General features: G+C 41.5%; 2 protein-coding genes across 4 annotated transcripts; both read left to right on the top strand.

Annotated features, from left to right (window-relative positions):
• Positions 1 to 1315: 1315 nt before the first annotated feature.
• On the top strand, positions 1316 to 38245 carry quob (quattro b). 3 transcript variants are annotated; one of them, XR_013966101.1, is made up of 25 exons: positions 1316 to 1636; positions 14583 to 14780; positions 15712 to 17281; positions 18905 to 18961; positions 19192 to 19315; positions 20631 to 20724; positions 21352 to 21438; positions 21537 to 21653; positions 22961 to 23059; positions 23165 to 23313; positions 25042 to 25180; positions 25482 to 25607; positions 26795 to 26989; positions 27525 to 28525; positions 28809 to 29058; positions 29931 to 30020; positions 30710 to 30934; positions 31690 to 31860; positions 33085 to 33262; positions 33772 to 33888; positions 34336 to 34593; positions 35764 to 36044; positions 36185 to 36243; positions 36695 to 36975; positions 37010 to 38245. XR_013966101.1 is itself a non-coding variant. In XM_080793063.1 (24 exons), the coding sequence occupies exons 1-23, from the start codon at positions 1634 to 1636 to the stop codon at positions 36221 to 36223; spliced, it is 5568 nt and encodes a 1855-aa protein (XP_080649189.1). In that variant the 5' UTR covers positions 1316 to 1633; the 3' UTR covers positions 36224 to 36243; positions 36695 to 38245. The 3 variants fall into 3 exon arrangements, 2 of the variants coding, with proteins under 2 accessions (XP_080649189.1, XP_080649190.1); XM_080793063.1 differs by having other exon boundaries at positions 36695 to 38245; XM_080793064.1 differs by having other exon boundaries at positions 36185 to 36238; positions 36695 to 38245.
• A 3619-nt stretch (positions 38246 to 41864) lies between these two features.
• On the top strand, positions 41865 to 60159 carry tgm2b (transglutaminase 2b). Its single transcript, XM_080782156.1, has 13 exons — positions 41865 to 41962; positions 45919 to 46098; positions 47761 to 47979; positions 49316 to 49434; positions 49997 to 50125; positions 50223 to 50400; positions 50542 to 50677; positions 51861 to 51967; positions 52074 to 52313; positions 54990 to 55265; positions 56333 to 56493; positions 57043 to 57179; positions 59618 to 60159. Exons 1-13 carry the CDS (start codon positions 41953 to 41955, stop codon positions 59766 to 59768), a joined length of 2043 nt encoding a protein of 680 aa, XP_080638282.1. The 5' UTR covers positions 41865 to 41952; the 3' UTR covers positions 59769 to 60159.
• Positions 60160 to 63585: the final 3426 nt, after the last annotated feature.

Here is a 63585-nt window from a genome sequence, read left to right on the forward strand (position 1 = left end):
GGAATGTTTGAGTGACTGCTGAAACCACAGAGAGACAAGTCATAAGCCCTCGATCCTCACTGCATCTGCAACCTGTTGAATATTCTTCAGCCTCCGATTTTCATATAAACAAGTTTGATTATATCTCTCGCTCTGAAATGCAAACGTCAACATCACGCGAGGTCTGGATTTTGGAATCATCATATGCGAATAGATATGGAGACCAACCGAGAACTACTGCGTCAAAACGAGTTCAACCGGCACATTGATTTGACTTATTTTGACACGGGGCAAAGAAAAACAAACATGGGGGTCTGTCAATCTCCCTCCTTGAAGGAATGTTTGGAGGGGTCCTGCTATAGGTTCTTTTCTGGAAGGGTCTTGGGTTTCACACTGTTCTGACCCTACAGCCCCAGACCAGAGGGTGTAGCTCCGTACATTCCTGCAGTGCTGTGGAAGCAGGCCTGCCAGCTCTCTCTTCACTGCCTGGCTGGAGCTTCTGCAGGGAAGCCCCCTTCCTTCTGCTGTCTCTCCCTTTGATGTGAGTCAAACCCTGGGCAGTCCATCAGAGTCAGAGGAGAGCAGGCTGAAGACCGGAAATGAGAAAGCCCAGGGCAGACAGGGGAAGACTATCAGGGACACAGATATAGAGGAGAAAGACTGACTTAACTCCCCTCCTGAAAGCCCTCTGTGATTAAAATAGAGAGAAAAGGGGCCACAAAGGAGGGGTTAGATTTCTGCAGCCCTCTGATGCAGGGCTAAAGGAGGGTGCATGTGTGTGTGTGACGTGTGTGTGTGTGTGTGTGTGTGTGTGTGTGTGTGTGTGTGTGTGTGTGTGTGTGTGTGTGTGTGTGTGTGTGTGTGTGTGTGTGTGTGTGTGTGTGTGTGTGTGTGTGTGTGTGTGTGTGTGTGTGTGTGTGTGTGTGTGCGCGTGTGCGTGTGTGTGTGTTGGGTGTGGATGCGTGCGCGGCTGCACGCACACCCTGCTGTAGATATGGGTCACTGTCAATGTGGGTGGGATGACTATATTCAAATGAGTGTTCATACTCATTCAGATGTTTTAGACAGGTTCTGCCAAATTCAACTAACATTTGTGCGTGTGTGTGTGTGTGCGTGCGTTACGTGTGTGTGTGTGCGTGCGTGCGTGCGTGCGTGCGTGCGTGTGTGTGAAAGTGAGAGAGAGAGTGCCAGTGTGAGAAGAAAAGTATGAAAAGCCTAGAGGGGGATTTCCTCTGAAAGGGAAAGCTTTTCTTCTCCTCCCCCTCTCATTCTCTCTCTCTCTCTCTCTGTCCCTCCTTCCCTCTGTCTTAACCTCATTCCAAACACTCAGAGCACACACAGAGCAACAGAGCCGGCAGTGAATCAACAGGCAGCGTGACTCTCGGCTGCTTGTTTCTCAGTCAGTCATACTTGTTGAACATCTTGGAAGAATGGGAGCTAACTTACTGTTGTTTCACTCTAAGTCAACTGTGTGACATTGACATGTGGAGATACGGTATAGCATGAACTAAAGGCTGTTGTTGATACTCTAAACATGACAGGACTCTAGCTTCCATAATAGTGACCAGGGAGGTTGACTGGAGAGAGAGGATACTCAGGATCCAAACATGCACCAACTTTCAACTGGCTAGAGGACACACACACTTCTGCTAAGATGGTAGAGTAATCAGCTTTATTTGACCTTGTTGTTTGTTGCCTTATGTTTAATGAGCCCTGCGGTGAATGTGGTGTTGAGGACAAGTGGCTTTGTTGTGAGGCTGTGGCTCCTCGTGCATGACTGATGTTGTGTTGGTAATTAATGTTTGGTAAGACTACACTGCACAGTCCTGACCGTTAAGTGTGTACAAAGTAGACCTTTTATAGGTCCCAAGATTGTACACTTGTACAGTGTAGCCTACTGAAAGAAAACACAGATAGAGCCTTGGAAATAGCATTCATTGTTAGTGTACTGTATATTCCTTTGCTTTTGGGGAAGTACAGGAGTAAGAGTGTAACAGCACTATACTGAACAACTTTACTACGGAGAGTTTGTGAAACCCTACATTTTCAGTACAGCACAGCTGATGTCAATGCAATCTCAAAAGGTTCGTCGTTGTTCTAAGCACAGTAGGTGGGACTGCTTCAAATGAGTTCACCATATGAGGCTTCTCACATTATGAGAGACAGATACAGGGACAGCACATTCTTTTGTTTTGCAGCACTTGCAGGATATAATTGGGGTGGATGACACACATTCTTGAGAGGAGTTGTATTTTGCAGTATATATTAACAGGGGGTTTTGCGTCCGCACATAATGTGATTCTTCAACTCAATGGGTTGTTTTAAAAAGGTTCAACCACCAAATCCGCAGGGTATTTTATGACTAGGGGACTAATCCTGGTCACAATAGAGTTTAATTAATGACCACAGTTAAACCACAAGAAAAGAATGTTAGTTTTGAAGATGGTATTTTGGAAGCATATGTGGTGTACGTGTTTGAACTTTTTGGGTTGAGTTTATTGTTGCGTAAAATGACAAATAAAAGTAGATTGTGGACTCCAGCTGAGAATGATGTGGCAACATTGTCAATCCGTCAAAAGCAACTGGACTGTAACATTCACATTTTCCGTGGTTGAATTTACAGTAAACACAACCACAACCCAATGCACAGCAGAGGTGGAGGATTAATATATGTGGGGGCGGCTCATCATTCTTTTTCACAATTGAAATGTCTAATTAATACTATTTTCCAACATTGCACTGATAGCATGGAGCTGTATGGCTTGTTATCCTACAAATGTTGAGGCCACATGCATGACTAGTCTACAATACAAGCCCACTCACTGATACAAAAGGTTTTGGCTTCCAAGAAAATGTTTCCAAGCTGAAGAATGAAAGAGCCGTGAATGCCACAGTCATTCTGTACATTCCTTAAACACCCTCTCAGCTCTCTATTCCACACATATCACCACTAATTAGGACTTTATGGATATTTGCTGATAGCCATTATCCTCGCCATCTTCAGCAAATCTTTTCAGTCATTAAAAGTAGAGGACTTGAGCTGATGATGTGGCCATCGCTGACCATCAGTCTCCAGCGATTGGACATTATTATTATCTCTCTCTCTCTCTCTCTCTCTCTCTCTCTCTCTCTCTCTCTTTAACTGAAATTGTATTTTATTGATACTTCTTCTTTTTCCCCCAGAAAAACTATCTAGGCTTTACCCCATAAATTCTATTGAAATGTGCCAGAGAAGTGATGGCTTCAGAGAAAGCAGGAAGGAAGGATGTTTATAGAGGTCTAGACTTGGCAGCTTATCATGGCCACTACTGTACATAGGCTACTTTGTCCTTCCGTTAACATCTACTGCCGTTGTTTGAGCAGGTGTTACAACTCAAACCATGCTCTCTAGGAGTTCGTTCTTTGTATGGCTGCATTGTTTTTCCTTAGTGCATGATGTTATCTTCCTTGACCACCCCCCTCAACTCAAAGTCATTAACCAAGTATGAACTGTACATGTATCTACAGTAAACAGTCACTACTGATACACACGCATGAAAAGTCCTGAACCCTCCCTGGCTGATCTTTTGAGTTAATGTATGACAGGAATATAGAAAAGTCAGTCAGAGTCAAGGTCAAATACATTCTTCTCAGGACAGCGCCAGTTTTTTCTGTCAATGCAAACTTGGTGGTCTAGTAGTGCAGATGTTATTTGCAATGTGAATGCCGGCATCCGTTGCAGGGAATGCAGGGAGTTTATTCAAAGTTAATGCAAATGGCTGAACCCTGGAGCGAGTGCTGCTCTTGGCATTCAGAAGCGCTCCGAGCCTTGCCAAAACATGTTTATACTGAGCTGAGTCTGTCTTCCATGCACCTAAGAAATGGTGTAGAAGAAAGCTATGATTTGCAATGAATTAAAGAATGCAAATAATTGACTTCACCAGGCAGGGAGCACTGAGTTCACCATTCCCAACGTTTTGGAAGCCAAAATTACAGAGCATACATGTATACTCTAGTCTACATGTACAGATCGAGGCATGCATTTGTGTCTGTAGGTACTGACTACCACCACAGAACAGATTACAATAGTGCACACCTACTCTCCTGTCAGATTTGTAAATCAGTGCTATACAGTACAGTATACACTCACTGTAGTAGACATATTGGCCTGGCCTCTGGCCGGGGTCAGCACTGAGTGTGTCTCTCTCTAAGCAGCCACGCGTGAGTCATCATGACATCCATGTCCAGCTAGTAACAAGTCAGCATGCATGTCTCTGTAATACTACGGTCTCCTAGCAGCCAGCCAGCCAGTGCAACCCTCTGCTGCTCTGAGAGTAGAATGTGAGCCACAGTCCTATACCACAGTCCTACACACAGAATAAAAGTAAACGCTGTTGCAAAATATGATGTGATGTGCAGGATGAAAATGTTTTATGTTTGCAGACATCTGTGTCGGAGTACTGATTTCTATTTTTGTTCAGGCAGTGAGTGCATGAGCCAATGTACTTCAGAGTTGTCATGGGAGCTTCAAACCATATTTCCAATGTTTATAATCTACATCACAAAAGTGGGTCAAACGCACTGTGCGAGGTCGGGCCTGTGCAGTGTTTGGAAAGCAGAGCTATTTGCCAAGTGTTCAGGGGAAGTGGCTGAGTGGCTATAGGCTCTCTGTCTGTGAGTTAGTGAATTCTTTCTAGAGATTTACTATTAACAATTGTCACTTACTTCCCCTACAATAAGTTTTAAAAAAGTGCAATGTTGTGGCTTCTTTTAGAGGGGGACTGTGGTCATCACACATTTAGTTTTCACAACAATACTGTTTAAATTTGGCCTTGGTTGAATTTACTGTAAACCCAACCAAAAAACTCAACCTAATGTAAACAACAGAGGAGGAGGATTCACACAACTGGAGACGGCTGGTTGTTCTTTTCATCGTTCTTTTGATAGCACAGTGTCCGTCTGTTATCCTACAGATGTTGAGGCCACATGGAGACTAGTCCACAAACCCACACTGTGATTGTGTTAGAAATGCTTTTGGCTTCCAAGAAAATCTGTCCCGACTCAAGAATGAAGAGCCGTGAATGCCAGAGCCATTCTGTACATTCCTTAAACACCCCCAGCTCTCTTACCATCCAACCACCACATATTATCACCACTATTATGACTGTATGGGCTATTTGCCTATTAACTGTGAAGGTTCAAATTCATAATGTGGGTATTGTACGTATTGTAACTTGGTATTTGTATTTGTATTTTTCCGTACATTCTGACTTTAGTAAATGCTTTAGTAAAAAGGGAGATGAGAACATAGAGAATGTGTTTTGTCATGTTAAGTGGTTGCGTAGCTAATGCTGGAGGTTTTCCAAGGGCTGTTTATTTCCTTCTTCAAATTGTTGCATGTTTGCTTGGCTGTTTCACTAGATGTGAACCCTACAGGTTGTTGTTGCTGTTTGTTTTTTGTTGATAGATTTTTGAGGTTTTGAATTTGCATGCATGCAACCCAGCAGAGACCTTGCTTTGAATTCTGGCAACAGCGTGACTTTAGGTTGGCAGCAGGTGCTGCTCCACCATGCAATGGACATGATGTTGTGTTTTTCCACAGTGAGAATGTGGTCCATCTCCCTTTTTTAACCATAGCCTTGGAACTGCATGGCACACAGTAAAGACCTCAGTGTTAATTTAACTCTGTAGCCAAATGGACCTTTTGGTTACATTTATTTGTACTCAGAGTAGCAATGGATGCATTTTCACTGACAATTTTAGTGCATGGTGGGAGAGCTTCCAGGGTCATTCTGAAAAACGTTCACCAGTTGAAACATTCACTGCGTACTAACCTTGGCCAAAATAGGAGTGACGAGAACTTGAATCAATCCAGAGCTTTTCAATTACCTTGAACTGCTGGTGAAGTAATAGTCAATATAGTTGATGTCCACCGACATGACAGCAGGAGGATCCAATTATCCAGCTTATTGTCATCTCCAGCCGCCATAATTTCTGTATGGCAAATGTCTGTAGTACGGCCTCCAGTGTTTAACCCATTCTGACCGGGCACCCATTTTGGTGTTGGCATCATGTTATGCTTTAGCTATTGAAAAATAGCAGATCTACAAGCTCATATCGCGCCACCGAGTGGCGCGATACGAGCTTGTAGGTCTGCTATTTTTGAAAAATTCGAAGAACGACTGACATTTTTAGAATCTGATCTCAGGTCAGAATGGGTTTATCAGACCAGTGTGTGTCCAGTGGAAACCTCGTATGAATCTGATCTCAGGTCAGAATGGGTTAACTAATTCCTTCATACTCAGATTCTGGTTACCCTGTAAATACAAGCCTATTGGCATTACGATCCTGGAATCCTGTTTGATTCGATTTTTAATTTAGCACAATATAAAAACAATAGAAAAAGGAAATATGTAGAATACAAAAAAAGTGCTATGAGGAGGCAAGAAGCTAAAGGGCTTATACGAGGCCTCAACCTGAGTACAACAAAACATTTAAAGACGTTATGATTTGAAAACAATATAGGCCTAACATGTTATTTACTTGTTGGCACAAACATTCCATTTGTGACATGTCTAATTAAATGTGGAATTCTGCAGTGCTTCAAATATCTTTACATCCTGATTTTTAAATCTATCTCAGCTTACCCACAGATACATGCTTTTATTACTGCAACCTTATGAGGTGTGAGGGCAAAGGCAATACAACACCAAAACCTTATGAGGTGTGAGGACAAAGGCAATACAACACCAAAACTTGAGACACTAGACTAGAGTATTGGCCTCTTCACCTCAGTAGTGTAGTAGACTGCTTTCTTTGGAACTATAAAACCCACTGGAATAGTACAGTCTCAGCCAATTCAACTAGAATTCGCACACTACGGTTGTTAGGGGGGGGGGGTACTTAGATGGGTGTTGGGTTCGTTCCGTCCTCTGGGTTTTATTTATTTATTGGGCAGTCAATGTTGAAAGTATTTAAGATGGCTTAGACTAAAAGCCATCTTAAATACTTTCAACCAAAGAAAGCTCTGGTCAGAGTTGTACAAGAGTGACTCACACAAGGTCCAAGGATCATCACCATACTGTACCAATCAACACCCGTTCTCTAAAGTCAAGAAAGGGGGGTTGGGGGTTGTAAGTTATTTTTAACACAGAAAACCTGGTTTCATGTTACGTACGTAAATGCATTTGTATAATTATCACCATACAAGATCTAAAATGCATAGCTTTTGGACTTTTGGTTAAGCCTCTGCTAAAAAAGAAACCTTGAAAGAATTGCAAGTAAGATTATCTATAGCTCTAATACCTTCTTATCCATCCAACCAATCTGTGTCCAACTCCCCTCCTGAAACTGTATTTAACTGTTCTCTGATTGGATAATTTGTGTGTATTAGTCAGTGCTTGTTTTGGGAGGAGAACGTGTATGATTGTCTAATGTCCCACCATGACCTCATGCCCAACCCAGAGACTAAACAATTTGCTGTTGTTATGATTGGGTCGGTGGTGTCTAAAAGTTTGTAGCCTACTGATGAGTCAACAACAGGCCTATACTGGCCTACGTAGGTCACTCCTGACCTGGTTAAATACCTCCTGTAAGATCATTCTTATACAGGAAGTCTGAGTTCAGTGACGTCTCAGCACCTTGTTTATACTGCAGCTGAAATCCAGATCAGGACTTTCTTTGACCAAAGCCTGAGGCAATGTCTTTAATATGTGTAATTATATATTTCTCGCTATGGCACATCACCTGAGGGTCTCTGTGGTGACTATAGGACCTTTATAAGTATAACAGATGCCTCTGTCTAATCCACTCCAGCAAGTCAAGCCATGTCAGACAATGAGCTTTGTCAAAGAATGAGGTTCTTCAAGAGTCCAGTGCTTGTTGAACAGAGTTAAAGCACATGGTGAACTGGACAATAGCAGGCAGAGGCAAAGCCATATATTCTCTATCTATCGGGTAGGTGGACATCAATGGAATATATGGCAGCTATTTATAATTGTCTTCATTATAGCTTTAATCTGTAGATCGTTTTTTTTCTTTCAATTAGTCTAGGTCTAGGCTCTGTGTATTAATGAGGTTGAACAAATGTATCTGAGCAAGGAGTCCCCTTTAGGAAATGTTAGGAACACATTCATGCTCCCATGATATAAATGCAACAAACAGAGTTGATGTCTTGTAACATAGTTTTCAAAACATACCTATTTACAGCACACGCACATTGGCGGTGGGTGCTAACTGCTAAGCCAATGAAACTAGGGATATTTCACTTTCAAAAACAATTTTGGTCAATTTATCGTCTATAGACTATACACAAACATACTGTACAAACAAAACAACCATAACACAAAAAATTATAATTGTATATAAGGCTGGAGCTATACAGTACACAAAGGACAAGAGGTACCCTGAGAGAAGAATCCAGAGCATGGGAGATGGGGTATCCAGGGTTGGAAACTAACTATGACCAGTTAGTGTGAAGATGGAGCCATGATTTAAGGTCTTTCCTAAATATATTGCAAGAGAATTTAACCCGTTCGGTGCCAAATTTTGCACACACACTCCCTGCAAGGATGCCAATTGCCAACGATGAACCTCTGCGCCAAATCTTCCACAACGGCCTGTTATAGCGCCGACTTTTGAAAAACACAAATCGTTACACACTATCTCTATAGTCATGTGTTCAAGACGGATCTGTCCATATTCCATCCTAATTGGCTAACATTGGCTTTCAAAGTTTGCAGGATTGGCCCGTTTTGAACAAAAAGCCTCAAATCATGAACGCAGCATGCAATTTACGTGAAATCTTTCACAGACCTTCCTACTAGGCTGAGGAATATATCCCACCCGTTTCACATTGGCCTGTTATAGCGCCACCAACAGGTGGATTTTTGCAAAACACATTTTTGGAACAAAATGCCTCTTATCCAATTGCCATCCAAGGCAGTAAGAAGAAATGCCACCCTTTTCACATTGGCCTATTATAGCGCCACCAGGAGGCCACAACCTGACCTGCCCTGGTGGAGACCTGTGCCCCGAGGGGCACTTTATATAGTTTACGACTGATTTGCTATGGCTGATTGATTGCAAAGCCGGCTGGGTTAGTTTCCTAACTTCATGTGGGTTTGCACAGAAAAATTGTTAATAAAATGAGATGTTATGTCTGTGTATAGCACATCATGAATTAAAATATCACTTGCATGCTGGGAAAAGGCTGTGAGGCCACTGTTAGCTTTGAGGCATACAGTAGAAGTTGAATAAAAATTCTTAACAGCTGTCATGCATTACTATATGCAAGGACCAGCCTCAAAGGTATTTTGTTCTCCAGGCCATAATCTATTGTGACAGATGTGCACAATCAGAAAAAGGATGCATTCTTTTCTGCTGAGGCCATGTACTGTTTCCAAGAGATACAAAGACTAAGACTCATTATTCAAATATTATCACTGGCATGGCATGCAAATATTTATATCCCACACAACACTGATAATGATTCTAGAGACTAGTCTCACAGAAAATAAGATTTAAACTATATCTATCTATCTATCTATCTATCTATCTATCTATCTATCTATCTATCTATCTATCTATCTATCTATCTATCTATCTATCTATCTATCTATCTATCTATCTATCTATCTATCTATATAATTAGCAAAATAGAGGTCAGCATAGAATAATAATAGTCCCAATGCTGGCCAGTGTGAGGTCTTTGAAATGACGATGGTGAGTATGTTTACACTGGGCCAGTCTGTGGTCTTGGTGAGAACTTATTCTCACTTATACTTATACTTCACACCCGTGTGAAGTACTGTATAAGTGGTGCAACTCTGTGTGGTGTTCCCTGGGGGTCCCCGGAACTTCCAGACCCACAGGAACGCACCCAGGGTGCCGGCCCGGTTTCGGTGAGTCGCCCCGTGTCCGAAACGGTTGAGAAATGACAGAGTTACCGTGTGGGGGTCCCCAGGGGGTCCCTCTACTGTACTGTACTGTACTGTACTGTACTGTCACTGTATTTATACTGTCACACCTGAAATCATCATATACAGTTAATATGTGTGTGTTAGGCTGCGCAACAGTGACACTTGGTTGTGAAAACAAACCAAACTCTATTTTCGTGCTCGGACAGACCCAGCCAGGGACCCAGGGTCCCAGCCAGGGACCCAGCCAGGGACAGACACACATAGCTCCTTAATGAAGTGGTTGCACCACTTAAAACAGTGCTCTTTGAGGAGTGGGAGAGCAACACTGCAGGGAGGGAAGAGTGAAATGATGGAGGATAACATGCCTATTTGCTACTGCTAGCTGCGTGGCTCCAGACCTGTACTTTTTCAAAATAGGTGTGTTGGTTCTTATGCTTTTCTCATGTGAATAAGCCTCAGGGTGAGTCTTCTGAATAAATATTCGATTGGAATATACATGTACCGCACGCACGCACACACACACACACACACACACACACACACACACACACACACAGTCACACACACACACACACACACACACACACACACACACACACACACACACACACACAGTGTCACACACATACACACACACACACACACTGTTCAAGACTCACCCCTAAGAACCATAGTGTGCGAACTCTAGTACAGTAATAGGTATTATACAATGAGACAATTAAACGTCCTATGCACGCAGCTAATTACCAGTAAGACGCCTGAGGGCGAGAAGCGACCTCGCCCTAAAGGGCATGGTCGTGTGCACACATCCGCCTCGTTGACAGTAGACTGCTGGGCGAGTGCTGGAGCTTTGGCATGGGGGTATAAGATCTTAATTTTCGGGTCTCCATCCCTGATGATGTCATGTGTCACGTGATGTCACATGCTCCATCCCTGATGATACAATTTAGGCATTTAGCAGACGCTCTTAATCCAGAGTGATTTACAATAAGCAAAAACAAAAAGCATGGCAATACATCACATACATAAAAAGTAGTTATCATGAAACATGCGTAAACTAAGAGCAGTGGAATATCGATATAATGAAACTATACATATAAACTAATAGTATAGTATGTAGTTTAAAACTATACATGCTATACTATACAAATATATACTATAAAGTGCTATGACTACATAAAATGCAAGTCTGTATAAGTCTGTATAGAATGCTATCTAATTCTACATAAAGTTCTATCTAAGGGGCTAGGGTAAGTGCTACGGGCCATGATGGAGTCTGAAGAGGTGGGTTTTCAGACTACGGCGGAAGATTGGGAGTGAGGCTGCAGTTCTGATTGTAATGGGAAGTACATTCCATAGTTTTGGAGCCAGAAGGGAGAAGAGTTTGGGACGTGTTGTGTGGAGTGTTGTCCCGGCGTTTTTAGTGAAGGTACTTCCAGCTTCCCCGCGTTGGCTGATCTGAGGGAGGGTTTATATAGGGTTCGATCATACTTGAATGCCAGCATCTGAGTTTTGTATTCTGTGCGAGCAGACATTTGACCTAATTTCTCCTTTCATTGTCGATGGCAGATATGAGACGGGTGGGGACAAGATGACGTACATTTTCCCTTCATTGTTAATGGCATTTAATGTTTGTGTTGCGGACATTTTGTGAGGACAAAAGCTGTAAATAGCGCCCCTCAAAAAAACAAAAAAATACAGTACAAGCCATTCTCTCTCATAAAAAGATGATATGTGACATGGCTTGATCACTGTAATGTGTAAGAACTTGAAGTGTGATTAAACTTGAACCTGGGTTTCATCCTTACCACTTCACAAACCACATTTCTTTATGTCTTCTGCAGTTGTGCTCGCTCACCTTTGAAAACGACCCAAAGGATATGGCTTCAATCTTTCCCTCTCAATTGCTTCCGTGTGTTTTGTTTGGACACAACCGTTCGGCACAGCTGGCTCTGGTAGCCTATGGCCAGGGCTTGGTTCAACAGCCTAATTCGTATGAGCATGGTTATGTGATGCAGGCATGTCCATGCAGTAAACATTAGCACCGAGCATGACTCTTAACAGAGAAACAGTGTCCTTTTACACAGCTTCACTTTGAGACTCATGAGCTGGACCAGACGTTTCTTTGTTGGATCTTGTCTGTTTGAGTAAGATCAGAACCTGACCCTTGCCCACTCGAAGTATACCAGCTTAAATGAGGTGGAACTTGGCCCAACATGAAACAAGTGTTCACATACGCAGGCAAGACAGATTAAATCATACCAACATACTGCTAAAGGGCTTGTGATGAGGCCCAATCAAATGCCACCTTGATCTTCTGAAAATGGCAAAAAAGAAATCCCCTTTTCTTCTCCATGTGTGCTGCTCTGCCTCCTCATGTTGAGAAGATGAAACAAAGCCAACACTCGTTGGGTGGATTGCTGATATATTGCTTGTATCTAGGCTAAGACTGTATGTTCTAGTGTTCACATTTCTACAGGTGGAAATGGCTGAGTACAGTTCGATTTGCTTGGGGGGGATATTATATATTTGTTATTGTTAGTTTATTTTCGTCCGCTTAGTACTGAACTGTGGAATAAAACGCAGCTCATCCTAAAATCCCATGAGCATATTTATGCTCGTACTGAAAACGATTTCACTTTCTTTTGTTTGCAGAAAGTAAACCTGGCATTGCTTAAAGGCATTCCTTAGTACTACAGCTACATAAGAGGCCAAGAAAATATATCTGTCGTGTGGTTTTACCATTTTACATTGTTGGATGTTCCTTGGTCATGTGGACGTTCTTTGGTCAAAGCTGTGCTGTCAGCACTAATCAAAGGTCTAAATAGACACCAGCCTTTGAAAGTGAGCAGACATATAGTACATACAGTCCATTTCACATAGTATATCATGCATGCATTCTAGGCAGACTACTGTACTATGGGTAAAAATGAGAAAAAGGCCGCACACACGCAGACTTGCCAGACTACTGTACTATGAAATGTCTTAGGATACGAATTAACTGCACTGATACAGAAAGTTAATTTGTTGTTAATTAGAAATTGGAGATTATTGATTTATGTATTTAGGATTGCAAAACTTTTTGTTTTTACACAAGATTCTTGACATCACAACCAAGTCACGATAGGACTGTATGCTGTTAACCCCACACAAAGTATAATAATACATTAAGAAGAGATGGAAGTGTGATATCAGCTAGGACTGACTTGACTACTTCAAAACGTTTGATGGAAAATGGTTCAGATAGACAGGAAATAACAATGTGTAGAGTAGACGATTTGACAATAATGTATCATGGAATCTATAAACAGATTTTGAAATTACCAGTAATGCAGTTGTCATTCATTCATTTCCAGTTCGGGCGTGCATAAGCATGAAATTCCTTGAACTCAAAGACGGTGCGGTGCGCACAGTGTGTGCGTGCTCCGTCTAGCATACATCTGTAGTTCACATCAGGTACCTTTTCAAATAAAGTGTTAGTTTATGGCTATCACATCTGCTCTGACAACCATCTGCTTCATGTTAAGAGATGTTAATTGTATATACTTGAATGTGGAGGACAAGCCATGACATTAAAATATCATGCCAACATTTTTTGATTGTTCAAAATGTCAAATGTCAATTACAGATGACTGTATGGAAAGCATATTGGGGATGTTTAACCACTTGTAAGATTATATATCAAATTTTTCTGTGTTACACTGGCGTACAGTGTGTAAAAATTAAGCATACTATTTTGCCTATAGGCTTTCCCCCTTTTCTTTGTTGTTGAATTTTCACCTATAATGACATGCCCAAAATAGGGATGCCAGGGTTAACCCATTCTGACCTGAGATCAGATTCACACGAGGTTTCCACTGGACACACACTTGTCTGATTAACCCCATTCTGACCTGAGATCAGATTCTAAAAAATGTCAGTCGTTCTTCGATTTTTCAAAAATAGCAGACCTACAAGCTCGTATCGCGCCACTCGGTGGCGCGATATGAGCTTGTAGATCTGCTATTTTTCAATAGCTAAAGCATAACATGATGCCAACACCAAAATGGGTGCCCGGTCAGAATGGGTTAATGTGGCCAAGGGGCCAGATTACTGGGCACAAAAGACTTGGGTCAATATTCGGTTACACTTGAACTCATGTTTCCAGGTAACTCCTTTGTCAGAAATCTGCATCTGGGTCATGTCTGTGTTCATTTGTTTTTGTTTCTGCTTGTATTAGTTTACAGGGAGGAGCGTTTCCTGTGGGTTGGGAATGAAAATTGCACACTTGCAACTAAGACAGAGCTGCTGGCACTTGGTTGCCAGTAAACGCATCTCCTCCTACTTCCTTTTGTTTTCAGTCAGACACTCGCCCATCAAGGTCACATGAACTCTAGCCTGGAACTCACCTATGCTTTTTATGGCATAGGCAGCTCCCGGCAGGATCCGCCGGGAGAATATATGCGCAGCTGCGCGACATGAGACTAATTACTTAGAGCGACAGAGAGAGAGGAGCTTGTGTGTGTGTACATGTGTGTGTGTGTATGTCAATTTTACAAAGGTGCAGACAATCAGAAATCAGCAGAGAGTGAGCAATGTTTGCGCTACTCTATGCCGAATTGAAGTGGACTCAGACCCAGACTTTTTTTTTCTCCCTGGAAATAAAAACGTCTGGGTTTCCGAGGCTACATGAACTCTGATCTCCGATACCTTTCTGTTCTCCAGAACCCAGAATCTCTGGACTCGTCCATCCAGAGCGCCCTGTCGGCTCTGTTCCCGCCCTTCGAGGCCACGGCGTCCGTCGTCCTCTGCCAGCTGTTCCGTACCATCGAGGACCGTTACCACGGCGACGCGTTGCACTGCCTGCTGGACTTCCTCATTCCCTCCAAACATCTCCTGGAGAGTGTGCAACAGGCGGCATGTGTGAGTATAGTGTACTCAGTACTGTATGTACAAATTGACACAAATTCACACTTCATATGAACACTCTGGCATATTAACTTCTATTAAATCAGTTCATAGATATGTATGTTACAATAGGTTATATATGAAGAGGGCTTTGGAGACTATCAGATGTAATTAACTAACAGTGCAGTTTAGTGTTTACTTTTATTACTTGAACTGTTCCACTTTAAGATGTTTGTATTGCATGGATTCCAATTATTTATAGTGGCTCTATGCCCAGATATGCACTTGAGATAACACAGTTTAAGCTTGCTATTCACTACACAGCTCAAGCGATTTATTTCAACAGTGTTTTTAAGGACACTATTCTCTGGCTAAATCCAGGCTTGAACTACGTAACGTTATTCATTAATATATAACGGGGTTAAATGTGAGCCTATGTCTCCTCCGTTTATCATCAAATTCAGTCAAGAGAGATCTTAAGTGCCCATTTAAAACTAAATAAACAAGGACAGCATTCCAAGTTGACTTTTTAATTGCCACATGGATGTTTTGGGCAAGATGCGTGCCGTTCAGTGTGTGCTTGTCCCACAAGCAGTAGACACAGGTGCATGGGGTTAATGCTAACAACTGATACAACAGCAGTAGACACGGGTGCATAGGGTTAATGCTAACAACTGATACAACAGGTCAATGGGATACAAAATTGGGCCTCCTCTAATATAAATGGTTTCATGTTTTAGTAGCCAATTAAATTGACTACTAAAACATGAAAACATTTTACATTTTATACAGTCTTCAATGCAGTCAACTTTTTTTTCCATGTTATTTTCTGGTGTAGAGTGGCCATCTCAGCTGATTCTATATCATTGACAATAAGGAATGGGGTTCAGGAGCAACTCAATTTAAAACACCCCGTGAAACCATGCTCTTTTGTATCTCTACTCAGGCGACATACTCTGATGTGCTTTTCCGCTGTGAGGGATGGCCGCTGTGTCTTCATGACAAAACTGTCATCCAGCTAGCTCCGCTCAACCCTCTGCTACTGCGTCCAGGGGACTTCTACCTACAGGTGGAACCGTTTGGGGACCAAGCAGCACGCATTGTCCTTAAAAGTCTTCTGGAAGAGGGGTGTCGTGAAGTGGAGGAGACGCCGATCCCCGAGACATCCTACCCTTGCATCTTCACTGAAGACTGGCTGCAGGAAATCAACGAAGGACGCCATGGGACCCGGCTCTCACGTTGCTTGCTCTCCACAGACCAAGGAATAATAAAGTTGCCCTGGGTTAAGTTAGCCATTCCAGAGTTTTTAGATAAGCCCAAGGCCATGCCCACTCCTTCTGTCACCCATGAAGCTCCTCTCGAGTCGAAACACCTGTCGGTACCTTCCCATTTCAACTCTTCCACCCTCCCTTTGGAGAGCATGATTCTTCCTACAAGGGACAGAATCTCAGTGTCTTTGAGACTTGGGGATAGTTCCTCAAAGCTTATCAAAATGGAGCGCGACAAACGTGCCCCCAAAATACTCTCCACATCCCAAACCAAGCCCGTGGGATGGGTTTCACCCAATACCTGGGACAGTCGGAACTATCGTGAGATAGAGGGTGATTATGTGGACCTTGTTGATTTTGCCAAGGAGAAGGAGGCTTTGGCAAAAATGGACAGCACTCCAAATCCTACTGCACCTCTTTTGTTCAAACCAGTCAGGCCACCTCCACCTATACCTATAGGCAACAGTGCCCCCTGTGCACGTACCCTAAGATGTTCAGAGGAGCCCTGCACGCCCTGCAGTCAGAGAAAGCTAGGGCATGAACCTACTGACCTAGAGTTGAAATGTAGATATAGAGATTCTTACATGGCAGCTTTACGGAACCCAGTTCCTTTTGAGAAGGGAAGTGTTGATGTTTTGACTGGCCTGGATGAGGTTGGGCTCTGCGAAGAGCTGGAGTCTGGATCCCAGAACACAAATGCAGTTCACACGGATGAGCAAGACATGTCTTATAACCACTGTATTGAAGCAACCATAAACCATGAGCCACATGAAAATGGACTATGCTGTGAAACAACAATGCCACATTTTGTGCCACCCCTCAAACAACCACCCAGTAGTTTAGAATCAGGAAATGCAACGGAATTGCCCGTTGCTCATATATTACCCCCTGGGGGTGACTATAGCCAGGAAGCAAAGAGAAATCCAATTTCCCACCAAGTAGTACATAACTCTAAGGGGCATCTACTGCCAGGTGCTCCTCAGCCCGTCTTGGAGGCCTGTGATAGAAGCATTAAAGCACACCAGATGGTGGAGGCGATTAAACCTTCGGGGAAACACAAAGCCAAACTCAGGTCTCTGTCCACAGTGTCGGAGATAGTCAAAGGAAATCCGCTTCTCCATAAGGCCAACAACAGGAGCTACAGTGACATCTGTCCTGAAATGATACCCAACATACTGCAGTGTCAGAAAGACACAGACTTGGGTCTGGTATCTCCAAAGATGGACAGGCGACATTACAGTAAAAAAGGTAAATAAGAAGGTGTGTTTTGTAGCCGCTGACAAAGCAATGGATAAAATGTAGATGTTTTAATAATAATAATAATAATAATAATAATAATAATGGCAGAGCGTATGTTGAACATGTATCATGTCAGTGATGTCACATAAATTAATCAAAAAGTTAGGCCGAAAGTTTAAACATTTTTAGGTTTTATTGCCAGGGGGCAATGAAACACTCTCACACACACACAGTTTGTGCATTATTATGATTATTATGATCATATATTATTGTTTATTTTGAATACCAGCTGAGTTTTATGTTGCACGGCTTGCTCTTATAAGGCCCACTGAACCCATTCTGTCCAAACAGACTGATTGAATCTCAACTGTGACCTGCAGTGCTTTGGGGAGCGTGCTCCGTAGGGTCACAGTTCATGAGGGCACTTCATGATGAGAGGGTTCAAAGGGCGTAGGTCGGACTTGAGTATGATGTTTCACAGGGGGATTCCTCCTTGGCTCTGTGGCTTCCTGAGCAGAATGGGAGCATTCACGTCATTCCTTTTTTACCAGGGGACAGAAATAGCCTGCCAGTACCCTTCATTCCATGGGAAGGCTTGTGTGCCAACTGTGGACAGCATAACAGGCAGGAGGAAGCTGCCTATCGTCCTGTCGGGTGGAAACCGTTCCTTTTTTATTATTATCATTTTATTGAATAGTGACAATGCATGCAATGCATTCATTTACTAAATCAATAATTAGAAATGTGCAGATAAAAGGTTTCTGCCCGACAGCGACGATAATATGCGTAAATCACAGTAAAATACAGTTCAATCAAAAAGTGTAAAAATGTACAGTGTACTGTGTACACACCCTCACACCCATAGAACGAACAACTTGACATCTCAAGTGAAGATACGTATGCTTGTCTCAGCCTATTAAAGCAGCCATGAGAGTGAACACAGACAAGACTTTGTGCTTTAAAGAGGGGCCAATTAGGATGTCTGAAATCAAAGCCAAGCTTAGTAGCCTGGCCAGCAGTGTTTTGTTACAGAAACCATGTCCAGCGCTTTAAAAGCTGTCTGTGCACAGTTGTGCAGCTGCGTCGGGTAGGTCCATGTTGAAAGAGGACTGTTGAGAGTTATGGCTTCTAAAATCCCTCTCATGAAGAATTATACTCCCAGTATTAACAGGGCAAGGTTGCTGGACACTGGACAGGATATACAAGTCAGCAATTATAGCGACCAGTATAAACAGCATTGTTCTATTGCTGTTGTTTTTTTCATGTGTAGAAGAAACATGTCCTCTGATGAATTTAAAAATACACTCAAATTACATTGCATAGGGCGGCTACTGAAAATGAACTCATCCATAGTTATAATGTATCTGTCATTTATTAGGATTTTTCAGTTTTATGCTTTTACCTTGTATTGTCTTTAACCGTTCGTCTTTTTACTTTCAATGTTAGTCAGTTAACATGCTTGTGACATACTGACCTTTAGACTCCCACTTAGGCAAGGGTGAATTCCCCCCCCACCCACAAACGGGCCTCATTCTAAACTCCACAACTCCAAGACAGACAAACCATTGTTTCTGCAGAAAGTAGAAAAGGTTTCATCCATTTCTGATGTTTCTCTGTCCTCCCCAACCCAAGAATCCAGCTTCAGAGACGTCAGTGGTCTGCTTCAACTGGGCATCATCTCTTTACCAGGTACACACACACACACACACACACACACACACACACACACATGAGATGTTTGTTCATCTCTCAATTCATCACCTAATCCCTAATTAGTTCAAGTCTCAAATATGTTCTGTTTTTGTCCAAGCACAATGCACAGATTTATATCATTTGCCAATTCACCACTGTGAGACCTGTCTTTTTGATCCCACAGAATATCATGACATTTGTGTGATATGCTCTGCCTATCCCTATAGGTGGCAGGGACAAGACAGGCAGAGCAGTGGTAGAGGTTCATGCAGGCAGGAAGGAGTGGACATCCCCTCTAGTGTCAGCCCCAGGTGTCTGCAGGTTGCTGCTCTACCTTCATGCCATACCTAGGTAGGCTACCTGTGCACCACAAACACTGAATGAAATGACTTTGTTATAAAGTGATTGATACACCTGGGACAGACTTCTTAGTGTTACTCAATGTCTGAGAATACAGATCAACATGGATTCAACATTTATATGCAAATGTATTATTTCTCCTTTGGCCACTAGAGGGAGACTAGACTACAATTTCCTCCTGTGGTCTTACAGGCCTGTTGTTTAGTCAGTGCTTCAATGTTTCGGCTATTACTAATTCTATGTTTTTACATTTTCCTAAATCAGGAAATGTGATCACAGCGGAGACAAACCATACAGTATAGTTTGTCTGTGTCTGAGACAGATTAAGCAAATACATAAAGGTGCATTGATTGTACAATAATAAGCACAAGCAATGATGCAACGTGCGTGGGGCTGGGGTTGAGATCACGGTTAGAGTTGTTACAGTTGAGTAGGTTCATGGTATGAGGAATAGGTAAGAGCTTCTGTCTGTTTGATTTAATGTGTCATTGCCTGAACCTGTGACTTCAAGGGAGCGCCGCAAATTCTCCCCGCAAGGGCTGTCTAGATTACCGTGCTTCAATGATCTAGTCTATGAATACGACTTGTTTTACATAGATATCACCATAATAAACCAGGCATTATATTATAGATGAGGTGAAAAGTATGGGTTCACCGGTGATGTATCTCTTTAGAAAACACATCACAATTTAGTTATCACACTCGGGTCTCTTTGCAATGGATACCTTTTGAATTATTTCACTTTTTCATGCGCTGTGTCACCACTTCAACTGTTTTTACCCATGACCCTGTCCAACATTCTCCCAGGCTGTCCCCTTGTTAAAACACAAGTGTCCTTAGTTCTACTACCACAACATACATTTACAGCTGTCTGTGTTTACACTGGACTTAATGGATGAGACTTTGAGGTTCAAGGTACCACTCTGCTAGTAAAACAGCTCGGCCTGTTGCCTGTAAAGAAGCATGCTGCCCGCAAGAACAACAGCATAGCCTGCAGGCAGACTGACTGTCTGGTATGCAGCACCTAGCTAGAACCGAAAGACACATCTCATTTAGTCTCACACACTACACTGGTAACATAAGAAGAGGCCATTAGGGTAGTTTGTGAAGGCGTCAAAAGTGTGGGATAGGATGTGTGAAGGGGTAGAGAGAGAGAGCGAGATGGCGAGAAAGAGAGAGAAACAGAGATAAGGAGTTGATAAGTGAGGCGTAAAAGCTCTCTTGAATGCCACTTCAATCAGATAAAGATTTTTACGATGAAGTGAACACGTCTTATGCGCTCCAACACGACTTTGTGTTTTCCCAGGCAAGATGTCAGAGATTTGGGAATGACTCTGGTAATTGATGCCAGGAAGAAGACTCCTTCACCCCTCCTCTATAAAGCCCTGCTGATGGCCCAGGTTGGAACGGCATCAGAACACACGCACGCACGCATGCACGCACACACACACACACACACACACACACACACACACACACACACACACACACACACACACACACACACAGAGAGAGACAGAGAGAGAGAGAGAGAGAGAGAGAGAGACAGAGAGAGAGACAGAGAGAGAGAGACAGAGAGAGATTGAGCATAAAGCACAGTGCCATCAAGCCGTCAATTTAGATTTACAGATAGGAATTTCGGTGCACAGATGATTAGTCAGCAAGGGTCTGGTTTCGGGTGAAACAAATCAGGCGTTTACTGTAAATGCAACATGATTCATCAGGGCAAGTTTGTTCAGGCTTTTACATTTCTAGTGAAATAAAAAAAATATTTAAACAAAAAACACTAGGGGGAGATATTTCCATCTTTATAAAAGTAGAAATGTAGCCTATTTTGACCATGATCTGATTTACTAAGCATGCTCTAGGTGTGAAAGAGATGATTGTTTCCCCATGCGGCCGTCTATTACATTATGTCAATGAATCCTCAGTTGAACTTGAATGTTTTATTATAATGAACTGTCCTGTTTATGAGGATATTAAATCATGTCATGGTTTGTCATTGATTGATTGAATGTCTGTTATAGGAGCAGGCCCTCCATGCTGTCCACAGCATCCTGATGCTGGTTGAAAAGGACACGTGTCCACGACCTGAAAGACAGCCCGGCTTACAGGTCACAAACACAGCCTGCAACACTGCCTCTCCTGTGCATTGTCAATTTAGTGAGACTATAATAACTGTCCTGACATCGTCTATTTCTGTGTCCATTAGATGGATGTGGTGACCTCTATGAAAGCCCTCAACAAAATGGTGGAGGTCCCACATTTAACCTCTGACCTGGGTGGGACCTTCACTTATAGCCATGCTGACTGGCTGCAGTTCCACCAGGTACGGGATATGTTGGATGTCAAAGGCAAACAGTGAAAACTGGTTAAAAAAAAGAAACAATCTAAAATGTCATGTGCAAGCCCACAACGATCTACGATCATTGTTTTAGTTTGTCTCTTTGCTATTCTTTGAGACACATGCGGCTATTTCTGGGCCTGGCTGAATCCGCCATTCCTTCATGGGGTGAAAACAACACAGCTTACTATTGGAATTACATTAGGGAATTTACACATTGTATGTTTTTTGTTTTTTTTCATCATAGTGCAACATGGTGAAGTATTGTAGTATTGTTGTAGTAAGTATTGTAATGAAAACGGGACAGCCAAATTATATTCTACACACATCTGAGTTTTTGCGGAGTCAAACAAAAAATGAAAGAATTACGTGATGTTGATCCCCTTCTCCTATTCGCTCATACTAGGACATGACATTGATGAAGTATAGCGATTAACTTCTTAATATTGTTAGGGCTCCTGTGGCTGCATGTGGTAGATTGACTAAATATCTAATTTTCAGTTTTCTTGGTATAGGATGTTCTTTACAGCAAAATATCTATTGTTCCCACACTCAGACTCATTAACCTTGCAGTCAGGGAGTTGGTGGACACAGCTGTTCAAACACAGGTCACCCACTGAGGAGGAGGACTCTGTACCCCCACGCGCTTTTAAGATTAATTACCACTGTTGTCTTTAATCCCAGGATGAGCTTTAGCATGCACTCTTGGTTGTGGGCGGGGTTGGGTGAAAAAAAATGGAAAATTCATAATTCTACATGATGGATTAGCTTATTTGTTATGCTAAAAAGCACTGACCTACAATTTAATTAGTGGGAGTAGATTAATTTAAGTTTATTATTTTTTTGCATAGTAAATTAGTTATACTGTATGTTGTTGATTCACACAAAACTTCATTAATCCCGTTCTCTCACTCTGACCATTCTTGCGGTGGATTAAGACGTCTTTTGCCATGGGTCAACAGCAGCCTACACTGTAACTGGAGAGGGTAGATTGTAAAAGCATTCATATACGTGAAATCAATATTAAGCAATACCATTTATTTAATACAGTTTATTAAAAACTGGAGATGAAATGGGTGCCTGGAACCTACTTATTTTTATTATTATTATTTTTTATCCCACGATTTTGTAACCCAGTTTTTCTTATCACTGCCTGTAGTTCTTCCAATAGGCACCAGAGAGCGCCAATGAGTGTTTTAGCTCATTTCCACCACCATGCCCATGATTCTCTTAAAATATACAGCCATTTGTTGAGTTCACCTCCTTTGTGTCATGCATTCCATTTATTTCAGAGACTGCTTTCTTTCATGGCTGACCTGCAAGGGGCAGACAGTCTGCTCCAGAGGGCTATTAAGAAAGTGGATGGCAGCAAACAAATGGACTCTACCCAGGTAATTCACAAGCCACCACTTGGCTGAATTTAATTAGGCTGCTACAGATCGGCTTTTGTCTTTGTTTAGGGTCAGGATTTTTCATACATTGTGTGATTTCTACAGGATGTGCAGCTATGCATCTTGGATCAGAGGACATTAATGAAGGAGGTTCTGGAGGACACCCGATTGGTCACCCTGCAGAGAGAGGGTGGGGCTATACTGGCCCGAATGAAGAAAGAGGAGTTTCGTTTTCCACAGTCAGAGGACTACAGGTGTTGTTACCATGAAAATAATATTTAAACATTATTTTGACGCTGTGATACTGTTATCACAGAGTATACTGTAGTTACTAGATACTGTTATCCGACGCACCTACACCTGTAGGTGTGCATAAAGACTTTCTTCTTCTGACTCTGTGATACTGACATAATTATGCCTACAAAACACAAGTGAATTATGATTCAAGGTGTTGACAAGTCCCGTCACTGAGTGGAATTAATTTAATCTTCCCAATCTGACATGACACCATTATTTTTTATTATCTTCACAGTATAACAAGTATATGATGCCACTCTGGGGCTCCGTAATGTTGCCTTTGGCTGTGTTTTATAGGCCTACTTATTATTTCATGAGATTGCATCAAACATCATAAGCATACATAAATGCACCCTGGTGCTCAAACTCTGCAAGCACCAACATATCTCGTTCTACAGACTAGTGCATCTCTCTATTGCTATGTTATGTTATGAGCAATTTTCCTTTTGATCCTGACCTGGATTGTGACCTTCATGTTTTTGCCCCAAAATAAAGAAAAATATCTCTTTTGGTGCAAACCCAGCCACCACCGACATATTCTGTCACTAGATTGTGACCTTAACATTTGAACCATCATTTTATGAACTCTTTGGGGCAGCCTAGTAACATACTAGGAACATACATGATCAATCAGTAGGCATATGAAAACATGCCTGTGCAAATTGACAAATGGGTCAATTTGCACAGTCATGAGTTATGAGTTATGAGTGTTTGTGGCCTAATGAAAAACCAATTAAGGGCCCTTGAAATTAAAAACATTTCAGAACCACTGCCACAGAATTCCATGAAAATCCAACTCTTGATTTTGAATTTCATGACCTTGGCCTTTTCTAATCAAAAGTTAAGTGAATCAATTGAAAATCTTATAAATAAAGTTATATAAAAAAAAAAGAAAACAATCCCACCAGTAAAGAGCCTTTAGTTAATCTATGAATAACTTTTTAATGAGTATTGGGTTATTCACTTGGATAACGCGCTTGAAAAAGGTATATTAGAATGGGGACAGCCCTAGAATGGGTTTTCAAAAGGTGGTCTGCATCACTGATGGTCCATGAAGGTATTCCATGTGGTCCCTGACCATGCATTTAGCAATGTAAGAAATTGAAGATATTTTTTTATCGACCACTAGTTGAGAAACAGTGCACTAATGACCTGGTGATGATGTAATTAATGATGACACATCAGTGTTGTCATTTAATTTACTGAAAGTGAATGTGTACCAGACTGACTGCATGGTTGAGTCACCCTTATTAGGAAATGTGTCCATTTACTGTAAGCTAAATTAAACTGAAGTGAAAGTGTACCGAAAAAAAAATTCGTTCTCAGACTAAACATTGCTAAGACAGACCCCCTTGAAAACGAGATGGTATATCTCAAGGGGTTACTCCTAGTAAAGAATTTCAGACAAGACCATTGTAATACCCTGCTACACATTAGCAGGCAGGTATCATAATGCAAACATGATAATGATGTACAAAAACAAATTAGCAAAAACTAAAGATTATGAACATTTTAATAACAATGTCTGTGTTTCACTTTACATTATGCAATGCATACATTTCATTTTATATCTATATACACATTATACACGCTTATGTTTATAAATAGCCTCCCCATGCACTACAAGCAGAGTGTTACATACTGTTCTTAATGTTTGTTAATGTTATTTCCCTCTATTCCTTCAGAGATGCTCTGGAGTCCATGACCGTTCTGTATAACCAGGTGGAGGAGAAGCTTCATACCCTGGTGATGCGCTCCAATGAGTCTCTGCAGTGCCTTGATTTCCTCTACAAGCTCAGGGAGATGGAGGGCCAAATCAACACGGTACCATAGTTCTTCCCTTTGGTATGATTGGACTGTATTGGGCAAGGAGATCATTATCAGCATTTAAAAGTGCATGAGGCCCAAAACATTCACTGATATTATAGCAACATAGGTTTTTCACAAAACTTGACATTTTTAGAATTGTCTTAAAAATGAACACTGAATAGCCTATTGTGTACAGTACCAAGCATCTATCTAGATTCTACACTGTAGATACTTAAGGAGAAGGAACATGATGACGCAAGGATAAAACAAAGTAGTATGGTAAGCATTCATAACTCTGTGTCTGTGTACCTTGCAGGTGGGAACATGGTTCAGTGTGGAGGGAGAGCAGATACTGAAGGACTCGAATGTAAGCGATAATGATTCCCTGGCGTCCACTGAGAAGGCCTTGCTGCACTTTGACTGCTTTCTCACACAGGCTAAGGTAACAGATCAATCAATCAAAGGTTTCTTTACTGTACTACTGTATATGGCTTATTTTGTACACAGTATAAAATCCTCAGTGTTATCAATCCAATGGTGCAACCACTCCTATAGACAGCTATATGTGTGGCTGTGTCCCTGGGTCTGTCCCTGTGTCCGAGCACAAAAATAGCGTTTGCTCACCACCAAGTGTCACTGTTGCACAGCCTAACACACAGGTCAGGGAGGAGGGTTTGTAGAGTACAGTACAGTACAGTACAGTACAGTACAGTACAGTACAGTACAGTACAGTACAGTACAGTACAGTACAGTACCACTCACTTTTTTTTTGGCTTTTCTGCCTTTATTAATAGTATCAAGTGAAGAAAGATAGAGAGAGAGAAGGGGAGAGACATGCAGCAAAGATCGTCATGAACGGGACTCGAACACGCGACACACTGTCAGGCCAGAGCCTATATGTGGCATGCACCTGGACCATTTGGCCAGCGGGAGTCCTTGAGAGGCATTATTAACCCATTAAAACTGGGAAAGCATCTGTGTGTGATTTAAGATTTTAGCATTGGCTATACAAAAATAAGCAGATGTACTAGCTCGTACATCTCGTACATTTCTTTAAAATCTTGAAAGTGTTAGAACTACTGATTTAGAAGACATTTGTAGAATCTACCTCGGGTCTAAACACCAGTAGGTTAATTGTCAACCAGTAGGTGTCCTACCTGACAACAGAGTCAGGGAGACCAGAGACCACCTCCAACCACTGCAGGTTATAATAACATACCATACTTCAAATAAAGTTGTATTCTTTCAATTATTTAAATAACTTTAAATTAAATCTGAGAGTGTACAAAATGAAATCTAACCATTACATTAGTGCCGTCTCTGAGTTACAAATGGATAAATGAACACTGAGCATTTACTGTGTACACATAAGTCAACCCTGAATTTAAAGAAGTTGCGATAACGATTGAATTGACAGCAAACTTTTCTCATTACATTAAAGTGCCGAGTCTGCTGCCAACACAACCCATTTTCTTTCCCTTCTTCACACTTGAACGAATCTAAATTATGGCACCCTAATTTGCATGCAAATATATAATAAAAAACATATCCATTATAGTCAAGATCCTTGATTATCTGCTGAGGTGAAATGCAGGTGTGGCTTCACTGTTGTGTAATTCATTGTTGCAGGAGAGAAAACAGCACGCTTTGACCCTAGTGGCTGACATTGAGAACATCATGGGAGCCCATGAATCCACCCCCGAAACAGATGTTTTTCAGATCGTGGTCAGCACTTTCAAATCCAACATGGAGGAATTTCTGATGCGGGCAGAACAGAAACACAAAGAACTAGATAGAATGCATTTCTACCGTTTCTGTGAACAGGTTGGTGAATAAACCCAAGGTCGCATCAGAACACAACTCTGTGCTTTTTCAAGGCACTTCTGTTTTAAATCTCTCCTTCCTTTTTTATTCCCTGAACTTACATTCTGTCTTTCCATATTACATTTTTCACATTGTAGCTTAGCTATAACCTAAAAGCTGAATCCTATCTCTTGCCACCGAGGCATTTTTTCAGCATACGTTTTCAATTGTTAATTACAATTGGAGTGCCATGTTTTTTAAAAACAAGAGCAGCATGATGAAGCACTAAGCGTCTATTCTGCGCTGCACGTTGTGCCATTTTTTATCTGCTTGCCGGAGAATTTGGAAGCGTTTTAACTTTTAGGCAAGCATGTTTTCGGCTGGAAATAAATGATTTGGTGGACAGCCTCCTGACCTTTTCACATCCATATTATGCCACTGTTTTTGGTCAAAACAAAGTGTTCTTGTTAAAAGCCACAAATCTCTCGTTCAGAAAAGGATAGATGAAAAATAATTAAATGATTTCACTTTTCTTCCTGTTCCTCCCTTTCTCCAGGCATCTGCCCTAGCCAAGGAATGCAGTCATTATCTGGAGCAGGTAGAGATGGGGTGTTACCCTGTGAAGGCCAGTCAAAGTACACTCAAGATGTATGAGGAGAGACTGGGTGGCGAGTTCTCCGCCTCACACTTCCAGGCAGTGAAAGCTAAGGTCTGCTGTGGAGGATCGGGGGCCTCGGCGGGGATGAGGGTGTGGAATGCAGCCTGGGCCCAGTGCCAGAGAGCCAGGCAGTGTCTGGAGGAGTGGCAGCAGCAGCAGAAGAAAGCCCTAGATAAGAGCCAGATCCAGAACCAGCAGCAGGCCGCAGCTGCAGCCTCTCAGGGGAAAAGAAAAGCGTTGGAGAGGGATGAAGAATGGAGGGAAGAGGGGGAGGCTGGTCTCTCTTTGGCCCAGGATTCAGTCTGTCTGAAAAACACGCTCAATCATTCAGAGGGGGGGCTGGAGGAGAGGGGGGTTATTCCATCTTTGAACCTCCATTTGAAACCTGACTTGAAAGAGACGAGTGTAGCTAAAACGCCACGCTTACCTAAAACGCCAGCGATAGATGAGCAAGTGATTGAAAATGACAAAGATCGCATGGAAACAAAATGGAGGCTCAGGGAACACCACAGTGAGACAGATCTGAGCAGGGTGGACTCGGTCAGCAGGGGTGGTGAGGAGCTTCCATTGTGCCATGCCTTGGGACGGCGCCTTAGTGAAGGGGCATGTACCAGCACGCGCCTGATGGCCATTTTTGGCTTCTCCCCTTTGAGTACAAGACATAACCACTGTGAGATTTGGTCACACCCGCTGGTAGCGAGTCAACAAACCAGCCAGAATTATCCCATTTCCCGTCATGACAGCTACTGCTCAGGTCACTCGTCCTGTGAGTCAAATAAGGAAAGTAATGCAGAAGAATGTGGTCTCAAGGGATCTTCTGTGCCCACCCAGAGCCCTGGTGCTCAAGAGGCATCATTAAGCAGCCACAAGCAGATGGAACAAGATGCCATCAATGTTTTGTAAGTAATGATGACTCATTTCCACATTTATCAAAAGACCAAAAATGACAATGATGATGCAGTCTGTATTAGACCCAGATTTCAACACAAATCAGACATACAGTAATTTACCTAAACGACGACTTTATAATGTCAAAGGGTGAAATGCTATTGCACATAAGTGACTAAATTGGTTTTGGACTTTGCTCTTCGCTGCTTGTACCAGGCTGTATGGTACTAGTGACAAACAACCCTTCTTGATTGCTCTTGATTCTTGTTTTTATTTCCTTGGGGTTTGAAACAGGAAGTTGAAGAAGATCATGGAAGAGCTGGTGTCAACAGAGAGGGAGTATGTGAGGGCACTGGGATATGTTCGAGAGCAATACTTCCCTGAGCTGGAGAGGCCTGACGTTCCTCAGGACCTCAGGGGCCAGAGGGGGAGCATCTTCGGCAATTTAGAGAAGCTCCATGACTTCCATCGACATCATTTCCTGAAGGAGTTGGAGGGCTGTGTGAAAGATCCATTCCGAGTGGGCCGCTGCTTCCTGCGACATGTGGGTCCCTTATAATATTATTAGCCTAATAATTCTTCTCATCCCAAACACTGATATACTTTATGTTTCACTTAGTAAGAGACCACACCTTCGCTCAAGATTAACAGTTTATTGAAACAGAATGAGATGAATGCATGGAGTGGAGTGAGGAACCCAAGGTAGGGCGAGACTCAGGGTGGGGGCGTAGTCTCTGGAGCTGACGGTCATCTTTGCTCTATACTCGGAATGAGCGGCTGGTCGTCTCTGAATAATGAGGGAGGAGTGGTTGTGGTTAAGGTCAAGCGGAAGGAGGTCTCTTCTCCCGAAACTACGTTGTATAGTACAACTTCCCTTTTCATCACACAAAGTAACCAGAATTTCGCACTTGTAATATTTGCACAATGTTCTTCATAACCGATGTCATGAATCAAGCAGTGATTGATGGTTTCCAGTTCTAAATGAAAACCGCAATAAGGCGGAACAGCTGAGAAAGACCTGTTCCTGCTAGTCATTCTCTTCCCGGTAGCCTTAAACTATCATTTAGAAATATGAAACATGGAAATAAGATGCAGCTGTTAGCTGACTCTACAGTAAACTCCTTCAGTCACAAAAGCATTTTTTTATTTTACAAACTAGGAGGAAAAACTCTTGTTTTCTTTTGTAGCAATATTGGGTTTCCCAAAAAGATGTTATGTTATGTTATAATATACTTCATCTGCACAGGATTCATTCAAAAAAAGTGATGGTGTGGTAATATCTCTAAACCTATTTCTTGGGTCACTGGTGGAACCAAACTGTTCTGTGGTGTCTGTTCAAGCACAGTAGCAAAGTAACTGATACACCAATGACATTATGTAAATTGTCTAATCTTTTCTATATTTCCACTACCCTAGAGAGAGAGCTTTGCGCTGTATGCTCTGTACAGCAAAAACAAACCCCAGTCTGACCGTCTGCTCATCAATCACGGACAAGGCTTCTTCAAGGTAAGCTCCGACCTTCAACCCCTTCGCTGGTATGTTCTTCCACATGTCCTTCCACTGCACCGCCTTCCTTTATGAAACATGCATGTTGATTTGTCATGAAATAGAAGAAAGAAAAAAAGTAGCGTAACAGCAATAGAGCTGTCATGCCAAATTTATACTCTCTCCGATGGGGCCAATTGCTGACAAATTGATTTGTTAGCTTAAAAAGCAGTTCTTGTTGACAAGTGATGGATTAATAATTAAGCTCAAGAGCCTCAAATGATATTCAGTTTTTGTTCCATTTTCTGTTCCTTTTGTAACTAAAGTTTAGTTAAACCTCAATGGTATAACCTGTCCAGAGACCTGTCAATTTCAAATGTTTTCTAACATCTTTTTTGACTGGCAGCACAGTCCATGGGTTTAAATACTTAAACCCTATACACAATACTTACTTAATTGACTGGAGTCCCCCATGGCTCTATACTAGGTCCCTCATGTTTTGGCTCCTCACAGAATAGCGCCACCGACAATTGATGATCTACAATCTCACAGTTTGTCAACATGTTGTGAACATGTACATCTTTTAGCATATAATGATCGACCCAGAATAGGGATGCTACATGGTTCATGTGGTTAAACTTAATCTTTACTCATCTATGACATTTTGGGTTTTTCAACAACCGCACTAAAACCCAACTCTGCCTCCCCAGGAAAAGCAGTTACAGCTGGGGAATAAAATGGACCTGTGGTCGTACTTGCTGAAGCCAGTACAGCGGATCAGTAAGTACAGCCTGCTGCTCCAGGACATGGTGAGGGAATGTGGTCCTGGGCAGACCAAGGAGATGGCTGAGGTCCAGGCGGCTCTGGAAGTCGTCAACTTCCAGCTCCGACATGGCAACAATCTACTGGCAATGGATGATATCCACAACTGTGATGTAAGGGGCTGGACACTTCTTTCTTTTCAAAATCCTTTTTATTTTCGTTTTGTAACAGTATGGGTGTCAGGTCACAGATTCATAGAAAAAATTAAAATTAAATATCAGAATTTAGTACCAGTGACAGCGGTAAACAAACGTACTGTATGAATCACAGAGATCTTGGGCAGACATAATGAAAAATGTCATTGTGCAAAGCATGCCCCTTCAAGATAAAACAAAAACAAAAACATTTTCTTCCCTTCAAGTCCCAATTTAGTATAGCCAATTCCCAATTCCCCAGCCTCAGTCTCTACAAGTACTCCATCTCTGCTAACCCCCACAATCAGTCATTGGGAGGGTGAAGAAAGCCTCAGGTCTCCTCCGATACCCGGGCCGTCAAGCCAACATCTTCTTTCCACCCGACAGTGACAGGTCTCACTAGGGGGGCGTAACGCATGTGGAGGTACACGCTATCCCCCCCACCTCCTCCCTCCGGGGCTGGACACTTAAACATTTATCAAATATCTTTGAATGCCTATAGCAAGATTCGTAGAAGAATGTGTACGTTTTCAGTGAAGCAAAGATAATCACATAGCAGAATTGAATTATGGGCACAGGGTCAGCAATGAGAAGATAAACTGCCGCTTGGTTATGAACTGGAGGAATGTTAACTTACTCAGCTGATGATATTACATACTGTGTGCATAATAATGGCTGCCTGGTGTGTAGGTGCTGTTTATGTTTGTTATAGTATAGTGTTCTCTGTCCTATAGGTCAACCTGAAGGAGCAGGGGCAGCTGATTCGCCAGGATGAGTTCCTGGTGTCATTCAGGAAGAAAAAGTGTTTCCGGCACATATTCCTCTTCCAGGAACTCATCCTCTTCAGCAAGACCAAGAAGACAGATGTGGGGAATGAAACATACATCTACAAACAGTCATTCAAGGTACACACATATTTATTTTGCGGCTACTTATATTTTGAATGATGGAAATATAGAATAAAGTCAATTGCAATGCGAGGGTGCAAATTAGCCATGGGACTCGCCACGTGACATTAAGTGTCATTCGTAGCATTCTTGTGTAGACACCATCCAGGGCCGTTTCTGGCTGTACTGTGAGTGTCCATTGATATTCGTTGTCTACTGTAGCCACCTCTTGAGGTCATCTCCCATCTCAGATTTCCACACACTCCTCATCCCGTACAAGTCATTCCAGGCAAGTGCCCTCCTCTGCACCTTTAGATCCTGTTATGTCAAGGCAATCCAGGCAATCAATCAATCAATCAATCAATCAATCAATCAATAAATAGTTTAATATAATGGCATGGTCAATTATAAAAACAAATGTGCCAATTATGCACTTCAAACAATAAAAATGGGACTTTTGAAATACTGATCCAATTTAATGTAGGCTACGATATGCGATTTCAGTTCCTTCTTTCTTTTCAGTTCACAGTCAGCAGTACAGATCTTGATGATGATTTGTGATTTGTCCCATGTGTCTTTCCAAGATCCCTTTCTTCACCATTTTTGAGCAGTTATTGCTGATGAGACAAATATATTTTCAAAAATAATGACCTTCCTATTCTGCATGTCTTATGTATACAGTCTTTTCCTGAATTCATTCTCATTACGGTTGTTGTGTCCGTCTTGTTTTGTCTCATTGGTTGTGGTTGTAAAGTGGTAATAGCCGGCTAAACACCTGGTCTATGGATATGCTATGAGAGTCATTCCTGTGTTAATTCATGCAACTCACTTCAGGGGAAAGGCGCACTCAACTCAGAGGACAGTCTTTCTTGAGGTATAGTCTTGAATAAACTGGGTGCAGATTCTTGATAATATCCGTAAAAGGAAGAAACATCTGCACTCTCTGAAGAAGTTTAGGAGTTTCTTTAATAATGATGAAGATCCGCAGCAGCAGTCTACCAAACAGAATGGACATGTTTTCTGATGTCGGTTTAGCTCAGCATTACTAGTGTAACTGTAACATTACTGTGTAACGCTGTGGAAGGCAGACGTGCCGAAACACTAAAACACATCTGTGCTCCATAGAGTTGGCCAAGTGCGCGGTAGCAAGGATATTTCACTTCTTATTTTTATTTGACTACCGACCATGATTGAAGCTACTGTCATGCTCATGCTATAAACTCTCTATGAATTGTCTTTTAGACATCAGATGTAGGGATGACCCACAACAGTGGCGACAGCGGCCTGTGTTTTGAGATCTGGTTCCGCAGGAGGAAGAGCCAAGACACGTACGTTCTACAAGCCGACAGTCGCCAGGTGAAGGAGGCCTGGACCAAGGACCTAGAACGGATCCTCTGGGAGCAGGCTGCGCGGAACAGAGGTGTGCACTGTCACACGACTCACACCCCTATGTGCTGTCTCTGCTAAATTTGTGGAATAAAATGTATAGAAACAATGTGATCTACTAAAGTTTCCATTATGTTCCAAACTGGGTTTATTATGTTATGTTATGTGTGTTATGTTATGTTATACCAACCCCGATCGTTGACAGCAGACCACAACCATTTTGTAATTTCTCACCATAAGAACAGAGTGCATACTCTGTATTTTAGAATATCTTATAGTAGTGCAGTACCTATTTGGAACACATGCCTCTGAGCAGAATGGTTCTGGAGAGTGGAGATGGAGAACTGCTCATCCAATCGACATACAGCACAGCAAAGCCATTGTGTAATTTCTTCTGCACACATGTGCATGCGACTTATTTATTTATTTTATTTAGGAAAACGCTATATAAATTGCATGTTGTAATATTATATATATATATTTTTTTACCCTTATTATTATTATTATTATAATTATAACTCATACATAACTCATTTCATCCAGAGGTGCGCATGCAAGAGAGAGTGTTCCTGGGTATTGGAAATAAACCCTTCACGGACATCCAGCCAAGCGATGCAGCTATTAATGACAGAGCCATCAACTATGTACTCATGGGGAGAGGTAAGGTGCCAATTTAAAAGAAATATTTTATTTAGTCCCATCGAGATTTACAAGAGAGATCATGGACAATATGGTTAGCAGTAAACATATTGAAAACATTGAAAAATACAAACACACTATTTATTAAATCAATTGCAGTTATGAATTGAGTCCCTCTAGTCTAGCGTATACACAGTCATTTTAAATTAATCAAAACAACTTTGGATGTGTAAATTCCTTCTGAAGACTGAAAGACTGAAAATCTGTTCTATATTCCTCAACACCATTGTGCTGTACTTTGTTTTCAATTAATCTCCGATTCCTGGAATTGTAGCCTCTGGCGCATGATACGCCATTATTGAGATTTCTCTCTCTTGTATATCCTTTTTTTACCATTAGTCCCATGTGAAAAAATCAATTAGCTGCTCATCCAACTCCATCTAATGCATCTTGATTTGGTCTGTTCAGAGAATAAATCGCTGATGCCAGGAGGACTCCCTGTTATGCGACCAAATTCCATTGGCTCAGGGAGCACCTCATCTTCATCTGCAGGCAGCCATTCCTCTTCCTCCTCTGGAAGAGGGACCCTGTCCCCCATGCCCATGGGGTCCCCCATGCCCATGGGGTACTTTTGTGGGCCAAAGCGGAGAGTGTCAGCAGGAGCTGTACCTGGAGTACTGGAGGAGGATGACCTGGACCATGACAATGAGAGTCAGAATTTACTGAGTAAGTGGTCTTCTGGCACTACCATTCACAAACGCCCTGAGATATTAGTTGGATATTTTCCACCCCTGGAAACAGCCTATTGCACCCACAACAGGTCTTGTACTTTTTACCACACCACGTCACCACTGAGCAGATGCACGGCAGCAGTCGACGTGCCTTTCTCAAGAGTCTCTAAATGTTAAAGGATAATTCCATACTAAAAGGCTTTCTTACCTTTCTTTGTAGTTGTTACGTCCCCATCAAAGAGGTCCAGGTGTTATTTTGTGCAAAAGCTCCTTATTGGCTATTTCCCCTACCATATAAGCCCTAAATGAATTGCATTGAATTGAATGGGGTGTTGTGCTAATTTGCTTATTTCCATTGAAATAAGTAGTAAAGTGTGCCGCTTGGGTTATTATTTACATTATGAAGAGAGGATAATATACAAAGAAATTATAATTTTGAGCGATGGAAATAAGCGAATTAACACCCCATACATCCCATTCAATTCAATGCAATTCATTTAGGGCTTATGGTAGGGGAAATAGCCAATAAGGAGCTTTTGCACAAAATAACACCTGTTCCTCTTTGATGGGGACGTAACAACTACAAAGAAAGGTAAGAAAGCCTTTTAGTATGGAATTCTCCTTTAAGGCCAGTACACACTCCAGTCCACACCAATGCAGCTCCTTGCAACTGCCATTATAGGGAGAATGGTTGCAAGTAGTAGTTGGTGTGGACTGGCCTTTAACGAGGGAGAGGGTCTAATTCCCAATAGTATTCTTATGTGCTTACAAGTAGTACAGTATATTATCTTGAGTAAAGACAGAATTACTGAGCCACCAAAAATCCAGGGGATTTTTACTATGAAGCAAGAATACTATGACACTACCTACAGCACAGTCGTCTGTCTGTGGATACGCCCGAAATGAATGAGTAATAAAAGATGAGTTTAGTTTTCTACACTACAATTCAACAGGAATATAATCTATAATCAATCATTTTGTACAGTTCAGATGTTTTATAGTGGTATCCTTTGGCATCCGTTTGCCTTTTGTACTGAACACGATAACTGGACTGAATGTTGTACTGTTATTACATTCTGTAAACATTTTAATCCTTTTTAATGATCCGAAACAAAGTACTTACTTCTGTTTTTGATAATTAATTCGTTCATCTTCTTTATGCCAGTGGACAGCTCAGAGTCTTCTGGAGAGAGTGTCTGTGGTTTCAGCAGTTCAGGCCACAGTTACCACGGCGTTATCCCAGGAGACACAGAGGACACCTCCTCCGTCTGCACCTCCACCAGCACCACGACGGAAGCAGTGCTACCACTTCAAACCGAGGCCACACCAGACATCCATAAACCACCAAACACCCCCACCCAGACCCCGGGGAAAACACCACCTCCAGTCGCACCCAAGCCCAAATCGAAATCAGCATACAAAAACAAGGGCCCACCCTGTGGCAAGGTGTGGGATGATAATTATGAATCATTCAAATGATCAATATTTTCCTTATCTTACCACACTCATGATTCATTGCTTATTTTTGTTTTTGTGTGTGTGTTCTTTTTCATGTTACTACAAGTATGGTTTCATGTCTCTTTCAGGTTGAAACCCCTATCGTTGGAAAATCCACTGATGTTTGAAGTGTAAGACATAATGTAAGGTATGTTTGACGAGACTAAATATTGTATTTCATTAAACATTCTGTAAATTACTGCTTTTGTCACAAGAGGTTGTTATATACTGTATGTGTGCGTCATAGAAGTGTACTGTATAGAATTGACATTTCCATTCATAGCCACACTGTGCTTCTGTTGGTGTGGTATAAACATGGAAGAGGAAGTAATCAATTCATGGGAGCATTTGTAGCATCTTCAATATGAACACACGCTGGTAATGGTACTGTATCCATAGCAATAGATAGTCATTGTGTCCACCTGCAAAGTCGATGGTTGTGAACACAGAAGTAGGATGCTTTATAACCTACTTTATACTTTTATCTATAGTGTGCCCTCATGAAGATTGAACAGCATGGTTATATACAAATAATAGTATGTTATCCTTTAATTTGCAATACTGATATCAATTTTTAACTGTGCACTCTTTTCCTACAGGCATGGTGAAGAGTGAAGAGGAAGTATCGTGGGCTTATTCTAACCTAGTGTCATTGTTGTTATGTATACTGACTGACTGCCACTGTACGCCATTACCACTTTAATATTGCCACTAAAACAGTAGGTCGGGAGAAATGTTGAACTGTACTGTATTTTGAACATGCACAAACATCAATGTTGAAATGATGTGCTGTAGGAAAGCAATCTAAATTGACCACTTCCCTCTACCCTCTAGTGTCCCAATTTTGGGCACGCCATTATAGGTGTGCGCGCACACACTCGTGCACACACACACACACACACACACACACACAGACACACACAGAATTTAAAGTGCTTGTAGATCAATTATATTTTGGAGATTACTGTTTGTGGTTACAGTAAGTGGTTAATAGTTTATTATGCACAGCATTATACTCATAACCCAATGCTAAAGCAGGTCTTGTACTGTTACCACACCACTGAGCAGATAAGCAGTCGAGTGTTAGGTGCAAGAAGTTGCATTGGTGTGTACTGGCCTTTAATGAGGGAGAGGGTCTAATTCCTGATTATCTTACTATTAGAATAGTAGAGTTCTTACAAGTAGTACAGTATAAATCTGATTTATTCTTCCAGTAGTTGCGCACTAGTGTCTTGCACCAAAAATAGCCATGCCGTGTTGTGAGCTATATGCAACTCTTATAGATTGTGTATGTAAATGAACTCCATGATTTCATTGACACCCTACTGTGGATCCTGTCCCATATGTTGTTTACGTTTTTGGCAAAATACACTAAAGATTCACATTTCAATGAGTTTTATTTGGTTTTCATGAATACCGGCACTTGTGATGCTATACAATAACCAAAGCAACTACATATTGTATTTTCCTAGTGAAACATTTTTGACTCACACTATCATTAATGATGAAATATTATGTTTGAACTTTCTGCAGTTGTGTGGTTTAATGTTTGGAATATGGAATACTTGCATTGGCACATATTCACAGATATTTATGATGCATTATTTATCCAGATTATCATTGGAATGTCAATTATTATAGCGATAATAAATTCGCCTGCCTAAATGATGATGAAAGTTTTGTAAACTGACCAATTGATAGATTATTTTGTTCCCCATAAAAGGACAAAAAATCGGTTTCTGGACTTTTGGAAAAACAAAGTTGTGCTATTTTCCTTATATAATTCAAAAGGTCTAAAAATCATCCCTCCGTTTGAAACAGTCTAACAAAGCCTTGTAATGATGTTTAGGCATTTGTGTGGTATACATTTACAAGTATGTATAGTAAATGTGAATTTACAATAATAATGTAAATATTTCAAACATGTTCTTTTGCATGTTCCGTTTACAAACATGACCTTGTTCTACCTAGCAGTCATCATGAATTTTGTGTGAAAATGTAAACAAAATATTATTTCCATAAAAATGACTTTGTGACTATAATTTCCCTTGTTGTTTTTGTTTTATATATAAAAAGGACATGCTTATAACACTATTACAGTGTTGTGTTTTTACTCTCTTCTCATTAAAACATATTTTTTAATACGTGAATTTGGAGGGCTTTATTGTCTGGAAGTGAACCTCAGTTGAAAATCCATTCGAAAATCCATTCGAGGATAAATTCGGCTTAAAGTATCTCTGAAACAGCCTTGCTTTAGCCTCTGCTCGCGTTACGACAGACTTATGGTTTTGGTTACCATTCTTTGAACCACTAAATTCTCTGCCGGCTCTCGAGCCAAGCTTCTTGTTTGTGATTAAATGTCTGCCCGGAGTGCTTCGAACCACATGGCTGCCTTGTTCTGCTGATATATTGATATAATAGCCTCACAGTGAGGTTTTACTGTCTTTTCATAGACAAATAATTGGGTCTTGTTATATTATCACTCATCAGATGTGATTGTCTGGGCAAAAACTCTTACGAGTGTAATTTTATTGATGTGTCAGTCATTATATGAAACTAATCGTGTGTTGAACATGGGGTGATTAGCCTGAAGTAGGCTATAGGTCTACTTAAGCAATTTAGCAGAACACATATTATCTACAGCTCATATAATCCAACAGTTGTTAATTACTTTTGTCAGTAGACATTGTAGCTATGCCTTGCAAGGCTTGTATAACAATTTGCATAAAACTGAAATTGAAAAGAGTAAGCTATATTACACAGCAGAAGAAATTGCATTGAAATGTCAAAATTGTCATCCATTTCCATTTGTCTTGTCAAAAATTACTTCAACTTAAAGTTCAACATCCAAGACCTGTTCCCATGCAAAAGTGCAACAACACCAGATCTGCAGACTGCAGCATTAATCAGAAGACTACACGTGTGCACTGTGCAGGGACACGCACAGATATTTTGGGGGGGGCTCAGACAAAATAGGTCACTAACCATAGTATCTTAAGCCAAAATGTTGGCTGATGTATTGTCTCGTCTGGCTACGTACGTACGTGAGACTACTCATACCAACACGCATTACCATGCTGATGTTGTCACACAGCCACACTATTTAAACACACTCCTTTGTTACATCTGTAGACAAATGGCTGAAAAACTGATCCAGGGTCAGAGTTGCGAAAGATGTGCTGTGTTTAGTAAGTAAGCCTAAGTACATTTTATTTATAAAGCACCTTTCGAAACAATGTTACAAAGTGCTGTACAGTGCACAAAAAACAATAGAACGCTAAACATTCAAATGCAAATATGTCAAGTAAAGTAAAAATACATCATAAAATAAAGTGCTTTCGAAATAAATCCGTTTTGAACAAGTTCTTAAAATGACAGCTCAAAGGGCAGGGCGTTCCACAAAGTGTGAGCAACCACTGCAAATGCACGGTCCCCCTTCGTTTTAAGTCTAGTTGCCGGAATAGTCAGAAGGCCTTTATCAGAGGACCTGAGAGATCTCATGTTTGGCTTTGCGTACAGTAGTTCGGAGATGTAAAGTGGAGCTTCTTACGGAAGACACCTTGCCATGCCCCAAAAATAATAATAAGCCAACACATCTAAGCATAATATATTTTTAAATCGCATCGAGGTTTTGAAGATCTTTTTACATTCATTAATTTATATTAATGTTATATTATCAATCAAATCTTTCGTGTTTTGACAGTTATTTGGGGGCCCACTTGTAATATCCTCACGGCCCACTAGTGGGCCCCAGTCCACAGATTACCACTTCCATCTCAGGTCCAAATTTTGTACTTTTACTCCACTACATTTATTTGAAAACTTTAGTTACTAGTTACTTTGTAGATGATTGATTATTATTACAAAATTCCATCACTGCTTGACAGTAACTTCAATATCATCCAGTTGTCCAGGTGCCCACTACTTACAGTCAATCAGGCCTATGGCTTACTTACACCATAGGCCTGATTGAATTGTCAGTCGTCGGGCACACCTCTGGGTCATAATGGGACAGACACCTTTCACCTTTTTAGGTGAAAGGGTCATCGCCCTAAAAGGTCCACGCATACTCCACTTTTAGGTGATAACCTCCTCACCTTTTAGGTGAAAGGGTGATCAACTAAAAGCCTGGGGCAGGCAGGCAGGCAGGCAGGCACTGAGGCAGGCAGGCAGGCAGGCAGGCAGGCAGGCAGGCAGGCAGGTACACACGTACAGAGGTAGAGACAAACAACACGTACATGCACACTGTGTACACTGTCTTTTCCACAGAAGACAGTTCTAGCTCGTGGCCGATCTTCCTGTCAGATTCTAATCATGTCTTGTCTTGTCTGAAACCATACATTCATTTGTCTATACTCTCTACGTCACTTTTTGCCACCTTTTTTTCCGAAATGATCGACTACTCTTTAAGTGCTGTTATTAAAATGCTTACTTTAAAAATACTAAAATAGCTCAAATACAACAACTCATGGTCATAAGTTCATAAAGCATAATTCATAATATTCCCATGATGTACAATAAATATGTGGTTCATAATTGCTTTCATATGAGGTTAAAAATGTAAACATGATGTGATATTGAACCTTCTGAGGCAGAACAAAGTTCCCTGTCTGTCAGTAGCAACACTGGACCATGATTGATTGACTGATTATGCATGATTGCCTGGCATATTGCACACAGGTGGTACAAAACTTTGTAGGAAGCAGCACACACGGTTCAGTTCAGTGTGTTAACAAAAAACGTTAAAGTAAGAAAGACGTCTAAAGTCAAAGACAGGTCAAAAGGACATTCTAAAGACTATGAAACTCAAGATTTAAGAACCTTTTCCACGACAAGCGGCCAACGATCGAGGTATTCTATATATTTTAGATTAGTCTCTTTGTTGTGTTGTTTTGAAGGACACGTTCACCTGCGCATCGCGCATTTCTACATGTTTTGTGTTTTCATGTGTTTGGTCAAAATATGTATTGTGATGCACTTTTGATTGTTTATGCGTTTATTATTTTTGTGTGAACATACAGTTCTCACGGCATGAACGGAGGGATGAGAAGAACGCCTGAAATCAATGCCCGTTTGGGCCGTTTATAAAGAACCGACCTTTGTCGTCAATGTTGTGAGAAGAGCTACAACTCTGTTACTCAATCAACTTATGAGATTCAATTCAATGGTCTTTATTGGCATGAGAAAATACGTTTACAATAATCAAAACAAAATGTATGTAGGACAGTAGGCTACAATTGAAGGTCAGAATCTCCAATAAATCAATTTCTATGTACCATACCAAAGATCCCGATCCAGAATACACGCAATGATCATGATGGCATGTGTTCCATTTGATATCCTCACAGCTGCTGCATGTGTTTGCATTGTTGTACTTCGCCCAGCAGATATGGGAGTTTTTTTTTGTCACATAAGTCATGTTTTCAAATTATCCGTGGGTGATTGTATTCTGTGGGAAGTATGTGTCACTGATGTCTTGGTAGGCTACATACAGTGGACTGTATAGATGAAATGTACTCAGTTTCCACTTAATTTTGTCTGCAGATCTGCCTATGACGGCCTGTGTGTGTTTTGCTGAGCCATCATCAGCAGGGCTGGATGGGAATGAATCTTCTTTCTGGCATCAACATACTGTAACTGTAACCAGAGTCATGCCACACACACACACTGACTGTAGGCTACTTGTGGGAGGGGTGTTAGATCCTAGACACGCCCACAACCACTCATACAGTCGACCACTCAGGAGGAGTGAGTATATATTATGACTATGAGCCAGAGCAGAGTTACTGTCGTAACGGCACAGTGAAATCCACTGCCTTCTGCCAATTTATTTTAATCAAAGAACGCACGTCAGATCATGACTCAAGGTAAGATATATAGCCTACTTGTGACTTGAAATGCTAGCTTTTATTGCTTGTCCCGATTTTGTCAATTATAGTAAGATCCGTATGTGCTTGCAGAACTGTGTAGGCTACAAAACTGTCACGAGAAAAAATATGTAGCCTACATTTCGCCTATAGTTTAATTGATTTAGCAATTAGGCCTATGGGGCTGGATGGAATTGGAAATGGGACATTTCGCAAATATGAGTGTTTTACCTTAGTTTTCCATTTTTCCATGTGAAGTTTACAGTAGCTGAGTCACATATTTGCAGCAAAGTGTGAACAAGAAGGAATTCCAAATAGCCCTGACTGCAAAAACACAACAATAAACATACATCTTTAGAGGTAATATATCATGATGACGTTCCCCCATTTAGGCTATTTTTGCGTTGTTCACTGTTATTTAAATTCTGTATAACTGCTAAAAAAAGCCCACTATTGTAGATCTGCATTCTGCACCCACCCACACCAGTGTTGAATTCAAAAAATGTTTCACCCTATGTTTTATTGAGAGATGCTTGTCCCACCGAGACCTTGGTCTTTTAATAGCATTTCAGAACAGCTGGAGGCATAGTAAGTTATTAGAAGTAGACAGTCAACCACTTCTCTAAACCCAAAATAATCTGTCCTTGACTGAAGACCTTTTGTCCCGCCCATGTAGGAAATTACTAATTATCAGAAGCACTTCAGTTGTATTGAAGTTTATTGAAGAGACATGAAGCTGTCCAGATAATGTCCAGTTTTAAATGTTTCTATATGTTTTTTAATATATATATTTGGTATATAATTGACTTGCGTACAATAATTTAATATATATAACGATACATGGCCAAAGCAACGTCGAGAACCCCTGACCTGGTCCACCCTGAAGGTTGGACCAGTTGTGGGTACATGCAAACATCCTGGGAAGACTGCTGAATCTGACTTTGCAAGTTTGCAGTCAACAGGACATGAATCGATGTCATCTGTTTACCATGTGCTTTTATGCTTAAAGCTATGTGAAAGCACCAGTATGTGGTTCTGTACTCCGCATGGAAGGAAAAACAAAATACCTAATTTTAAACTGAGAGTGGGCGTTTATGACTACAGCATCATTCATTCACAGCTAAAATAGAAACAGAAGAGACTGTTGCTTTCTCATGAATAGGTTTATTATGACTGAAAATAGGGTTATTTTCCCAGGATTTAAATTGTGTTTACTGTACCTAGTGACTGTCCACTCACTGCACTCCTGTTGAACTTATTTAGTCTCATGGCTTCAGTCCATCTATGGTGTTGGGCAAGCTTGGTAGACTGAAAGAAAAGCATGAGTGGAGATGGCAAGTGTTGTGAAAACAACCGTCATAGCCTCACTGAGGGTGCTGTCGCCTAGAAGGTCCTGGGTTCGATTCCCGCTGGGGACGCGTGGGCGCGCCGTGTTCTCTCCTCCGCATCATCAGTGCCCATACCCGAGGCGGGATTGGCGAAAGGGCCTTTCTGTGTGGAGTTTGCATGTTCTCCCCGTGTCCCTAGGTACCCTCACAAAAAACATGCAGTAATCCTGGACTCTAAACTACCTCCCCCTGGCCAGCCAGGGCGCCCGATGGAGGGGAAAGGAACTGGTCGGAATAACGTGTTCCTTTCACACGCTACGTCCGGCCGGGGAAACTCCCCCGTCAGGTGAAAAGAAGCAGCTTGGACTCCTCATGCATAGAAGGAAGCATGAGGTCAGTCCGATGGGTTGCAAAATCGTGGGGGGAAAAATGGGTTGCAAAATCGTGGGATGTAAATTATAAAAAACAAAACAAAAAAAACTGAGGTATCTCATGTTGAAGCATTTACGCACACATGTTACTCATATACTGGAAGCTATTCAGTCCTTTGCAATGCTAGTGGTTTCACATTAGACCACAAGCTGCTAGGTGCTACAGGTACAGTATAATGAAAATGTGCTTTCTTTGATATCACATTTTGTCGCTGGATGACAGTACTGAGATTACTTGGGAACAACATTCTGACACTGCACTAGGAAGGATAGCATGCGTTGTTTGGCTTTGGTTATTAAAAAGTGTCACATCTGTTATCAACAGACCTCTGCATTTTTTAAGCCGTGGATCACTTCACCCTGCATGCTGCTTTTAAATGTTAGGTTAAAACCCCTCATCAGCTTTATATTGAGACAGATTGGAATGCTGCCTCCCCATGTACCCGCCGATAGATGAGCCAATGGTTCACTCACCCAGAAGTACATTTAAAAACACCTTTTCTTGCTGGCAATAGACCAAAAAAATGCTGAATTCCCTAGATCCAACAATGAGGTAGTGAGCTTTGTCCAGATTGTGCCTCATTAGGCTGTCAAATAGTGTGTGTTTGAGTGAGTGTGCAGTGGAATCAGTGGATTGCTATAGTGTTCCTGGCTCATTCTCATTTTAAAGAACAAAGGAAATGTACAAAACAACATGCAACAGTTAGCTTGACTAGGCTTTTACTTGCTCTTGAAAAACATGTGTTACTTTGGCCACATGTTTGCAATTAAAACCAAGGTCAATGCCAGTAAAAGATCTGAGCCATTCAGTTGTCTATTACCACAGTTCAGGTTTTGACTTGTTTATTCACACTTGAATACTATCTCACTCTCATTTTCATGGCTTTTATTAACACTATAGGCTTAATTAATAGAGAGTGATTGTCTCCTGTTCCGAGAAAGCAGGATGAATATTGCCTCACTTACAGAAAACAGGAAGTCATGTTTTTTCTTTTGTCTTGAAGTTGAAGGTGCATGATTTGCGCAATAATACTCTAAAAGAAAGAAAACAGGAAGTCATAGGGTGGGCTTTTCTTACTCACACAAATGACCATGGAGACAAGGGATCTGTATTTGCTCAACTCATATAGGGTGTGACTATGGCAACGTCATTCACACTGTTTGGATTTGTCTCTTTATGTGAACTAGCCAGTGTTATAGTGCTACTTTAGAAGCCACATAAGACGCGTGCAAGCACACATGCACGCGCATTTGCGTGCACGTGCGCAACGTGCACAGACATACTATTAAAACATGCATACGTGTATAGCCTATTTAGATGGCTTTACAATGCTTAATCGTATCCATAAAAGTAAATGATAAACAAGTCAAACAAAATGCATTTAGACGTGAGAGAAGTGGGGGGATGGTGCTCCGCTGCACCCCCCCCCCCACCCACTACACCCCTGGAAATAGCCTCCCCATGTAAATGAGTGTGAGCTAAATTGACACAAGCGAGCCCTCATGGGTTTGTAGAATTTGTAATGGTTTTGAAGATCACGAAAACATGAACATTATGCGGGATTAAAAGGGCTTGTACTCCACCCAGGGACTGGTAAACTCATTTTAGAAATCTTTATCCCATTAAGACATCCTACTATAAATGCGACACGTGTGTGTGTGTGTGTGTGTGTGTGTGTGTGTGTGTGTGTGTGTGTGTGTGCGCGCGCGGTGTTGGAGATAGCTCTTGATAACAACAAAACAAATAGTGCAGTGAGACAATTTAGAATACCCTCATGGAGCACGCTATCTCTGCTCGTCCTGTAATTGGTGAAGTTTAAGAACGGACAAAATTATTAAGGCTTAACAACATGTATTTAATTAAATTGCATAAAGTTATACAAATATTACAGATTGAATAATGAGATCTCATGGGCGTCAGAATTGTTGGTTAAGAAACCTAAGAGATCCAATTATACCCAGTTAATCATATTATTGTCTGAATCATTAATCTTAAATAAAAGCCAATTAGTTATGGCATAATGTGATTAATACAATTTTACTATACAAGTAATTGAAATGTAAATGAAATTAAATATGTAAAAACAAACTCCCCGAATACACACGTAGCTAGCATACGACGACCTAGCATTAAAAAAATACATACAAATTGAAATGATATTATTCCTCATTCCTTTACTTCTGTTCCTCTTCTCAGCATTGGACATTTCTCACTGGAACCTGCAGTGTGAGTTCAATAACGCAGACCATCGCACCCATCTCAACGGAGTGGATCGTCTGATTGTGAGGAGAGGCCAGCCATTCACAGTCAGCGTGTTCCTCCGCTCAGGATTCTATCAACCAGGAGACAGTTCTCTTCACTGCAGTGTGGAAACAGGTATTAGCAGTTCAACCCTGGCAAACTAACTATACTGTATGCCATTGAGTTCAGGGACATTTTTATATTGTTGCTGTCGGGCAGAAACCTCCTATTTCCATATTCCATTTCCAACTTTTTGCGTTTGTTCGTAAATTAACGCCCGACTTGATCATACGTCACACAAAAGTATAAAACTCCACCCCCCTCTCTCTCTCTCTTTCTCTCTCTCTCTCATTAGCAGGCAACAGTGCAGCACTATCCCTCTCTGTTTCTGGCACAACAGCGCCCCTACTGGTAATCATAGTCATATACTGGTGACGCGTTTTGAGCTTTCATTTGAACTTGAGCTTGGATTTCAACCAGACAGAAACGATATGCAATGACCAAATACTTCAGGGCTTGGTTTTGCAAAAAGGACAACATGTGCAGATGATACACAAATAATATACACAATTGTGTGTGTGTGTGTGTGTGTGTGTGTGTGTGTGTGTGTGTGTGTGTGTGTGTGTGAGAGACATGCGCACACACACATGCACAGACACATGCGTGAATAAACACAATGAAAATAAATAAATGACAATCTTCCCAAGTTCCCAGTAATACAGTAATAACAGAGAAATGCATGTATTTATGGTCCAGGAATGAGGGGAAATCATTGTATAAGTGTTTATGTCATTAAGGAAATCAGTAACACTATGGAAACGCCTTCTAGTACACACGGTGGGTCATGTTTTTTCCTCCGGACTCATTGTGATTTTAAAGCTGATAGGGGAAATGTCTGTTAAGTTCTAGCTTTGTTTAAAAGCACTAGTACCGCAGTCGTCAGCAATATTGCTACTGGACTTTACACAATAAATTATTCTTTGGTGATTATGTCTAGGTTTGTTATCAATTATTGTTACTGTTATTCTCTTCTGTACTCGGTCCACACCTTTATTATCACCCAAAAGCACAAGAGCAAAGCGGGTGTTAATCGACCTCTCTGTTATTGTTGGAAGCTCTTGGTATTTCCTGTCAGGCCATTAGACCTTGCACAGACTGGAACAATGCTCTCAGGCCACTGGATCCTGTGTTTGAAAATATACTGGAACAAGGTTGAAACTTTTTCTTCCCCACAGCTTATGTTTCATCATCTCATGTCAAGTTTGTTTAGACCACTGTCACTTACTGTAAAATGCAACTGTTTAAACAGGAAGCATGCTGTGCAATGAAAGATAACCTTATCGACATGAATGTTCAAGTATTTCTTATAGACCTTTAAAACGCACCCAATATGGACAGTTCACAGGGAAACAGCCCACCCTAGATTTCATTGTATAGACTCAAAGGGACTCGTTCCTTGGACCAATGCCAAGTGGAGGCACAAAGCAACTAATGTTCATGTAATACTGTACTAGTCCTCACATTTGAACTGAGGTCACTAAAGACGCAAGACGACTAAAGAGCTGCAATCATCTTTGTATCCTGGGAAATTGTGTGCCGCCTGCATGCATGAGGGGAGATTCCAGAGATGTTTGAACAAAATTACTGGAGAATTTTGGTCTGGTGTGGGAATGTGCCATTTACAGTAACTTTCCATTTAGCAATGTATCTTCACTGAGGATGATGTAATGTCCTTCACTAAATGCCCTGGAGAGCGTCCAGCCTCGTAGCTCTAACTATATTAAACTCAACATGCAGGTCCTCACCCCTCTGACCAGTATGGGACCAGAGCCTCCTTTGATCTGTCTGCAGACATCAACACTTCTTGTTGGAGTTCCGCCGTCACCAGCCCCCCAGGCAACACGGTGGCCCTGTCCATCTGCTCTCCCCCAGACGCCCCCATCGGCCGCTACACCATGACTCTCGGGGGAGTCGGGCAGTTCGAATTCATCCTGCTCTTTAACCCCTGGTGTCAAGGTGAGTAAACGGACCATATGTCATGCTGTCGTGTCTACATAGTTCTGTAAGCGATCTTACACTAAAGAAGGTTTACGTGATTATATTTCATACGGGGACTCCTGAGGGATAAGAGAAAGGTTCCAAATGGCAGACACAGAAGCAAACAGACTGGTAGAATTACAGCTAAAGGATTATTGATGGGTGGATGAGTGAATCAGTGGGTCACTAGATATAAGCAATATATAAGAGTCTTCTATGGGACTCTCCATGTCCTGCCGCCGCATGACAGGCAGCACATGTACAGCCTCTTGACTTCTGCTAAAGTAAAAAGAACCATTTTGCTACTCACCAATACAAAGATGGGGTCATTGTTTAGGGTCATTTTAATTAACACCTGTACTCAGGCTTTTTTGCTTGTTACAGAATTTATATTAATTTGATCAGACACGCCCCCTTCCTATATAAATCCATTGTAACTCCATTTTAACCATATTAGACTCATTTAAAAATGTCCCTGGTTCTGGTGAAAGAAATGGTCCTAATCTGTTAGGGGGTCACGTGTTTTTATTTAGCATTTTTTGGAGGAATTGGAAGAAAGAAATAATAATAAATGAATGAATGGCTAAATACAAACAAGTAATTGAACGAATACACGCATTGGAAGCACAACATCAGTAACCAGAACCAAGGATGTGTCTTTTCAATGAATCTAACATGGTTAAAATGGCGTTTGAAGTTACAATAGGTTTATATACTGTAGGAAGGGGGCATGTCTTATAAAATGGATATCAAGCAACTTAAAGATGGAGTGCCACATTTTTTGTATTTTTCCAGTTTTTCATGTGTCTATGAGGTGACAGTACTTCATTAGACACCCTGGAGTTGTTTTTATGTGCAATGGTGTATTAACTTTGTATTTAGGGTTTCTTCCTGGAGGCTAAACCCTTGACAGTCAAACGGGCCAATGAAGTAAACAGTAATATAGTGACACCACACTATCAGCCCCTCCCCCTTTATCATACAACTACAGCTGTGGGTGTGGCTTCAGTTCAGATGGATCACCACCCATCACCACCCACCAGGCAAACCAGGCATACTTAATGAACTCGTGGGCGTGTCCACATAAAAGCATGATTTTAACAAATACTGTACACCTTTTGGAAAAAGTTCTTCCCCCTTATATTGTAATAATACCTGATGATTATGTTTTAGGGTGGAAAAAAAGGTGGCACTCCATCTTTAAAAACTGTCTGGGGAGCAGAGTAGGTGCATGTTAAAGTGACTCCAAACATGTTTGAAAGTGAAATAGAAGAATGTGTTTAAGTATTTCACATGTGTCTCATCATGGCAACAGGGGACTGGGTATATATGGACAATGAAGACAACCTGAAGGAGTACGTCCTGTCTCAGGATGGGATCATCTTTCGAGGCACTTACAAGCGGCCCATACAGACAGCATGGAACTTTGGCCAGGTACCAGTACCAACAGGCTGTTGACCTCACCCACATTCCAACAAGGAAGCCATGTCTTCAGAGATAAATGATGATCAGACAGGGTGGAGATTCCTAAACGCCTAACCCTTGGCCATTTGTCAAGTATGGCTGTGTGTTCCCTTACAACTCAAACATTGTAACAATTTAGTTAAGGACTCAAACAATGTTCCCTGAGAAACAACGATCAAAGCTCTCATTCAGAGCTTACAGTCGGCTATGCGATTCTGATAAAATAACATTCTGTACCTAATCACACAAATTAACTGATCGTAAGAGACAGCATGGATCAAAATGCCTTCTTTGATATCTGATCCAGTCCAGTTGGCCTGTCATTACTGGTGCATTAGATATGACTGATTATAACATACCAGAAGGCCAAAAGAGTTGTTTGTTTTGCACCTGTTGTTCACAGAGCAGAAGTACAAGTATAACCTTTTATTGACTCTCTCAATTTTTTGTTATCACTTGAAAACAGAAGCTATTATACATTATGTTCTGCAGATGATTAGCCTATTAATAAATGTTATTTCTGTCTTTGCAGTTTGAAACTGGGATCTTGGATGCCTGCCTGAGAATCCTAGACATGAACCCTAAATACCTGCGTAATCCTGGTAAAGACAGCTCAGGGAGGAGAAATCCAATCTACGTGTGCAGAGTGCTAAGTGCTATGGTGTGTCCTGATAAGGAGTTCCTTCAATTTCAACATGGATGCAAATACCTGTGTGAAAGTGTAAGTTTGATTGTTTTCATGTTTATTTCTTCTTTAGGTGAATTGTAATGATGACAAAGGAGTCTTGCTGGGTAACTGGACAGATGACTATGATGGCGGTGTGAGCCCTCTGTCCTGGAAGGGGAGTGTTGAGATCCTCCAAAACTGGGACAGGAATGCCTGTCAGCCTGTCCGTTTTGGACAATGCTGGGTGTTTGCTGCAGTGGCTTGCTCAGGTACAGTTGCAGTACAAAAGAACCCAATGGAACTTAAACAGATTATTATTATACAGATATTGTCAAAATGACATTTCGAGCTATGTTTTGCTGATGTAGTTAAGGTTATGGCATTTGTATTGTTTTGTTAAATCCTCCTAGTTTCCAGGGCTCTTGGCATCCCCTGCAGAGTTACCACCAACTATCTGTCAGCCCATGACACCAATAACAACCTGGTGATTGAGCGATACATCGACGAGGATGGTCAGTCAACACGGGGATCTAGAGACATGGTCTGGTAAGAATTCTAAAGTCTACTTTGTTTCACAATTGCGCTTGTTATACGAAGATAACTGACTTTCTTGATACTTACTTACTCCTCTTCGTCCCCAATGGGACATAAGGCTTCAATGAGTGCTCTCCATTGCATCCGATCCCTGGCAGCATGTAGCGCCTCTCCCCAGGTCAGGTTCATTCGATCCCTGGCAGCATGTAGCGCCTCTCCCAAGGTCAGGTTCATCTGTTCCAGCTCCTGCGTCACATATAAAAGAGGAAAAAAACAAAAAACCAAGAAGATAGTTTCTAGGAGACATAATGAAACCCTTGTTAACATCTTGTCAGCTGTTTACGCTGCAGAAAGAGGAAGGGGCAAAGGTAAATTATTGTCACCACCAAAGTCAACCCATCATTTGTGATGGTGTTTTCCTGCAGAAACCCATTTTTGGTAGATGGTAAATGTTTTTGGTCAACTAAAGCAAACGGTGAAAACACCAAAATACAGGGAGAGGCAACATTGTTCAAAATTATTTTCATTTTAGTTTTGTATAATAACATGCCCAAATGTGGGATTCCAGGTAGAGTCCTGAGCTGGACTGTTTTCCCACTGGATTTCTGTAGATTTCCCGCCCACACAGTTTAATTCTGTGTAATTGAATTTTTTCAGACCGTCTACTCCCACCCGCAACAAAGTTTATAGCTGCATCCATTGGGGCCCAAATACATTACAATAGAAACACAGAATGAGACTGAGCGATGGCCATTATAGCATGGCGGACACTCGGACAGTGACACAGTGGGCTGGGCTCACTGCTCGTCAGTAGGTCATTCATAAATAGATGCCTACCTATCAGTAACAACATCAATAGGTAGGTTCAACATTTTGTTCTTAATCTCTTGATTTAGTCAATAAAGTACATAGGGTTTATGTGGGCAATGGAGCTGCATGGGGAAGAGAATTTGGATCTCCATATGGAGCTGAAGCAGCTGGTATGTGTGTCAGAGGAGGCATGTGGTTGTCTACAGTGTAGAGACACATGAGGGTGTAGACTCTATCTACACCCTCCCCAAGCCAACACCCACGGGACACTGGAAATGATTAAACTGGGTAGAAAATGCAGAAGAATGTAAAATAATTATTCTATTATGAAATCAATAGTATAAGTCTGGGTTTAGTCAGACGATATTCTGTATTCTGTCTTTAGGAACTATCACTGCTGGGTAGAGAGTTGGATGACCCGGCCTGACCTAAAAAAAACAGCTTTTGATGGCTGGCAGGCCTTTGATCCTACACCACAGGAGAAAAGTCAAGGTAACTTCACTGTGTATCCAAATGACATAAAGTATGTTTTTTTTAGCACTGATAAAGGGAGTTCCACCTCCATCTTTGATGTTGCATCTTGCTGTGCATACCTCAGGAGTGTACTGCTGTGGGCCCGTACCTCTCAAGGCCATCAAGGAGGGCGAGCTCCTGTTCAAATATGACGCGCCGTTCGTCTTCGCTGAAGTCAACGCTGACGTTCTCACCTTTATGAAGAAGAAAGATGGAAGCACTGAAAAGGTCACCAGCTCCGTGACGGTGGGCCGAAAGATCAGCACAAAGAGTGTTGGCAGTGATGCCAGGGAAGACATTACTCACCTCTACAAGTACCCTGAAGGTAGGCAGCACTGCCACAGTCTAGTGTACAGCAAATAACAACACATAACCCCCTGGTTGAATGTCCCTTTGACAAATTACATGTTTACCAGTGTTTATGAGGACAGGACAGATAAGTATGTGTGTGTGTGTGTGTGTGTGTGTGTGTGTGTGTGTCAGCGCACGCACACCTTGGCGCACAGCCGCGGACAGACGAAGCTGACGGCCAACGTCATTCCGGCTTTTTAGACAGCTGGTGGATGGGAAAAGAAGCTCCACCTCCGCGGCTGACTGACGCGACGGACAGATTCCCGGAAACGCTCTCCTCCTAGAGCAGAACAAATATAAACAAGGCAGAACCAAGACATAGGGCTATAAAATAATCAGGTCAAAGGTACATGGGAGAAATATTTATGGAATAAATGAGTCTTTAGGAGTCTCTTAAAACAGTCAACTGATTCAGCATTTTTCAATGTCAGAGGAAAGGCATTCCATAGGGTAGGAGCTACCACAGCGAAAGCCCCGTCCCCCTTGTATATATCAGTATATACAGTACACCAGTAATATGCCTTATAAGGCGATAAAGCGACCGCTAGGGCTGAGACACTCAATTTACAATTTTCAATTTAGGCATTTAGCAGACGCTCTTAATCCAGAGCGATTTACTAAGCAAGAACAAAAAAGCATGGGAATACATCACATTTATCATGAAACATGCGTAAGCTAAAAAAGTAACAGTGGAATATCTGTATAATGAAACTATACATATAAACTATCAGTTGGAGAATCTTAAGTGCACATGCTGGTAGGCCAGTAAGGAGGGAGTTACAATAGTCGAGTTTTGTCAAGACTGTTGTCTGGATTAGGAGCTGGGCTGATTCCTGGGTGAGGAACGGTCTAATTCGTTGTATGTTATAGAGTGTGAACCTACAGGATCGAGTGACCGCTGTGATGTGAGTTTTGAACGAGAGCTGACTGTCCAGGACGACACCAAGATTCCTGGCTGTTGGGACAGACGTTACCAGGGCGTTGTCTACGGAAATAGATAGCTCCCGCATAGGGCAGGATTTAGCTGGGAAGAAGAGAAGCTCAGTCTTGTCTGGGTTCAGCTTGAGGTGGTTGGAGGACATCGATCCACTGTGAGATGTCAGCCAGGCATGCGGTGATGCGCTGTTCCACCTGAGTGGCAGAGCCCCCCTCTGCCACTCAGGTGGAACAGCGCATCACCGCATGCCTGGCTGACATCTCACAGTGGATCGATGAAGGATAGAAACAGTTGTTTTTACAAGACACCCCTGTAAATGGGATAGTCCATTTACAGTCATTATCTCCAGCTGGGTATAAAAGGCTGCCATTTTGCCAGTGAACTGAAATCTGTATTTATGCCAGTTGGTAGTGCGCCTTTGGTGAATAAACATACCATTGGTTAACCTTTACCAATGCCTCTGTACTGTTTCTCCAGTCACTAACACGGTCATTCCTACAGTCCGAAAAACGACAACCCACCTCAAACCCTAACCTAACCATAACCGCAAGCACGGGAGCAGGCACTAGTCCGAGATGCGTCCGCATGTCGGACTAATGCTCCGTTGGATTTACATGCGGTCCCCCCGTTTATGAATAGCACAACCACAATAGCGCTCCACTGTTGTAGCTGACCCTTTGTGGAGCTGACACTTTGTGGAGTGGGCGGTGGCAGTGTGTAGTGGCAAAACACGTGTCGCCCGTGTGTTGTGTGTGGCGTGTGCCCCCGTGTGTTGTGTGTGTGCAGCAGCAGCATTACATGAAGAGCGTGACGGATGCAAGCATTACATGCTTCCTGCATTACATGCTCCCTGCGTGACATGCTTCCTGCGTTACATGCTTCCTTGCATGTTTATATAGTAACTGCGACCTAGCGGTCGCAATTACAATAGTGCAAAAGTTCACCTCCAGACCATCTGCTATATTTTCTTTGGCTTGCAGAACTCTTTCAGATACAGCCATTAAACATATAAGGAGATCTTTGTTTAGTCCTGTGCTACTGATAAAACACATATTTTAACCACGTCTCCATATCAGTCCGATATTCACTATACGATGTTTACTTGACCTATATCTCAGAGGTGGGTTGTGACTGGTTCCAAAATGACATCATTCTGCAAAGATTTCAAGCTAATGGAATACTGGCTTTATCTTCCTGGAACATTACTACACTAGTAGCTACGGTTGTTTCAAATCTATTTTGGAGCTACTCCACAGCCAAAAGGGGTGCATACGTTGGTTAGACATACTAACAGTCCGACAGGCCGACAACACCGTCGCTCCCGACATGCGTGGCCGGTTACAACTAACCCGTGGCAGGTTCAAACTAATCTGTGGCAGGTTCAAAATAATCTGTGGCAGGTTCAAACTAACCCGAGGCTTCCGGCATGCGTCACTTGCGTGGCAGGTTAAAACGAACCCGTGGCTTCCTGTAAGGTTTGGTTTAGAGTTGGGTTTTGGGTGTCGGACTAATGTCTGTCGAACTGTTAGTACGTCGGACCAAACACATGCACCACAGCCCAACACAGTGCGGCTAGCTAGCCAGAAATGAATGATAGAGCGAGGTGTTACTTTATGTAAATAAAAAAAAATATTAAAACAGTAGCTCCATTCTAATTGTGATTGTATGATAACAAATGGTCTCATTCAGTTCTTTCTCATGGTTATCTGCCAGGCTCTGCTGAAGAGAGGGAGGCATTCGAGAAGGCCAACCACCAAAACAAGCTTCTTCAGCAGCAGGAGAACCAAGGCCTACACCTCACCATCAAGGTTACTTCTGAGATGAGGAAAGGCTGTGACTTTGACGTGTTTGCTGTGGTTACCAATAACACATCAACTGATAAAAAGTGCCGCTTGAAGTTTGGGTCCCGAGGAGTCTCCTACAATGGAAATCTGGGCAAGAACTGTGGCTTCAAAGACCTGCTAAATGTTGAGCTGTCACCAGGAGGAGGTTGGTCTGCTCTGTGTGTGTGTGTGTGTGTGTGTGTGTGGTGGGCAAGTGTGTAATCCTAGTTTGCATCACACCACAGGGCTTGTTACAGAAACCATGTCACACATTATTGCATGGCTGCTATGCCTGTAAAGGGCTTTACATACTGTAGCATGACAGAACAGTTGATCAAAGGACATAATTATGCAAACATTTCCCAATGTCGGTGAGAATGTACAAACATTCCTGAATCCTGTGTGAAAGCTTCCATGTTTCATCTCTGTACTGATAATCCAGGAATCATTGCACATCACTCTGTTAATTCACCAGATGGTGTTGGTGTCAATGAATGAGGGCTCCAAATCAGAACTATATCATTAAACGGGTGTGCACCTTTGACTCTAGCTTAGAGGAAGCTTTTATGACTATAATGTCATTAAATACCAGCTGCTCCATTGTAAGTGGATGTGCTTGCTCCTGTACTGTGTCTTGGTGGGGGTGGGGTTCTAGATTGAGGGCAGCAATGATGATTGCAGCCGACATGATAAATAAAAAATAAAAACGATAAATACAATTGTAAAAAAAAAAGAAAGAAGAAAAAAAAAACTCTCTGCTCCTCCATACCTACACAGACCTGCTTTATATCAACTTGCAATATACTTGAGTTTATCTTTGGCAGCCTAGGATATATGTCTATATGTCTATAGGTTGGTAGGAAGAGGCTTCCAACAACTTGGGATGCAGCAAAAAGCATCTAAATGGCTTGCAAAAGCATTGGTAACGCCGTTACTTACTAAGGGGTGTTTTGGGTGTTGGACCAAGGTTTGATGACTTGATTTGTGTTTGTGTATTGTCATCTCTTATGTGGACATAAATTAATTATTAAAGTGTGTGTGTGTGTGTGTGTGTGTGTGTGTGTGTGTGTGTGTGTGTGACTTGACTTCACACGTGTGCGTGTTTGTGTAAGAAAGTGCAGTATGGTACACAGTATGTCTCACAGTAATGCATGTATGTACAGGCTTAATATCTTCGCACCTTTCAGTCTGGCTGTTATATACTGTATACTTAACCCGTGTGCCTTGTTGCAGAGAGGCGTGTTCCACTAAGGATGAACTATGAGAAGTATTGTGATGCCCTCACCGAGGACAACCTGATCCGCCTGGCAGCGCTGCTTATTGACTCTACCACGGGAGAGGCCACGCTGGCTCTGAGAAATATTGTCCTGGATAACCCCGAAATTAAAGTCAGGGTGAGTATAGACTCTGCCCGCGAGGCATGGACACGTGTTGACAGGAGAGGCGGATGTAAAACAAACCCAGACTGTTCATCTTGCAATTGTGGGGATGTACAGTAGGATGATCTCATCTGGCCATTGTTGTTGAGGAGAATGAATAAGCCCCATTGTTTTTATTGCACTCAATGTTTCATTCAATGAAATGTCAGGACATTTCCCAAATTCCTGACGAAGATCTGTTGATTGAAATGTTGAGCTCAATAAAAACAGTGGATATTATTCAAGATAAGATCTGTTGATTGAAATGTTGAGCTCAATAAAAACAGTGGAACTTATTCAACCAGTGATCAGATTAAATGTCTTTATGATGAACTGTTTTCTTTCCTGCTCCTGGTCACTCAAGTGGATATGTGTGCAGCTTTTCATGAGCTTTTCCTGATATATACTGTAGCAGCATCGGTCAAAGTTAGACACATAAAGCCCTATATACTGTAGTACTGTATTTGTTGTACAAGCTCACATTGTGACAACTAACATTTTCAGTGTGTTTTTACGGTTTTGTAGATTCTAGGGGAACCAAAGCAGAACCGAAAGCTGGCAGCTGAACTCACTCTGCAGAACCCTCTGCCAAAACCTTTGGAGAACTGTTGCTTCAGCATCGAAGGGGCCAACCTCACGGGAGGACATGTGATCACTGAGAGGTATGTTGCTTCGTTATCCAACTATCAGGACCTGGACAAATTAGTGATGTCTCCATTGGGACCAGATCAAGTCAAATCAAGACTAGTCGGATCTGGCCCAGAATATCACCTGGTTTCATAGATTCTGCCCACTGAGACTGGATGAATCAGAGAGAGTCCGATCGAGATCAACTTAAAGATGGAGTGCCGCGATTCTTTTCCACCCTAAAACATGATCATCAGGTCTTATGAGGAGGTATAATATTTTCAAAAAAGTGTACAGTATTTGTTAAAATGTTGTTTTTAGTGTGATGTCACTATATTACTGTTTATTTCATTGGCCCGTTTGACTGTCAAGGGTTCAGCCTCCAGGAAGAAACCCTAAATACAAAGTTAAAACACCATTGCACATAAAAACGACTCCAGGGTGTCTAGTGAAGTACTGTCACCTCATAGACACATGAAAAACTGGAAAAATACAAAAAATGTGGCACTCCATCTTTAAGTCATAATTCATAACTAGTCAGATCTGGTGAAGACGTCCTGGAAATGACGTAGATCATCCCCATATGGGCTGTTATCTGGCCTAGCTAGTCCTGAACGTCCCCCGGAGGACGTCATCATAACGTCATCATGACATCATTTGGCTTGCTGAGAAGATAGACATGACATGATAATGGTTTACTGATCCAGGGTTCAGGTGTTATAGCAGCAACATGCTGTAAGAGTAACACACATGAACAACATGCTGTAAGAGTAACACACATGAACAACATGCTGTAAGAGTAACACACATGAACAGAGTAAAAGTGTGTTCAAACCAGCAGCGAAAATATCTTTATGGTCGCCTACATTTGCATAATTTGGGTCAGATTTTGATTTTGATGATGACTTTGACTTACTTGATTTGAGCTGGTCAGATAATGATGCTGTCAGATAATGATGTATCTGACGGCACTGGTCACTTGGTCAGATAATGATTTAGTCAAAATGTGTTTGCTTCTGGAGCTTGGGTGGTGCAGTGGTACAGTACCTGCCCACTGTTCGAAACCAACATGATGCATCCGACTTTGTCTAGCATCTATACGAACACATATCACTATCACTGCACATATTCCTACTGGCCGGGGCGGTACGCGTCAGCAGGGAGGAGTAGTACGAAGGCCCTACATCCTCCCGGTGGGGGCCAGTAGGATACAACAGCATTGACAACACACAGAAATATGTGGAGGAATCAATTGCCAACTCTTATCTGTCATCCTTAAAAGACATGTGTACACCATATTAGACCATGTGCAATGTGCCAGAGCCAGCTAGTATTCTGAAAGGGCAGACAGAGTCAAAGCCAAGAAAAGCAGGACTCACTGATACCAAAGAACAGAACAGAAAGTGTCTTACATTCTCTATTGGTTGTTGATCCTGATGGCTACTAGCACAAAGGACTGACCAAGTCGCTTGGTAGTGTGGAGATGAGGAATTTAGTCTGTGGCTGAATGTGCTCCTTATCCCAGTTCACTCTGTCTGGGAGGGGTTCTGCAGGATACTGGCCAGCTTCCTCTGCCAGTAGCAGCTGTACTTCATTTTTCCTTTTATTTACTATATGAATTCCTTCCATATTGAGTTTAGGATAAAGCCTAAATAAATTGTCAACACTTATTATAAAATAAGTAGCACTTGCCTTGGCAAGCCAGCACACTACAGTAAATCTGTCATGGTTATAAAAGTTAACTGGGCTTCAAAACAGTCATCACCATTAGATTTGTGAAGTAGCTGACCTTAGGAGTAACTGAAGGTTTTATCAGGCCAAACATGTTATTTAATATTAAGAGAAAAGTAAGCACTCTGCGAAATGAAATGTCTAAAATGTTCTGCTTGGTGATTTGTTGGCCTGGCCTGCATGATGCTTTATGTAACGCAGCTGAGACAAAATCTCAAGGGCATGGAAATAAAAAAAACATCTTTAAAAAAAGCTGAGGTTTGGACTTAAAGTATTGGTTGAAGTAACTAAATGGTGTCTTGTTATTTAGCAATGCAGATTGTCCCTCTGCATGATCATGCAGCGTGACCATCTGCATTGTTAAATAACAAGCCGCCGAGATGTAATTTAAAAAAAGATGTCTCTCCAATTTCACGGCAGTAGCGAGTGAGGAGATACTTTGATCTGCTGGAATGACCAATCCAGGGAATCCATGAAAGCGGATTTACTTTATACTATATATCTCTATAGCTGAAGGCTTAAAAATGTGCAGGAAAAAACCCATCCTCTCCCTTTTACTCTGCACTGGGAGTCTCTGGTATTCTGGTGCAGAATGTTTATACCACTGGAGCCTGATCTCCATAAATAGTCATAACTGCCATTGACACATAATTAAACAGCAATTGATTGCATAAACATTTGGAGAGTACGATAACCTTTTTAAAGTGTGTGTGTGTATCACTACTTAAATGTTTACCTTCAGGCTGCCTTCAACGGTGGGACCGGGAGAAGAGGCCAAGGTCAAAATCTACTTCACACCCACCCACTCAGGTGTCAGAAAACTTGTGGTGGATTTTGATAGCAACAACCTGTGCCATGTCCAAGGCTACAGAAACGTCATTATTGGCAAGTAGTATATCACCAACATTACACTTGCATTCACATTATGTATAATAGCAGTTGCAATGATGATGAATCCTCATTATAGTTGGTGCTGACCGATATGTTTATATTTAAAGTGAATGAAACATAGCATCATTTTTGCACAATCATGTTCATATATAAGACATTTTCACCGCAACTTGTTTAGTATTATCAGAGACAGAAGTATTCCAATGACAATGTGACCTGAGCAGGTCGTTCAAAGGCTGTTCAAAGGTTAACCAATATGCATGCAATGTTTTAAGACCTATTTGATAAAGTAGTTGTTGTTCTTTGAATGAATGAATATTAAAGTACTATGTCCTATTTTTATACTTTGTAAAAGCCATAATAAAAAATAAAATAAAACATTGAACTACTACACACTATTAACTATAGTACTGTTTTTATGTGGCATTTACATTCTGTAATTATCTGAGCATTGGATACAAGCTTCCATTTGTTTACATATAACTGTTTGTCAACAGTACTGTCTTTATCAGTCGCAAGGGCTACACACACCGTCTGCGAACGCCGCACACCGGCGGCGTCCGACGCGCATTCACGCCTCGCCTGACGCTCCGATACGCCAATGTTCTATTTTCCAGGCGTTGCCGCGCGGCAACGCCTGTGTCGCGTCGCTGCGCACCCGGTGTGTGATGGGCTTTATACTTACTGGTCAAAGCATTAGACTACATTCATGTGCATACTGTATATATACTGTGTTTGTATACTGACTTATGTCCATACAATGGAGATGAATAACCAGGTTAGCTTTTGGCCTCCATATTGCTATGTGCTATAGCCAATTTTTTAAACCACGAGTGAATGAGGTCATATGGGTGTGAGTGAGCTGATAGATTCTCTATTTATTGTTGGAATTTGAATGAGCAAACACTTGTCAGAGTATGAAGAATTTGCGAACACAGGAGGGAATATTTGTATTTTTGGCACGTTATTCTCAATATGAGACAATATACTTGTATTGCTGCAACAGAACCAATTCTATTCTTCTGTTTGGGTATTGGAAATATTGCTCGCCTGAAGAATTCCACATCTAAGCTTGCAGAATGTTTATACTACTGGAGCCTGATCTCCATAAATAGTCATAACTGCCATCATGGACGTATGACTTTGACTAGAATAATATTGTCTTTAGAGACTCACAAAAATACTGTATCATAGGCTCATAAATACCCTACTTGTGTTCCCCATAGATTCCACCCTCTGCCAAAATACAAAATAGAGTATGGAATATCTCCATTTAACATGATTGTGTCGAGGGAAAATAATGCTAATGAAATAATGCTAATGAAAGATAACTACCTCACATTTAAAGAGAATAACACCTTATTACTTATTACTCTAGAAAAAACAAGCCTTAGTGCAGTTGCAGGTATGCCTCTTCCTTGTCGCCCTCTGCTGGTCTAAAGCAGCAATTGTCGCACAGTGTATGTTAGATGAATAACATGTAGTTCATTACATGTGCTGAACAGTAGCTGGCAGCAATACATCACTGTACACAATGGCCTCCACTGAAGAGTCGGGCTAGAGTCCTGTAGCCATACATGTAATACCAATACTGTTTGGCAGTGCTTTGACCATTTAGGAGAGTGCCAATACAGCATGACAATTACTGTAGCCTTTCTTGGTTTATCATTCAAATTTTGTTAAAACATTTGTATTCATTTATTACTTCATTGCACTTAGGGGAAAATGGTCTTAATTTCCACTGGCTCCATTGAATAACTAACCATGACACACGGACCAAAGTGAAGGAACGTAAAGGATTCTACGAGCAATTATCCCTTTGTTCCCAACCAAATGTATGTTTCTGCCAGAGGAAGTCATTCTCGTGTTACTTTCTCTAACCTTTATTCTGCTTTCCACCTTTAATGAGGAGAAAGTGGAAGCAATTGTACCCCAGTGTCAGAAAAGTACAGGCTAGTTCAAAGCAAGCGTTTTACACTGTTCACATTATAGAAAACTTTTACCTGGCTAAGTCTACATGCGTCATAAATCACAATTCCGATTTAGACACAGCAAGTGTGCTGGCAGAATGGCAGAATTGATCAATTCTCCAACTGTGTAGCTGGCTGACTATATAAGCCCTACATCATTCAAATGACACATATGTACTGTAGCCTAATGCATAGCTTGTACCCTACATGTATCTATAAATATATGTTGTCTTCTTTTTGGAATTTGGATGTTACTTCTACATTGTACTCTTACTCTGTTGTCTAGACTGTCTGTTGACCAGGGATGGAGAGGAGAGGGCCACTATATTTCCAAACTCACTCCAGTCCAGAGAGCCACGTTGCATATACTGTCCTAGCAAAAATAGCAGATCTAAAAGCTCAAAACGCGTCCCAGCGATTTGAGCTTGTAGATCAGCTATATTTGAATTGCTATTTTTGGAATTGGAAAGTAGAATTTGTATTTAATTTCAAAAAATACATTGGACATAAAAAAAGACAACATTTTAAGATACTAGTAATTAACTGAAATCAATAATATATCAATGTTCTGATATTAACCTGAGGGCCACATTAAGTGAAGGTGGGCCCATTTATTGTTTTATAGACTCTAGAATGTCACAGCAACCAAAGTGATTATTGTGTTTTCCACAAATCGTGTTGTAATACGAGTTACCACAGACACATCAGATATCATATGATTGAGCCGTAATATGTATGAATCTTCATAAATGAATGTATGAGACTGAGCCATGGACTCTTTCCTCTTCAACCTTTTATTCACATTCTCTTTTCGTTTTTTTTTTTTTAATCAACAATCGGCTTGCAGTGCTATAAATGCCTGCGACTTTGTTTTGTACCCAACTGTCTCATTATAAATGCATTACGGATCATTGTGGAATAGCAAAATCATAGCAAAGAAGGAAAAAGGCAGTATTTCATTCTCTGTGTCAAAATGAATGTATTTAACAGAGTAAATATCAAACAGCAGCACTTAGATTGTAGGACAAAATACGGTCATGAAGATAAACTTGACACAGAGATGAAAACATGACTTGTCCAGGTAGACGTGTAGGCAAAAAGCTTTACAGTAGTTGAGTGGATGATGACAAAAGCCTTGAATGAATAACATACGGCTTGTGGTTCTTTAATTAGTTAACCCATTCTGAACGGGAACCCATTTTGGTGCTAGCATTATGTTATGCTTTAGCTATTGAAAAATAGCAGACCTACAAGCTCATATCGCGCCACCGAGTGGCGCGCTACGAGCTTGTAGGTCTGCTATTTTTTTTAAATCGACAACGACTGACATTTTTAGAATCTGATCTCAGGTCAGAATGGGTTAATCAGACCAGTGTGTGTCCAGTGGAAACCTCGTATGAATCTGATCTCGGGTCAGAATGGGTTAAGTAGCACATCATTTATTTTGATGACGATAAAAGTGTACAGTATCAAGGGTGAATAAAACACTAATATACAAGTCATCATGACACGATGAAGGCATGTGCTTAATTTATACTCCATTGTACAACGGTGTTGCATGCCGAAAATAGCAAGTTTATAAGATCTGCTATTTTGTTAAAGCTGCAACGCAACTAGTACGGTATAAACATGTTTTAACGTTTGTCTTCTGTGGACATTCTACAGGTGGTTTAGAAAGTCAAACCTTTCAAATGCAGATATTAAATATAATTTATAAAACAAAACATTAAAACTAGACACAAATGGCGGATACATTTTTTAAAGCATTCACAAGATAATACTCCAGCCTTTTGGTATAATGTTTTAGTTTTGAGGCCTTTTGATAACCATTGAAAACACATTTATTTCA

Source organism: Protomyctophum bolini (genome assembly GCF_963924005.1).
Source record: "Protomyctophum bolini genome assembly, chromosome: 2".
In the NCBI taxonomy this organism is placed as follows: Eukaryota; Metazoa; Chordata; class Actinopteri; order Myctophiformes; family Myctophidae; genus Protomyctophum; species Protomyctophum bolini.

Bases quoted from the DNA above. Each gene is read 5' to 3' on its own strand.
- quob (XM_080793063.1), top strand. The intron at 31,861-33,084 runs GTACACACATAT...ATTGTCTTTTAG, and splicing joins TCTACAAACAGTCATTCAAG to ACATCAGATGTAGGGATGAC. The intron at 33,889-34,335 runs GTAAGGTGCCAA...TGGTCTGTTCAG, and splicing joins CTATGTACTCATGGGGAGAG to AGAATAAATCGCTGATGCCA.
- tgm2b (XM_080782156.1), top strand. The intron at 47,980-49,315 runs GTGAGTAAACGG...TCATGGCAACAG, and splicing joins CTTTAACCCCTGGTGTCAAG to GGGACTGGGTATATATGGAC. The intron at 49,435-49,996 runs GTACCAGTACCA...CTGTCTTTGCAG, and splicing joins CAGCATGGAACTTTGGCCAG to TTTGAAACTGGGATCTTGGA.